The sequence below is a fragment of the Haematobia irritans genome, chromosome 3 (genome assembly GCF_050003625.1).
Source record: "Haematobia irritans isolate KBUSLIRL chromosome 3, ASM5000362v1, whole genome shotgun sequence".
NCBI classification, from domain to species: Eukaryota; Metazoa; Arthropoda; class Insecta; order Diptera; family Muscidae; genus Haematobia; species Haematobia irritans.
The window spans coordinates 12,938,572-13,010,660 of NC_134399.1; positions in this window are offsets into that span (position 1 = coordinate 12,938,572).

Consider the following 72,089-nt stretch of genomic DNA (forward strand, 5'->3'; position numbering starts at 1 on the left):
TTATTTCTGTAAAAAATTTTGTCAAAATTTTATTGCTATTGAAAATTTCGTCAAAATTTTATTGCTATAGAAAATTTTGTCAAAATTTTATTTCTATAGAAAATTTGTCAAAATTTTATTTCTATAGAAAATGTTGTCAAAATTTTATTTCTATAGAAAATTTTGTAAAAATTTTATCTCTACAGAAAATTTTGTCAAAATTTTATTTCTAATGAAAATTCAACCAAAATTTTATTGCTATAGAAAATTTTGTCAAAGTTTTTTTCTATAGAAAATTTTGTCAAAATTTTATTTCTATAGAAAATTTTGTCAAAATTTTATCTCTACAGAAAATTTTGTCAAAATTTTATTTCTAATGAAAATTCTGCCAAATTTTTATTGCTATAGAAAGTTTTGTCAAAGTTTTATTTCTATAGAAAATTTTGTCAAAATTTTATTTCTATAAAAAATTTTGTCAAAATTTGATTTCTATAGAAAATTTTGACAAATTTTTATTTCTATAGAAAATTTTGTCAAAATTTTATTTCCATAGAAAATTTTGTCAAAATTTTATCGCTAAAGAAAATTTTGTCAAAATTTTATTTCTATAGAAAATTTTGTCAAATTTTATCGCTATAGAAAATTTTGTCAAAATTTTATCGCTATAGAAAATTTTGTCAAAATTTTATCGCTATAGAAAATTTTGTCAAAATTTTATCGCTATAGAAAATTTTGTCAAAATTTTATTTCTGTAAAAAATTTTGTCACAATTTTATTTCTATAGAAAATTTTGTCAAAATTTTATTTCTATAGAACATTTTGTCAAAATTTTATTTCTGTTAAATATGTTGTCAACATTTTATTTCTGTAAAAAATTTTGTCAAGATTTTATTTCTATAGAAAGTTTTGCCAAATTTTATTTCTATCTAAAATTTGATCAAGATTTTATTTCTGTAAAAAAAATTTGTCAATTTTCTATAGAAAAATTTTTCAAAATTTTATCGCTATAGAAAAGTTTGTCAAAATTTTATTGCTACACAAAACTTAGTCAAAATTTTATATCTACAGAAAATTTTGTCAAAATTTTATTTCTAATGAAAATTCTGCCAAAATTTTATTGCTACACAAAACTTAGTCAAAATTTTATATCTACAGAAAATTTTGTCAAAATTTTATTTCTAATGAAAATTCTGCCAAAATTTTATTGCTATAGAAATTTTTGTCAAAGTTTTATTTCTATAGAAAATTTTGTGAAAATTTTATTTCTATGGAAAATTTTGTCAAAATTTTTTCGCTGTAGAAAATTTTGTCAAAATTTTATTTCTATAGAAAACTTTTGTCAAAATTGTATCGCTATAGAAAATTTTGTCAAAATTTTATTTCTGTGAAAAATTTTGTCAACATTTTTTTTCTATAGAATATTTTGTCAAATTTTTTTTCTATAGAAAATGTTGTCAAAATTTTATCGCTATAGAAAATTTTGTCAAGATTTTATTTCTGTAAAAAATTTTGTCAAAATTTTATTTCTATAGAAAATTTTGTAAAAATTTTATTTCTATAGAAAATGTTGTCAAAATTTTATCTCTATAGAAAATTTTGTCAAAATTTTATTTCTAATGAAAATTCTGCCAAAATTTTATGCTATAGAAAATTTTGTCAAGATTTTATTTCTATAGAAAATTTTGTCAAAATTTTATTTCTATAGAAAATGTTGTCAAAATTTTATTTCTATAGAAAATTTTGTCAAAATTTTATCTCTACAGAAAATTTTGTCAAAATTTTATTTCTAATGAAAATTCTGCCAAAATTTTATTGCTATAGAAATTTTTGCAAAGTTTTTTTCTATAGAAAATTTTGTCAAAATTTTATTTCTATAGAAAATTTTGTCAAAATTTTATCTCTACAGAAAATTTTGTCAAAATTTTATTTCTAATGAAAATTCTGCCAAATTTTTATTGCTATAGAAAGTTTTGTCAAAGTTTTATTTCTATAGAAAATTTTGTCAAAATTTTATTTCTATAAAAAATTTTGTCAAAATTTTATTTCTATAAAAAATTTTGACAAATTTTTATTTCTATAGAAAATTTTGTCAAAATTTTATTTCTATAGAAAATTTTGTCAAAATTTTATTCCTATAGAAAATTTTGTCAAAATTTTTTGCTATAGAAAATGTTGTCAAAATTTTATCTCTACAGAAAATTTTGTCAAAATTTTATCTCTACAGAAAATTTTGTCAAAATTTTATTTCGATAGAAAATTTTGTTAAAATTTTATTTCTATAGAAAATTTTCTCAAAATTTTATTTCTATAGAAAATTTTGTCAAAATTTTATCGTTGTAGAAATTTTTGTCAAAATTTTATCGCTATAGAAAATTTTATCAAAATTTTATTTCTGTAAAACATATTGTCAAAATTTTGTTCCTATAGAACATTTTGTCAAAATTTTATTTTTATAGAAAATTTTGTCAAAATTGCTATAGAAAATTTTGTCAAAATTTTATTTTTAAAGAAAATTCTGCCAAAATTTTACTTCTATAGAAAATGTTGTCAACATTTTATTTCTATAGAAAATTTTGTCAAAATTTTATTTCTATAGAAAATTTTGTCAACATTTTATTTCTATAGAAAATTTTGTCAAAATTTTATTTCTATAGAAAATTTTGTCAAAATTTTATTTCTATCGAAAAGTTTGTCAAAATTTTATTTCTATAGAAAATTTGTCAAAATTTTATTTCTATAGAAAATGTTGTCAAAATTTTATTTCTATAGAAAATTTTGTAAAAATTTTATCTCTACAGAAAATTTTGTCAAAATTTTATTTCTAATGAAAATTCAGCCAAAATTTTATTGCTATAGAAAATTTTGTCAAAGTTTTTTTCTATAGAAAATTTTGTCAAAATTTTATTTCTATAGAAAATTTTGTCAAAATTTTATCTCTACAGAAAATTTTGTCAAAATTTTATTTCTAATGAAAATTCTGCCAAATTTTTATTGCTATAGAAAGTTTTGTCAAAGTTTTATTTCTATAGAAAATTTTGTCAAAATTTTATTTCTATAACAAATTTTGTCAAAATTTGATTTCTATAGAAAATTTTGTCAAAATTTTATCGCTATAGAAAATTTTGTCAAAATTTTATCGCTATAGAAAATTTTGTCAAAATTTTATTTCTGTAAAAAATTTTGTCACAATTTTATTTCTATAGAAAATTTTGTCAAAATTTTATTTCTATAGAAAATTTTGTCCAAATTTTATTTCTGTTAAATATGTTGTCAACATTTTATTTCTGTAAAAAATTTTGTCAAGATTTTATTTCTATAGAAAGTTTTGCCAAATTTTATTTCTATCTAAAATTTTATCAAGATTTTATTTCTGTAAAAAAATTTGTCAATTTTCTATAGAAAAATTTTTCAAAATTTTATCGCTATAGAAAAGTTTGTCAAAATTTTATTGCTACACAAAACTTAGTCAAAATTTTATATCTACAGAAAATTTTGTCAAAATTTTATTTCTAATGAAAATTCTGCCAAAATTTTATTGCTATTGAAAATTTTGTCAAAGTTTTATTTCTATAGAAAATTTTGTGAAAATTTTATTTCTATGGAAAATTTTGTCAAAATTTTATTTCTATAGAAAATTTTGTCAAAATTTTTTCGCTGTAGAAAATTTTGTCAAAATTTTATTTCTATAGAAAACTTTTGTCAAAATTGTATCGCTATAGAAAATTTTGTCAAAATTTTATTTCTGTGAAAAATTTTGTCAACATTTTTTTTCTATAGAATATTTTGTCAAAATTTTTTTCTATAGAAAATGTTGTCAAAATTTTATCGCTATAGAAAATTTTGTCAAAAATTTTATTTCTATAGAAAATGTTGTCAAAATTTTATCTCTATAGAAAATTTTGTCAAAATTTTATTTCTAATGAAAATTCTGCCAAAATTTTATGCTATAGAAAATTTTGTCAAGATTTTATTTCTATAGAAAATGTTGTCAAAATTTTATTTCTATAGAAAATGTTGTCAAAATTTTATTTCTATAGAAAATTTTGTCAAAATTTTATCTCTACAGAAAATTTTATTTCTAATGAAAATTCTGCCAAAATTTTATTGCTATAGAAATTTTTGCAAAGTTTTTTCTATAGAAAATTTTGTCAAAATTTTATTTCTATAGAAAATTTTGTCAAAATTTTATCTCTACAGAAAATTTTGTCAAAATTTTATTTCTAATGAAAATTCTGCCAAATTTTTATTGCTATAGAAAGTTTTGTCAAAGTTTTATTTCTATAGAAAATTTTGTCAAAATTTTATTTCTATAAAAAATTTTGTCAAAATTTTATTTCTATAAAAAATTTTGACAAATTTTTATTTCTATAGAAAATTTTGTCAAAATTTTATTTCTATAGAAAATTTTGTCAAAATTTTATTCCTATAGAAAATTTTGTCAAAATTTTTTGCTATAGAAAATGTTGTCAAAATTTTATCTCTACAGAAAATTTTGTCAAAATTTTATTTCGATAGAAAATTTTGTTAAAATTTTATTTCTATAGAAAATTTTGTCAAAATTTTATTTCTATAGAAAATTTTGTCACAATTTTATTTCTATAGAAAAGTTTGTCAAAATTTTATTTCTATCTAAAATTTTATCAAGATTTTATTTCTGTAAAAAATTTTGTCAAAATTTTATTGCTATGGAAAATTTCGTCAAAATTTTATTGCTATAGAAAATTTTGTCAAAATTTTATTTCTATAGAAAATTTTGTCTAAATTTTATTTCTATAGAAAATGTTGTCAAAATTTTATTTCTATAGAAAATTTTGTCAAAATTTTATCTCTACAGAAAATTTTGTCAAAATTTTATTTCTAATGAAAATTCTGCCAAAATTTTATTGCTATAGAAAATTTTGTCAAACTTTTATTTCTATAGAAAATTTTGTTAACATTTTATTTCTATGGAGAATTTTCTCAAAATTTTATTTCTGTCGAAAATCTTGTCAAAATTTTATTTCTATAGAAAATTTTGTCAAAATTTTTTTGCTATAGAAAATTTTGTCAAAATTTTATTTCTATATAAAATTTTGTCAAAATTTTATTTCTATATAAAATTTTGTCAAAATTTTATTTCTATATAAAATTTTGTCAAAATTTTATTTCTATAGAAAATTTTGTCAAAATTTTATTTCTATAGAAAATTTTGTCAAAATTTTATCTCTACAGAAAATTTTGTCAAAATTTTATTTCGATAGAAAATTTTGTTAAAATTTTATTTCTATAGAAAATTTCGTCAAAATTTTATTTCTATAGAAAATTTTGTCACAATTTTATTTCTAAAGAAAATTCTGCCAAAATGCCAAAATTTGTCAAAATTTTATTTCTATAGAAAATTTTGTCAAAATTTTATCTCTACAGAAAATTTTGTCAAAATTTTATTTCTAATGAAAATTCTGCCAAATTTTTATTGCTATAGAAAGTTTTGTCAAAGTTTTATTTCTATAGAAAATTTTGTCAAAATTTTATTTCTATAACAAATTTTGTCAAAATTTGATTTCTATAGAAAATTTTGTCAAAATTTTATCGCTATAGAAAATTTTGTCAAAATTTTATCGCTATAGAAAATTTTGTCAAAATTTTATTTCTGTAAAAAATTTTGTCACAATTTTATTTCTATAGAAAATTTTGTCAAAATTTTATTTCTATAGAAAATTTTGTCCAAATTTTATTTCTGTTAAATATGTTGTCAACATTTTATTTCTGTAAAAAATTTTGTCAAGATTTTATTTCTATAGAAAGTTTTGCCAAATTTTATTTCTATCTAAAATTTTATCAAGATTTTATTTCTGTAAAAAAATTTGTCAATTTTCTATAGAAAAATTTTTCAAAATTTTATCGCTATAGAAAAGTTTGTCAAAATTTTATTGCTACACAAAACTTAGTCAAAATTTTATATCTACAGAAAATTTTGTCAAAATTTTATTTCTAATGAAAATTCTGCCAAAATTTTATTGCTATTGAAAATTTGGTCAAAGTTTTATTTCTATAGAAAATTTTGTGAAAATTTTATTTCTATGGAAAATTTTGTCAAAATTTTATTTCTATAGAAAATTTTGTCAAAATTTTTTCGCTGTAGAAAATTTTGTCAAAATTTTATTTCTATAGAAAACTTTTGTCAAAATTGTATCGCTATAGAAAATTTTGTCAAAATTTTATTTCTGTGAAAAATTTTGTCAACATTTTTTTTCTATAGAATATTTTGTCAAAATTTTTTTCTATAGAAAATGTTGTCAAAATTTTATCGCTATAGAAAATTTTGTCAAAAATTTTATTTCTATAGAAAATGTTGTCAAAATTTTATCTCTATAGAAAATTTTGTCAAAATTTTATTTCTAATGAAAATTCTGCCAAAATTTTATGCTATAGAAAATTTTGTCAAGATTTTATTTCTATAGAAAATTTTGTCAAAATTTTATTTCTATAGAAAATGTTGTCAAAATTTTATTTCTATAGAAAATTTTGTCAAAATTTTATCTCTACAGAAAATTTTATTTCTAATGAAAATTCTGCCAAAATTTTATTGCTATAGAAATTTTTGCAAAGTTTTTTTCTATAGAAAATTTTGTCAAAATTTTATTTCTATAGAAAATTTTGTCAAAATTTTATCTCTACAGAAAATTTTGTCAAAATTTTATTTCTAATGAAAATTCTGCCAAATTTTTATTGCTATAGAAAGTTTTGTCAAAGTTTTATTTCTATAGAAAATTTTGTCAAAATTTTATTTCTATAAAAAATTTTGTCAAAATTTTATTTCTATAAAAAATTTTGACAAATTTTTATTTCTATAGAAAATTTTGTCAAAATTTTATTTCTATAGAAAATTTTGTCAAAATTTTATTCCTATAGAAAATTTTGTCAAAATTTTTTGCTATAGAAAATGTTGTCAAAATTTTATCTCTACAGAAAATTTTGTCAAAATTTTATTTCGATAGAAAATTTTGTTAAAATTTTATTTCTATAGAAAATTTTGTCAAAATTTTATTTCTATAGAAAATTTTGTCACAATTTTATTTCTATAGAAAAGTTTGTCAAAATTTTATTTCTATCTAAAATTTTATCAAGATTTTATTTCTGTAAAAAATTTTGTCAAAATTTTATTGCTATGGAAAATTTCGTCAAAATTTTATTGCTATAGAAAATTTTGTCAAAATTTTATTTCTATAGAAAATTTTGTCAAAATTTTATTTCTATAGAAAATGTTGTCAAAATTTTATTTCTATAGAAAATTTTGTCAAAATTTTATCTCTACAGAAAATTTTGTCAAAATTTTATTTCTAATGAAAATTCTGCCAAAATTTTATTGCTATAGAAAATTTTGTCAAACTTTTATTTCTATAGAAAATTTTGTTAACATTTTATTTCTATGGAGAATTTTCTCAAAATTTTATTTCTGTCGAAAATCTTGTCAAAATTTTATTTCTATAGAAAATTTTGTCAAAATTTTTTTGCTATAGAAAATTTTGTCAAAATTTTATTTCTATATAAAATTTTGTCAAAATTTTATTTCTATATAAAATTTTGTCAAAATTTTATTTCTATATAAAATTTTGTCAAAATTTTATTTCTATAGAAAATTTTGTCAAAATTTTATTTCTATAGAAAATTTTGTCAAAATTTTATCTCTACAGAAAATTTTGTCAAAATTTTATTTCGATAGAAAATTTTGTTAAAATTTTATTTCTATAGAAAATTTCGTCAAAATTTTATTTCTATAGAAAATTTTGTCACAATTTTATTTCTAAAGAAAATTCTGCCAAAATGTTACTTCTATACAAAATTTTGTCAAAATTTTATTTCTAAAGAAAATTTTGTCAAAATTTTATTTCTATAGAAAATTTTGTCAAAATTTTATTTCTATCGAAAATTTTGTCAAAATTTTGTTAAAATTTTATTTCTAAAGAATATTTTGTCAAAATTTAATTTCTATAGAAAATTTTGTTAAAATTTTATTTCTATAGAAAATTTTCTCAAAATTTTGTTTCTATAGGAAATTTTGTCAAAATTTTATTTCAAAAAAATTAATAAAAAAGTATATTATAAAATAGTAGTAGAATTAATATTTAAATTATGAACTCATATTATTATAAGACATTCCCTTTCCTGCAGACAAGCTTGTAAAAGGCTTTGCGGGATATTGTAATGTATATAGTTTTTAAATACAGCGCTATATTATGAAACACATGTACTAATATAAATAAAATTAAATAAATTGAAAAAAAAAATTCTGCCAAAATTTTACTTTTGTAGAAAATGTTGACAAAATTTTATTTCTATAGAAAATTTGGTCAAAGTTTTATTTCTGTAGAAAATTTTTGAAAAATTTTATTTCTATAGAAAATTATGCCAAAATTTTTTTCTATAGAAAATCGTTGCAAAAATTTTATTTCTATGCAAAATTTTGTCAATTTTTTGTTCTATAGAAAACTTTGTCAAAATTTTATTTCTATAGCAAATTTTGTCAAAATTTTATTTCTATAGAAAATGTTGTCAAAATTTTATCTCTGCAGAAAATTTTGTCAAAATTTTATTTCTAATGAAAATTCTGTAAAAATTTTATTGCTATAGAAAATTTTGTCAAAGTTTTATTTCTATAAAAAAATTTTGTCAACATTTTATTTCTATAGAAAATTTTGTCAAAATTTTATTTCTATAGAAAATTTTGTCAAAATTTTATTTCTATAGATAATTACGTCAAAATTTTATTTCTATAGAAAATTTTGTCAACATTTTATTTCTATAGAAAATTTTCTCCAAATTTTATTTCTATAGAAAATTTTGTCAAAATTTTGTCAAAATTTTATTTCTATAGAAAATTTTGTCAAAATTTTATTTCTATAGAAAATTTTCTGAAAATTGTATTTCTATGGACAATTTTGATGCTGACCTTCTCTATTATACCTCGAATTTACACATCTCTCCCTTTTATAGGTTACCTTGGCTCTGCTTAGAAATGCTGCAGGAATGCAATTTTGCATTTAAATATAAATATTTATTAAACTTCTGCAATAGCTTCAAATATGTATGGCCGACACAATGTCCCAGCCCATAGGACATGAATATTGTGTGTCAACAGGTCAGCAGCTAGAACACCGAATGTCTGACAATTTAACCAGCCTTGTTTCCGTTCACCGGGGATAGCGGCAAAAACTAATTACGGTTTTCGAAACGACCAAACAAAAACCAATTTATATTAAAATTATGACATTGGGTGTGTGTGTGATGCAATGTGTGGATATAGATAAATATTTCATGAGGTCAGAAAAATCGAGCCAAAAAGGATGCAGTAGTGTCAGTCGTTCATATTGGTGGACCAGACAATAACGAATACAGTTTTCCTGCAAAGAATAATCGTTTAAAAATATATATCGAATTTAAAAAAAAAAACAAGGATAATAACATTTTTAAATCACTTCCAGAATATTAACAGCCTATTTTAAAAGTATAAGTAAAAGAGAGAGAGGGAGAGAAAGATTCTAAAGGATTTTGCTTTAAGAGAACTGTATTCGAAAATTCACCCATCAAAGGCTTAAAGGATAACGTAAGAAATTAATTACTTTCAATGATTCCAGAAATCTAAAGCCATGGCATAGGCGAAGACTTATAGTCCAAACAATTCCATGGTCAATCTTTCCCACAAATATGCTATCTTATGAGTCTGCGAAAACCTTCTTCATCATGTGTTTACAGGACACCAGTACATCTTTCACGGCTTTTTGTTTACCCAAAAATCAATTAATATTTTCAATTTGCCACTTCAGCTTACATTTTGGCCAACCCTACACTCACAAAACAAATTTAAAATTTTGATAAAATTTTCCATAGACATACATTTTGATAAAATTTTCTATAGAATGAAATTCTGAAAAAATTTTCTATAGAAATAAAATTTTGACAAAATTTTCTATAGAAATAAAATTTTAAGAAAAAATTTTATAGAAATAAAATTTTGACAATTTTTTTATAGAAACCAAATTTTTCCAATATCTGCTATAGAAATAACAAGATTTTCTATAGAAATAAAATTTGGACAAAATTTTCTATAGAAATAAAATTTTAACAAAATTTTTTATAGAAATAAAATTTTACTTTATGTTTTTTTGTAAATTCAAGCTGGAGGTCAAAGTTTTTTTTTTGTCCGTTTTATTTTTTCATAATTCGATATTTCGATAAAAAATAAAACAGCAAATAAAAATAAAACTTTGACCTCGAGTTTGAATTTACAAAAAAACAGAAGATAATAAACAAAAAGGTCGAAAAACAAAAACAACAAACTTGGATGAAATTAAATTTTTACAAAATTTTCTATAGAAAAAAATTTTGCCAAATTTTTCTATAGAAATTAAATTTTGACACAATTTTCTATAGAAATTAAATTTAGACAAAATTTTCTATAGAAATACAATTTTAACAAAATGTTCTGTGGAAATTACATTTTGACAAAATTTTCTATAGGAATAAAATTTTGAGAAAATTTTCTATAGAAATAAAAATTTGACAAACTTTTCTAAGAAATAAAATTTTGACAAAAGTCTCAATAGAAATAAAATTTTAAGAAAAATTTCTACAGAAATAAAATTTTGACAAAATTCACTATAGAAAAAAAAATTTGATAAAATTTTCTATAAAAATAAAAATTTGACAAACTTTTCTAAGAAATAAAATTTTGACAAAAGTCTCTATAGAAACAAAATTTTGACAAAATTTTCAATAGAAATAAAATTTTGACGAAATTTTCAATAGGAATAAAATTTTGACAAAATTTTCCATAGAGATAAAATTTTGACAAAATTTTCTGTGGAAAATGAAATTTTGACAAAATTCTCTACAGGCAACAATTTTCACAAAATTTTCTATAGAAATAAAATCTTGATAAAAATCTCTGTAGAAATAAAATTTTGACAAAATGATCTATAGAAATAAAATTTTGACAACATATTCTATAGAAATACAATTTTGACAAAATTTTCTATAGAAATAAAATTTTCATTCGTTTTGTTTTGTTATTGTTGGTTTTGTTCTTTAATCATTGTTGTTGTTTTTTTGATTTCAGCTTAAAACCATACATTGACAAAATTTTCTATAGAAATAAAATTTTGACAAAATTTTCTATAGAAATAAAATTTCGACAAAATTTTCCATAGAAATAAAATTTTGACAAAATTTTCTATAGAAATAAAATTGTGACAAAATTTTCTATAGAGATAAAATTTTGACAAAATTTTCTGTGGACATAAAATTTTGACAAAATTCTCTACAGGCAAAAATTTTCACAAAATTTTCTATAGAAATAAAATCTTGATAAAAATCTCTGTAGAAATAAAATTTTGACAAAATGTTCTATAGAAATAAAATTTGACAACATATTCTATAGAAATACAATTTTGACAAAATTTTCTATAGAAATAAAATGTTGACAAAATTTTCTATAGGAATAAAATTTTGACGAAATTTTCTATAGAATTAAATTTTGACAAGATTTTCCATAGAAATAAGATTTTGACAAAATTTTCTATAGAAATAAAATTGTGACAAAATTTTCTATAGAGATAAAATTTTGACAAAATTTTCTGTGGAAATAAAATTTTGACAAAATTCTCTACAGGCAAAAATTTTCTATAGAAATAAAATCTTGATAAAAATCTCTGTAGAAATAAAAGTTTGCCAAATTTTCTATAGAAATAAAATTTTGACAACATATTCTATAGAAATACAATTTTGACAAAATTTTCTGTGGAAATAAATTTTTTACAAAATTCTCTACAGACAAAAATTTTGACAAAATTTTCTATAGAAATAAAAGTTTGACAAAATTTTGTATAGAAATAACATTTTAGCAAAATTTCCTATAGAACTAAAATTTTGACAAAATTTTCTATAGAAATAAATTTTTGACAAAATCTTCTACAATAATAAAATTTGGAAAAAATTTCTGTAGAAGTAATTTTTTTAAAAATTTGACAAAATTTTCTATAAAAGCAAATTGTGACAAAATTTTCCATAGAAAATAAATTTGGACAAAATTTGCCATAGAAATAAAATTTTTAAAATTTTTTTATAGAAATAAAATTTTGACAAAACAAAACAAAATTTTCTATAAAAAAAAATATTAGGACAAAATTTTCTATAGAAATAAAATTTTGAGAAATTTTTTTAGAGCAAAGAATATGACAAAAGTTACTATAGAAAAAAAAATTTTGAGAAAATATTCTATAGAAATAAAATTTTCTATAGAAATAAACTTTTGACAACATGAAAGTTTTGACTAAATTTTCAATAGAAATAAAATTTTGACAAAATTTTCTCCATTGGAATATTTTGTAATTATAAATATTTTTCTTTCAGTGTACAATCGATTAATATGTCGCATGGTCTATTTGTTCACCCAACAGAGATAAGGACCAGTGAACTGAATTCGAGTGTACAGGCCATCAACATCATCGCCACATCACTACAATTATGACCGTCCCCTGTATGCATCCACAGAAGGCTATCAAACAATTATACACTTATTTATGGCTTAATAAGTGAGGGCGGCGCAGGCAGCGAGTAGGGAGAAATCGTTTTACACCAGTCTTTCCTTTTGTAGCCCCTCTCCCCAAAAATTACGCCTTTTCCGCAAGCACCAATATTACAACCCCGTAAGTCTATTGGGATGGGTCCTATTATGATGGCATGCGTATGCCTGCAATGTAAATGCAGTCAGCCAGCCAGCCAGCCAGCCATTCAACCAAACGCATGAAGGACGAAGTCAAGCAACAAAACCATTACCAACAGGATACTTTACAACTTCATTTTGGGGTATTATGAGCGAGCAAGCTATCACCACGGCCATTTATTGCGAATTGCATATTCATGCAGATTTCATTTAGCCCATAGGCTATCTTTGGCACAGGAAAAATTTGTGCAAAACTGGCGGGGTCGTATATATGCAGAGCTTTGGCTGAAAAATAGGTTAAGTCTTTCCTTAGACAAAACTAAAATGTCAGGATGAATAAAATCCAATCAACTTCAGATTGCTATCATTTCTAAACCCCTCGTCTGACTGCTGGCACATTTTTTTAGTGACAGTTCATTTTAATGTTTACACGCTTACAAAAGCATTTTGATCTATTGCCTTTAGAAATTAATAATACCCTGTTTCTGTATGTCGAACGAGAGTATTTCAAATGAAACAAGTATATACGGCCGTAAGTTCGGCCAGGCCGAATCTTATGTACCCTCCACCATGGATTGCGTAGAAACTTCTACGAAAGACTGTCATCCACAAATTTCAACTCACATGGTTGTTAAATATCATATGCTACCACCACGTACCAAATTTCAACCAGGTCGGATGAATTTTGCTTCTCCAAAAGGCACCGGAGGTCAAATCTGGGGATCGGTTTATATGGGAGCTATATATTATTATGGACTGATAGGAACCAATTCCTGCATGATTTAGCTCTTCCAAGGTGCTCCGGAGGTCAAATCTGGGGATCGATTTATATGGGGCCTATATATAATTATGGACCGATATGGACCAATTTTTGCATGGTTGTTAGAGACCATATACTAACACCATGTACCAAATTTCAGCAGGATCGGTTGAAATTTGCTTCTCTTAGAGGCTCCGCAAGCCAAATCGGGGGATCGGTTTATATGGGGGCTATATATAATTATGGACCGATATGGACCAATTTTTCCATGGTTGTTAGAGACCATATACGAATATCATGTACCAAATTTCAGCAGGATCGGTTGAAATTTGCTTCTCTTAGAGGCTCCGCAAGCCAAATCGGGGGATCGGTTTATATGGGGGCTATATATAATTATGGACCGATATGGACCAATTTTTCCATGGTTGTTAGAGACCATATACGAATATCATGTACCAAATTTCAGCCAGATCGGATGAAAATTGTTTCTCTTAGAGGCTCTGCAAGCCAAATCGGGGGATCGGTTTATATGGGGGCTATATATAATTATGGACCGATGTGGACCAATTTTTGCATGGTTGTTAGAGACCATATACGAACACCATGTACCAAATTTCAGCCGGATCGGATGAAATTTGCTTCTCTTAGAGGCCTCGCAAGCCAAATTTGGGGGTCCGTTTATATGGGGGCTATACGAAAAAGTGGACCGATATGGCCCATTTGCAATACCATCCGACCTACATCAATAACAACTACTTGTGCCAAGTTTCAAGTCGATAGCTTGTTTCGTTCGGAAGTTAGCGTGATTTCAACAGACGGATGGACGGACGGACGGACGGACATGCTCAGATCGACTCAGAATTTCACCACGACCCAGAATATATATACTTTATGGGGTCTTAGAGCAATATTTTGATGTGTTACAAACGGAATGACAAAGTTAATATACCCCCCATCCTATGGTGGAGGGTATAAAAATATTATTTGGACTGGCAAGTCGCCATAAGTGACACCATAAGTGTCAAGAAAAAAGTAAAAACAATTTTGGAATTTGAATCAATTTTCAGGCCACAACTTTGAAAATACTCATTTTTGGTAATCAATGTACATACAAACGATATGAACTTTCAAAAATAGAGAAACCCAAATTGATTCGAATGCGAGTGACTGCTTTTCAGTCGACTTGGTTTTGGTTCGACATACAGACATATAAAATATTCGGGCGTGATTCCAAGTGACTATCGATAGAGCCCTCCACCATTTAAATGTGAATAAATCTTTTGTTTTTTGTACTATAGCTCGTTATCGTGATACTGGCAGTGTTGCATCGTGTCCAAAAACCAATCGGTAATAACACCAGAAATAATCCGAAAAGTAAAGACCAGATTTGATCAAAATCCATGCCGCACAATTGATCCAAATCGTATTCTTGAAAATAATTCTGCAATTTTTTAATGGATTAAGATATCAACATAATTCTTCTTTGGGTGAAAGCTGAGGTAATGTCCTTCAAGCTTGCAAGCATCCGGGTCCCTAATAGGTTCACGGGCTTGCCCTTAGGCGTTATAATTTGATCACCTCGCCTGTATGAAATTTATATTTAGCCAAATCCGCAATTATTCACCGATTTCCATTATTTTTGCTTTGTATAAAATTTATATTTGGCCAAATCCGCAATTATTCACCGATTTCCATGATTTCTGCTTTGCTGGATAAAACTGTAAAACCCTACAAAAAAGGTGCACGTGCGAATATCTCCAATATTTGGCGAAATATGGGCTTTACTATTTCGCTTTTTTTGTTTTTTGCAAATTTTTAAAAATGTGGGTTCCATTTTATTGGTTGTTTTTTTCACTCCACATTGAGCAGTTTGGGAACAAAGAAAATGATCTGGTTTACTTAGCAAAGTGGTCAGCTGAAACTTCACGTCGCCCAACGTCCGGTTTTAACTCCCTGCTCATATTGATCGATCGTGGGGTCAAATAAATACCAAATTATGTATGGAAATAGACAGTGTTGAAGCACTGACCAGACAACAGACGCCAAATTGGGGATATTGTGGATATACTGAAAAAATATAGTCGTGAAGCCAAAGATTTCATGTCCTTCAAACACCTAGCAAAAAAAGGGTCGCCAAAGAAGTAATGAAAATTTTCTTTTTGGATCCGGAATTGGTGCAAAACGACGCAGAAGAGATGCATTTAACATGGGCTTGTCATAGGACGGAAGTCCTCCTTTTCAACGGCCGTTGCACTGATTTTGCATCACTTCTTTAGGTGTGATCCGAATTCAGTGTTTTGGATGTAAATTAAAAAAAATTTGTGATATTTTGTCAAATAAATAGTTTTTATAATTTTTAATGGATTCTAACGCTTGTCGGAAACGTTTGACCTCAAATATTTTCAAAAATTCACACATTTTTCAGATTAGATTTAACATTTTTTCGACAAAGTTTAAATGATTGGTACCATTTTATGAATTCTTAAACTGTTTTTAACCAATTTGAAACAAAAAAAAGTTAAAATTACCCATTAAAAGTATGAAAAAACCAAATTATATAAAATTAAATTAAAAGAACTTCCTTGGTAGTTAAAATAAAGAACATCATTGGGAGGACATATTCTGGAAGTGCTTTTAAAGTTGTGCCTTTGGAAGAACTTCCAAATTTTTTTGCTGGGCACGAATGCAAATTTTGCTAAGCATAGAAGAGGCATTTCTCTGATTTTTTAAATTACAGAAATTTTTGTCAAAATATTACATGTATTTATAGAAAAAGTTTGCAAAATTTTACTTCTATAGAAAATTTTGTCAAAATTTTATTTTTACAGAAAAAATTTTCAAAATTTAATTTCCATTGAAAATATTCTCAAAATTTTATTTCCAATGAAAATTTTCTCAATATTTTATTTCTATAGAAAATTTTGTCAAAATTTTATTTCTATTGAAAATTTTGTCAAAATTTTATTTCTATAGAAAATTTTATCAAAATTTTATTTCTATAGAAGATTTTGTCAAAATTTTATTTCTATAAAAAATTTTTTAAAAATTTTATTTCTACCGAAAATTTAAAAAAAAAATTATTTCTATCGAAAATTTTAAAAAAATTTTATTTCTATCGAAAATTTTTAAAAAAAATTTATTTCTATAGAAATTTTTTTCAAAATTTTTTTCTTCTATATTTTTTTTCAAATTTTTTTCTTTATAACATCTTGTCAAAATTTTTGCAAAATTTTATTTCTATAAAATTTTTTGTCAAAATTCCATTTTTATAGAAATTTTTTGTAAAACTTTATTTCTACAGTAAATTCGTGCAAAATTTTCGTTCATTAGAAAATTGCTGCAAAATTTCAATTTAATAGAAAATTTAGTCAAAATTTTATTTCTATAGAAGATTTTTGCAAAATTTTATTTCTATAGAAATTTTTTGCAAAATTTTAATTCTATAGAAAATTTTTTCAAAATTTTATTTCTATAGTAAATTCTTGCAAAATTTTCGTTCTTTAGAAAATTGTTTCAAAATTTTATTTTTTTAGAAAATTGTTGGAAAATTTCAAATCTTTAAAACATTTAGTGAATATTTTATTTATATAGCAAATTTTGCCATAATTTTATTTCTATAGAAGATTTTGTCAAAATTTTATATGTATAGAAAATTTTTACAAAATTTTATTTCTATAGAAAATTTTATGTCTATAGGAAATTGTTACAAAATTTTATTTCTATCGAAAATTTTCACAAAATTTTATTTCTATAGATTTTTTTTTCAAATTTATTTTTTTTATAGAATTTTTTTTCAAAATTTTATTTCTATATAACATTTTGTCAAAATTTTATTTCTATGGAAAATGTTGTCCAAATTTTATTTCTATAGAAAATTTTGTTGAAATTTTACTTCTATAGAAATTGTTTGTAAAATTTTATTTCTATAGAAAATTTTTGCAAAATTTTAATTCTATAGAAAATTTTTGCAAAATTTTATTTCTATAGAAAATTTTTGCAAAATTTTAATTCTATAGAAAATTTTTGCAAAATTTTATTTCTATAGTAAATTCTTGCAAAATTTTATTTCTATCGAACATTTTTGCAAAAGTTTATATCTACAGAAAATTTTTGCAAAATTTTATTTCTATAGAAAATTTTTGCAAAATTTTAATTCTATAGAAAATTTTTGCAAAATTTTATTTCTATAGTAAATTCTCGCAAAATTTTATTTCTATCGAACATTTTTGCAAAAGTTTATATCTACAGAAAATTTTTGCAAAATTTTATTTCTATAGAAAATTTTGTAAAAATTTTATTTCTATAGAAAATTTTGTAAAAATTTTATTTCTATAGAAAATTTTGTAAAAATTTTATTTCTATAGAAAATTTTGTAAAAATTTTATTTCTATTGAAAATTTTGTAAAAATTTTATTTCTATAGAAAATTTTGTAAAAATTTTATTTCTATAGAAAATTTTGTAAAAATTTTATTTCTATCGAACATTTCTAAAAAATTTTATTTCTATAGATTTTTTTTTCAATTTTTTTTCTTATATATTTTGTTTTTTCAAATTTTTTTCTATAAAACATTTTGTCAAATTTTTTGCTAAATGTTATTTCTATAAATTTTTTTGTCAAAATATCATTTTTACAGAAATTTTTGTAAAATTTTATTTCTACAGTAAATTCGTGCAAAATTTTCTTTCTTTAGAAAATTGTTGCAAAATTTAATTTCTTTAATAAATTGTTGCAAAATTTCAATTCTATAGACATTTTTGCAAAATTTTATTTTTATAGAAAATTTTTGCAAATTGTTATTCTATAAAAAATGTTTGCAAAATTTTATTTCTATAGTAGATTCTTGGAAAATTTTCGTTTTTTCTATAGAAAATGTTGTCAAAATTTTATTTCTATAGAAAATTTTGTCAAAATTTTATTTCTATTGAAAATTTTTACAAAATTTTATTTCTATCGATGTTTTTTTTAATTTTTTTTTTGGTTTATATAATATTTTTCAAATTTTTGTTCTATACAACATTTTGTCAAAATGTTTGCAAAATTTTATTTCTATAAAATTTTTTTTCAAGATTCCATTTTTACAGAATTTTTTTTTTTAAATTTTATTTCTACAGTAAATTCGTGCAAAATTGTCGTTCTTTAGAAAGTTGCTGCAAAATTTCAATTTAATAGAAAATTTAGTCAAAATTTTATTTCTAGAGAAAATTTTTGTAAAATTTTATTTCTATAGAAAATTTTTGCAAAATTTTATTTCTATAGAAAATTTTTGCAAAATTTTATTTCTATAGAAAATTTTTGCAAAATTTTAATTCTATAGAAATTTTTTTCAAAATTTTATTTCTATAGTAAATTCTTGCAAAATTTCCGTTCTTTAGAAAATTGTTGCAAAATTTTATTTCTTTGAAAAATTGTTGGAAATTTTCAATTATTTAAAAAATTTAGTCAATATTTTATTTCTATAGATTTTGTCAAAATGTTATTTATTTTATTTCTATAGAAAATTTTATTTCTATAGAAAATTTTGCAAAATTTATTTCTATAGAAAAATTTGTCAAAATTTTACTTCTATAGACATTTTTGTTAAAATTTTATTTCTATACAAAATTTTTGCAAAATTTTATTTCTATAAAATTTTTTGTAAAAATTTCATTTTTACAGAAATTTTTTGTAAAATTTTATTTCTACAGTAAATTCGTGCAAAATTTTCGTTCTATAGAAAATTGTTGCAAAACTTAATTGCTTTAATAAATTGTTGCAAAATTTCAATTCTATAGAAATTTTTGCAAAATTTTATTGCTATAAAAAATTTTTGCAATTTGTAATTCTATAAAAAAATGTTTGCAAAATTTTATTTCTATTGTAGATTCTTGGAAAATTTTCATTTTTCTATGGAAAATTTTGTCAAAATTTTATTTCTATAGAAAATTTTGTCAAAATTTTATTTCTATTGAAAATTTTTACAAAATTTTATTTCTATAGATTTTTTTCAAAAAAATTTTTTTTAATTTTGTTCTATATAACATTTTGTCACAATTTTTGCAAAATTTTATTTCTATAAATTTTTTTGTCAAAATTCCATTTTTATAGAAATTTTTGTAAAATTTTATTTCTACAGTAAATTTATGCAAAATTTTCGTTCTTTAGAAAATTGCTGCAAAATTTCAATTTTATAGAAAATATAGTCAAAACTTTATTTTTTAGGAAAATTTTGCAAAATTTTATTTCTATAGAAAATTTTTGCAAAATTTTAATTCTATAGAAAATTTTTGCAAAATTTTATTTCTATAGTAAATTCTTGCTAAATTTTCGTTCTTTAGAAAATTGTTGCAAAATTTTATTTCTTTAGAAAATTATTGGAAAATTTCAATTCTTTAAAACATTTAGTGAATATTTTATTTCTATAGAAAATGTTGTCATAATTTTATTTCTATGGAAGATTTTGTCAAAATTTTATATCTTTAGAAAATTTTTGCAAAATTTTATATCTATAGAAAATGTTTGCAAATTTTTTTTCTATAGAAAAATTTGTCGAAATTTTATTTCTTTAGAAAATTTTGTAAAAATTTTATATCTATAGAAAATTTTTGCAAAATTTTATATCTATAGAAAATGTTTGCAAATTTTATTTCTATAGAAAAATTTGCCAAAATTTTATTTCTATACAAAATTTTTGCAAAATTTTATTTCTTTAGAAAATTGTTGCAAAATTTCAATTCTATTGAAAATTTAGTCTGAATTTTTATTTCTATAGAGATTTTTGCAAAATTTTATTTCTATAGAAAATTTTAGTAAAATTTTATTTTGGTTAACTTCTTCGAGATTTTTTGACCTGACCATAGGGATGAACGGACTTATTTCCTTTCACTTAAGAAGTTGTGAAACGAATTTATATACCTAGGATTTTCCATATCTTATATGCTTCATGCTAGTTTCATTTATTTCTACGAATCACATAAAGTTTTCTTTATTTTTTAAATTTATTTTTAAATTGAACTTAATCCCTTTTCACACTTAACCCATACCTTGGCGTCCCTTTAACAGAAATACAAACTCAATCGTTTTTATCGCACTGACACAATATTAACACACGTTAACACCCTGAAAATTATTGGAATGCAAAAAGAATGAAGGCGATATGAAGTGAATGAATTCACAGAATAATCATTCGATAAATTGTCCTTATTTTAAAGGATAATTCTGTCGATGGTCCAGCAGTAAATGGCCATAGTATTTCTCATTATAATGTAAGCAGCGATCTAGCGATGCGAATTATATTTATATAGTAAACTCAGTTATGGGTATCAGCAGTGGGTCGAACCACATGGATTGTTGTGGTATATTTTCAATGCAAAAAGTTTCCTTCAGGTTCAGTAATCGTTTTGTGTGGTCAACTTTTCATTTTCTGTAAACAGGAAGAACTTGGAAAAGCTTTTAAAAGGACAATAAAAATTGCAGAAAGTTAATAAAGATGATAGGATGGAAGAGTTTCGTGGAGAATATATGAGAAAAAAGAACTTATTTTCGTATTTATAAATACCAAACTTTTCAAAAATAAAATTTAATAATAACTGAGAACTATTTCAAAACAAGTCCATTTCCTAAATTTTCCATTGTTTACTATCTGGTATCTCTGTATTGGTTACCCTAGATTATATAATCTTTGAAAATGCATTTTTAAGCCAACTTCATTGTGGAACATTTTCACGCGACTGACAATGGTCAAAATAACCGCAAAACATTCACTTGAATGCATTTCCGTTTCCCCTTCCTACTAATACATGCAGCAGTCACTCTCAATCAATTTTAAATGGCGTAACACAACCACACTAAACCACACATACATAGCCACATTGCATGCTGACATCAAATAGTTTGGCAAATTCCTAATGAGAATTCAAAGAGAATCTATTAGAGAACAGAGACATAACGAGAGGGTGACCGAGAGAGTGAGAGAGGGAAGTATTTGGAAATTGTATTGGAAAAAGCTTTTAGAAAAATCAAGCAAACAAAAAACAACAAAAAAACAAATCAAATGACGACATGAGTGATGAGTGTCGCTTTGGCAATGCGATTGTAGTTGTGCGAATGCGAATGAAGACAACACAAATGAATCACAAAAATCCATTAAAAGGCGGAAATGAGAGAAACTCATATCGACATGAATTCAATGACAATCGGAAAGTATTCACATGTCCACCAATGGTTGATGGCAAAAACAAGAATTGATAGAAATGATTCGGATAAAGCTATGACCACTATCACTGGCAATGTGAAGTTAAAAAAAAAAAACTAAAAACAATTTTGCAAAATTATAAATCAAACCTTTTTCGCAATTTCCTTTTTGTTTTTATCAAAAATTCAATAAAGACAATTTTTTTATCATAGGTCTTAAAATTTAAAACAAAACAATTAACATTTAAATTTTAGGAATAACCTGCAAGTGACGACGACCACCAGGGTCAAGTGTAGAATGCATCTTAAATATTTTTCCACAGCTTTAAAGCCTTTCAGTATTGCTGTAGATATTTCTATATTATTATGGTGCAAAATTATATTTGAAGACGATTATAATTTGATCAAATCTTTCGAAATTATGGATGGAAGATCCAAGGTATTGATTGTATAATAGTTCACTAAAAAAAAGTAATTGTGCAAAATTGCTGGTTTTCAACTCGAAAAGTGGACATAGAACCCACACTGAAAAAAATTATGTAGTGAGGCAGTGTCCTTAATATACGAATGTGAATGCTGCTTAGCATAGAAGACGCATTTTTCTGATATAAAATTTGTTTCCTTGCCCAAAAGTCGACAAATTTTACAACGAAGTCGTATTGTTGTTTTTATTTCTATAGAAAAATTTTGTAAAATTTTATTTCTATAGAAAATTTTGTCAAAATTATAGTCCTATAGAAAATTTTGTCAAAATTTTATCTCTACAGAAGGTTAGGTTAGGTGGCAGTCCGATGTATCAGCCTCACATAGACTACTCAGTCTATTGTGATATCACATTGGTGAACTTCTCTCTTATAACTGAGTGCCATGTTAAGCTCAATGACAAAGACCTCCTTTTTATAGTCGAGTCCAAACGGCGTTCCACATTGCAGTGAAATCACTTAGAGAAGCTTTGCAACCCTCAGAAATATCACCAGCATTACTGAGGTGGGATAATCCACCGCTGAAAAACTTTTTGGTGTTCGGTCGAAGCAGGAATCGAATTCACGACCTTGTGTATGCAAGGCGGGCATGCTATCCATTGCACTACGGTCCAGTCTAGAATATTAAAGTCAAAATTTTATCTCTATAACAAATTTCGTCAAAATTTTATCTCTATGGCAAATTTTTTCAAAATTTTATGTCTATAGAAAATTTCATCAAAATTGTATTTCTAAAGAAAATTTTTCAAAATTTTATTTCTGTAGAAAATTTTGTCACAATTTATTTCTATAGAAAATGTTGTCAATTTTTGTCAAAATTTTATTTCTATAAAAAAAAAATTAGTCGATTTTGAACAGCATCAAAAATTGATTGCTGCATTTGATCTACATTATTTCCGTAGAAAATTTTGTCAAAATATATTTCTATAGAAAATTTTTTCTAAAATTTATTTCTATAGAAAATTTTGTCAAAATGTTATTTTTGTAGAAAATTTTGTCAAAATGTATTTCTACAGAAAATTTTGTCTAAATTTTAGTTCTATAGAAAATTTTGTCAAAATTGTATTTCAAAAAAAAATGTTTGAAAATGTTATTTCTAAAGAAAATTTTTAAAAAATTTATTTCTGTAGAAAATTTTGTCACAATTTATTTCTATAGAAAATGTTGTCAAAATTTTATTTGTATAGCAATTTTTGTCAAAATTTTATTTCTATAGAAAAAAAAAATTAGTCGATTTTTAACAGCATCAAAAGTTGATTGCTGCATTTGATCTACATTATTTCCGTAGAAAATGTTGTCAAAATATATTTCTATAGAAAATTTAGTCAAAAATTTATTTCTATAGAACATTTTGAAATAAAATTTATTTTCTTTTTATAGAAAATTTTGTCAAAATTTTATTTCAATAGAAAATTTTGAAATAAAATGTATTTTATTTCTATAGAAAATTTTGTCAAAATTTAATTTTTATAGAAAATTTTGTCAAAATTGTATTTCTAAAGAAAATTTTTGAAAATGTTATTTCTGTAGAAAATTTTATCAAAATGTATTTCTATAGAAAATTTTGTCTAAATTTTAGTTCTATAGAAAATTTTGTCAAAATTGTATTTAAAAAAAAATGTTTGAAAATGTTATTTTTTAGAAAATTTTGTCAAAATTTATTTCTATAAAATTTTATTTCTATAGAAAATTTTGTCTAAATTTTATTTCAATAGACAATTTCGTCAAAATTTTATTTCTATAGAAAATTTTGTCAAAATTGTATTTCTAAAGAAATTTTTTGAAAATGTTATTTCTGTAGAAAATTTTGTCACAATTTATTTAAATAGAAAATGTTCTCAAAATTTTATTTGTATAGCAATTTTTGTCAAAATTTTCATTCTATAGAAAAAAATTTAGTCGATTTTGACCAACATAAAATTGATTGCTGCATTATTTCCGTAGAAAATTGTGTCAAAATATATTTCTATAGAAAATTTTTTCTAAATTTTATTTCTATAGAAAATTTTGAAATAAAATTTATTTTCTTTTTATAGAAAATTTTGTCAAAATTTTATTTCTATAGAAAATTTAGTCAAAAATTTATTTCTATAGAAAATTTTGTGAAGATTGTATTTCTAAAGAAAATTGTTGAAAATGTTATTTCTGTAGAAAATTTTGTCAAAATTTTATTTCTATAGAAAATTTTGTCAAAATTGTATTTCTGAAGAAAATTGTTGAAAATGTTATTTCTGTAGAAAATTTTGTCAAAATGTTATTTCCATAGAAAATTTTTCAAAATTTTATTTCTATAGAAAATTTTGTCAAAATTGTATTTCTAAAGAAAATTTTGTCAAAATTTTATTTCTGTAGAAAATTTTGTCACAATTTATTTCTATAGAAAATGTTGTCAAAATTTTATTTGTATAGCAATTTGTGTTAAAATTTTATTTCAGTAGAAAATTTGGTCAATATTTTATTTTTATGGAAAATTTTCTCAACATTTTCTGTTTATAGAAAATTATGTCAAAATTTTATTTCCATAGAAAATTTTATTTCTATAGAAAATTTTGTCAAAATTGTATTTCTGGAGAAAATTTTTGAAAATGTTATTTCTGTAGAAAATTTTGTAAAAATTTATTTCTATAGAAAATTCTGTCTAAATTTTATTTCTATAGAAAATTTTGTCTAAATTTTATTTCTATAGAAAATTTTGTCAAAATTGTATTTCTACAGAAAAATTTTTAAAATGTTATTTCTGTAGAAAATTTTATCAAAATTTATTTCTATAGAAAACTTTGTCTAAATTTTATTTCTATAGAAAATTTTGTCAAAATTTTATTTCTATAGAAAATTTTGTCAAAATTGTATTTCTAAAGAAAATTTTTGAAAATGTTATTTCCGTAGAAAATTTTGTCAAAATGTATTTCTATAGAAAATTTTGTCTAAATTTTATTTCTATAGAAAATTTTGTCTAAATTTTATTTCTATAGAAAATTTTGTCTAAATTTTATTTCTATATAGTAATACCTGCATATAAACGCTCATACTTCGTCTAAGAAATTTTGTCTAAAATAATAACTTTTGCAACACAAAGTAATTATTGAAACAAATCGCGCCGCGAGTTGAATCTCCTGGTGGTGAAGATAGTTGTTTTGGTGTGGTACACACTGATTAAATCGCAAAATAAATTATTAAATAATAACATAAACAAAACACGATTTTTACGATAAACAATCTGACAGAGACAGAAAAGTAAATATAAAATCAAACATCTGTTCGTGTTACGCATAATAGTGGCAAGAACAGTGCTGCCAAGTTTATTGTCAGTTACATGATATAATGAACCGGGTAGTAATACAAACAAAAGTATTGACTGTTACTTTTGAAAATGGATGGCACACCGAGTGCAAATCCAAGGAATAGCATAAGCCAATTCAGAGTCTCCAAACTCAAAGAGTTAGAACAACATAATATTGAACTTTTAGAAAGAATAAAACTATTGGAAAGTGTATGCAACCAACTCCATCAAGAAAATGAAGCACTGCGATCTCAGTTTGCAGGAATGCAAACAAAAAATTCTAATTATGGAACTAATGAACAAAGAGGGGAGCCTCCTTCAAGCGCAAACAACGAAGTAAACATGGAATCGGGCATAGAACAACAAACAGTTTATGCAACGGATGAGGAAGAATTAGCAAGGGAAACTGAGTGGATCCTTATGAAAAAAAGAAAAAATGATAAAAAGGCACGAAAAATTTCAAACAAAAATGTAGAACCATCTACACCACCCATAACTGAATCAGTACCTACTGATGATATTGATGGAACGGAAGCAGCATCGAAAAAGCAACAAAAACCTGTTCGTCCACCGCCAATAATAGTAAGCTCAATGGAAAACTTCGGAGCACTTCGAAATGTAATTAAATCAAAAGCCGCAAATGGCTTTATTACAAAACAAATAGACAAACAATCCCAAAAAATTTCGACTTTTGAGGCTAACGATTATAGAGAGGTAACGAAAGCTCTTAACGAAGCCAAAATTCAATGACACTCATATGAAAATAAACATGATCGTCCTATACGTGTCATAGCGAAGAATTTGCATCACACTTGTGATCCTATTGATATCCTCTCGATTTATTTGTCTTAAGCTTTCACCCTACAGAAAACATACAGAAAATATATGATATTAAGCAAATTCTTAATACGATTGTAAAAATCGAAGCAATAAAACTCCCAAAACATATATCACAGTGTAAGAACTGTCAGGGGTATAACCATACAAAAAATTACTGTTCTAAACAGTCCCGATGCGCTAGATGTGCAGGAAAGCACGAAACTAAAACTTGCGAAAAACCTTCGGTGTTTCTCCCGAAATGCTGCAACTGCGGCGAACAACATCCTGCTAGCTACAGAGGTTGTATCGTTGCAAAGGAACTTCAAAAGCTACGCAATCAAAAACTAAAAAATCAAAATAGAAATGCAAATTCGAATAAAATACCACAACAAGTAATTCACAAATCAGGAATAAATTCCACCGTTCCACCATTAACTAGGAAGTCATATTCAGAGATGACTAAATCAAACAACACGCAGAAGATAAGTGCTAGCAAAGGCTCTTACGAAAACACTTTGTCCAAAATCCTTGCGAAATTAGAGGCGATTGAAACTTTTAATAAATCTCTTGACACTAGATTAAATATGCTAGAGGAGAATTTTTTCGGTACTCTTGCTTAGATGGAGTCATCACTAAAAATTATGCAATGGAACGCTAATGGCCTTTTAAGGCATATAGACGAACTTCGGTTCATTTTACATGAGAAAAATATTGACATATGTCTTATAAGCGAAACACACTTTGTTAAAGATTCATACCTGAATATTAAAAACTATAACCTTTTTCATTCTGATCACCCTAGCAACACAGCTAGGGGAGGAAGTGCTATTTTGATCAAAAAATCTATTAAACACTGGCCGGAAAATACAATATCATTAGAAGAATTCCAAGTTACAACCGTAACACTTGATATAAACAAAATACTAATGTCTGTTTCATCATTATACAGTCCTCCAAGGCACAACATAAAATTTGAACAATATAAGGATATTTTAAATTCACACAAACATACATTTATTATGGGAGGAGACTTCAACGCAAAGAATATCCAATGGGGTTCTAGATTAACAACACCCAAAGGTAGAGAACTGTATCGCGCAGTGCAGCTTACTGGATGTGCAGTAGTATCAACGGGAAAGCCAACGTACTGGCCGGCAGATGTGTCAAAAATTCCAGATCTAATTGATTTTTTTATTACCAAAAAAATTCCCCCTAGTAAACTTAGAATAGAAGATGGTCATGAACTTAGCTCTGACCATTCACCCATCTATTTGTATTATTTAAGCAGACCAACAGTTACACAAACTAATTATGGATTGACAAACAAAAGAACTGATTGGAATTACTTTAGACACATAATCACAAAGTCCATTAGTCATTCGCCGATTACAAATTCGAATGAATTCGAAGAAGAAGTGGAGGCGTTCACAAACCTGATACAAAATGCTGCGTGGCATAGTACACCAGAACCATATAATGTAACTAATATGTGTTCTTATCCGCAACATATAATAAATCAAATCAAACTCAAAAGAATGCTTAGGAAAAGATGGCAACAAACACGGTCACCTGAAGACAAAACTATGTTAAATAATGCTACCAAAAAATTAAGCAGGCTGACAAAAAAACACAAGGATCAAAATTTCCATAGGTTCTTGTCAAACCTTGCCCCAAACAAAAACTCAGACCACTCCCTTTGGAAGGCAGTAAATCTAAAAAATAGACCAGCAGTACAAAAAGTAGCAATATTAAAAAGGAACGGAAAATGGGCTAAGAGCAGCATTGAACAAGCAGATGAGTTCGCACAAAACCTACAATCTATATTTTCAAATTATACGCAAATACCAAATAATGCAAATCAAAATCTTCACCAACAATCGATCCATGCCGAAATTCCTATTGACAACATTTCTTTTAGAGAAGTGTGGAATGAGGTCAAACAACTCAAAAACAACAAATCTGGTGGTTTCGACCAATTAAAGAGTGATGTCCTTAAAAACTTACCATATCATGGTTTCGCGCGCTTGACCACAATAATGAACGCTGTACTAAAATTGAAATACGTGCCTAGCTGCTGGAAAGTTGCAGAAATAGTCATGATACCAAAACCGGGCAAAAACCCTCATGATCCCAGCTCATATAGACCTATATCACTTCTACCAGTTATAGGGAAGCTCTTTGAAAAATTATTCCGAAAAAGACTGGAGTACTTTGTCCATTCGAGGGATATTATACCTGACCACCAATTTGGCTTTCGCAAACAGCACTCTACAATCGAACAAGTACGTAGGGTAACTGAAAATATTAATTACGCTTTTGAACATAAGCAAGTTTGTTCTGCTGTTTTCTTGGACATTTCTCAGGCTTTTGACGGTGTGTGGCATGAAGGACTTCTTAGCAAACTTGAAAGGTTGCTTCCAAAAAATTACTGTGAAATCTTTGGTTCATACCTCAGTAACCGCTTTTATAGAGTACGTCATGACGATGAATTTACAAAACTCTACCCAATATATTCAGGGGTACCACAAGGCAGCATTCTTGGCCCATTATTATATCTATTATATACTTATGATATGCCTGCACACAGAAAACAAATTTGTTGTGCCAACCAATTTTTTTGCCAACCAAATTATTTGGTCCCATCTACTATCAGAATATAACCGACAAAATTTGTTAAAGCAACCAATTGTTGTCTGTCCCAACTGTAGATAAAATGTTTGAATAACTAAAATTTGGGCACATTAGCAGTCTAATTGGCATTCACAACCAATAAGATTTCATTCGTTTGTTAAAGCAACTAACTGTTTTTTCTGACAACCAATGCATATAAAATTAAATATACCAACCATTGAATTCATTTTAGTTTTTTTTTTTTAATTTTATTATATACTAATATTTTTGTATTAATTATTGGAACATTTTCAAGCACATTGAGGCCTGAATGGCTCTAAACCTGTCATCTCGGAATTCATAAAACTTGTTCGGGCTGCAAAATATGCTTTTTTTAAATTCTGGAAGAAAGATTAAACTTTATAATTTTTGCTTTAAAGTCCAAGTTGGCATGGATTTACCTGTGGGGTTGTCTAATGTAAGATCTTGAGATATTGAGCACTATGATGCCAGCAAAAACCATCGCTTGAAAAGCGGACAAAGTTCTTCATCCACTTCAAACAGATTGATTGTCTAAAATTAAAATATTTAGTCATTTATCAAATGCTGAACTTTGTTTAAAATGCGCGCCTTACATGATTATATATGGCATTACATTGGAGTCGATGAAGCAATTCCAATGTATCTAAAACAACAACATAGTTCCACAGGAAATGAAGAGCTTGAAAGTGACCCACTGCCGCTTATACACTCACTCATGTACTACATTTGTTAGTTCGATCACGCTCAATTAGTTTGACTCTCTCTCATGGTTCATGTTGAGTTCGATAATGAGACAGACAATCTATGTTTAAACCTTTCACAACTTACGAAGACGTAATATTTCTTGAACTTGCATGAAAATTAGAAAAATGAGTGAGTGATATTAATGTTATTTGATGTTTCACTTACTCTTAAGATTACAGCTACCGAATTAAAAATAATATATGTATGTATATAAATCACAACAATCCTTGTTGGGCAGAATGTTATGTAAAATTTTATTGTCATTAAAAATTTGAATTTTATAGTTTTCTATAATTAATGAGACAAAATCAATTATGTATTTGTTGTCATATATACGTAGTCCAAAGCAAAAAAAAAATCCTTTATAACTATCAAATCTGTTAACACAACCAACTTATTTGTTAGACGGACTTCCAGTTGGTTTTGATGACACATTGATAAAACAAATCAGTTATCACAACAGGCAGGAATAAATCGAAAAGTTTGCTTGCTTCCATATGTAGATAACACCAATATTTGGTCGTGTGTACCAACTTTTGGTTACACTGCTTTTGTGTTGGTTATATAAACCATAAAAGAAGAGAAATGACCAACAATTAGTCCACACAATTAAACATTGTGCTTCCCCACTATCAATTTGTTGTCGTAATCGAATTCCAACCAATCATTTCTCTGGGTGTGTAACCGAAAGGTGCTTCATAGGAACATTTGCCGATGATACGGTGTTAATGTTTTCGGGGAGAAACACGGATGAGTCCATAAGCCAACTCCAAGAAGGCCTCAACAAAGTTTATCAATGGACAACTGAATGGGGTCTTAAATTGAACAGCAGCAAATCTCTACACGTCGACTTTGCAAAAATCACTACGCAATATAAGCCTCTATACATAAACACAGAACAAGTACCACATACAAATTCCGCAAAATATCTTGGATTTATACTGGATTCCAAATTAACTTGGAAAGACCATATCGATAAAAAACGTGAAGAATTGGATATCAAATATCGTAACTTACAATGGTTAATGGGCAGAAATTCCGTTCTCTCAAATGATAATAAACTCCTAATATATAAGCAAACACTAAAGCCAATATGGCTATATGGTATTCAACTTTGGGGTTGTGCATCAAATAGTGCTATAGCAAAAATTCAAAAATTTCAGAACAAAGCAATAAGATTAGCAGTTAATGCTCCATGGTATGTCCGAAATAAGGACCTGCATCGAGACTTACAAATAAGTACAGTTAATGAGGAAATCTCAAGATACGCCCAAAAACACTATATGCGTCTTCAGCAACACGTAAACCGTGAAGCTGTAAAATTACTAGAACCTTCAGATCAACCTAGAAGACTAAGGCGATTTTATCCTCGAGATCTAATTACACGTTTTACTACATAAAACCGAACTACATAACCAAATATTTTTTTTTTACATGCATTTTCTTAATTCAATAATTTCTTGAACTAAGATAATTTTACTATTACGTCTATCGACACCAACATTTGAACTACTGGTTAGTCCTTTATTAGCTAGAGACTAGTTGTAGTATAAGTTAAGCATGAAGTTTGTACAATAATTGCTTAAATAAAAAAAAAAAAAAAAAAATAGAAAATTTTGAAATGAAATTTTTTTTCTTTATATAGAAAATTTTGTCAAAATTTTATTTCTATAGATAACTTAGTCAAAATTTTATTTCTAGAGAAAATGTTGTCAAACTTGTATTTCTAAAGAAAATTTTTCAAAATTTTATTTCTGTAGAAAATTATGTCAAAATTTATTTCTATAGAAAATTTTGTCTAAATTTTATTGCTATAGAATATTTTGTCTAAATTTTATTTCAATAGAAAATTTTGTCAACATTTTATTTCTATAGAAAATTTTGTCAAAATTGTATTTCTAAAGAAAATTTTTCAAAATTTTATTTCTGTAGAAAATTTTGTCACAATTTATTTCTATAGAAAATGTTGTCAAAATTTTATTTGTATAGCAATTTTTGTCAAAATTTTATTACTATAGAAACAAATTTAGTCGATTTTGACCAACATCAAAAATTGATTGCTGCATTTGATCTACATTGATTGCTAATCTATTTGACTCAAATCCTGTAAATTATTACATTTTTAATATAATAAAAAGTCTACTTTGTCTTTTTTACACAATAATCGAAAAATAGTTTTTCCACTTTTGTAATACCAGTGTAAACTATGCTAATTTTTAGGAATAATTACAATTCTTACTATGTCTTGTCATTTCAGTCTATTATTTTTACGAACCACCCTAATACTCACATGCGTATGAACATGCAAAAATTATGTGTTTAAATTTTGTATGTATACAAAAATTGATATTTAATTTTTAGCTTTAATAATCGCCACAAATTCAACAACAAAAGCCTGTGCAATAACCAATTTCTGAATATTTATCTACTTGCAAATAGACATGCAAACATACATACTTATGTACCCACAACCAAATATAGTATGTAAGCTGTAATGTATCTTCAATTACGTTTGTTTGTTGGTATCATGTGTGTATGTACGTATGTATGAATATTTGTCCATAGCATCGTCACATGTAAATGTAAACAATGTAAAAAATGTAGACTGTATGTCAACTATAAGTACGCGTCTCTGTGAGAATCTCTATGGGGAGAGTAAAAGAGTAGCAACTTTTGTGCTGGGGATCTCTATTACTCTGTGTGTGTGCTTTATTCATTTAGTGGGCCATAAAAAGGTTAAAGTGCTGCTGCTAACTGGTTAAATGTCGAACACATTACATTTTTGGCAACTGGCAAACATGCAACATTTTCATGTATGCTACGACTTGGCTCATGGCTTTTGCATGGTTTCGATTACTTGGGCTGAAGATAAATGGCGGGATAATTCAATGGGATATTTGAGAAAATTGCTACAACTACCAGTACTACTACTCTACACTCTTTACTTGCTCTCTCCTCTCTGGTCTTGGCTTGCTGATTTTGTGAAATGTATTTGGAAAATTTATAGACTTTTTGGGATTAGAACAAATGCAAATGGTGACTTATTAACCAAAGAAATTGGGAAATGATCCAAATAGCCCCTCAAAGATTTGATCTAATAAAATATAGTTGGGATTTTGGAAAGTAGAAAGTGGAAATAAATCTAGGAAATGTGAATTACACAGTCTGCTGCAAGAGATTGGGATATTAACCACATGGAAAAAGCTTTATTTATTAGAATTTTGCAAAGAAAAAGAACCTAATGGGGTTCTTATTTGATTATTTCGTATTCTAACAGTCAAGGCATGACCACGTTTAAAAATGTCATTGAAAATTTAATTAACTAAGCAATTTTCCATAAAATAAAATATGCTATCAAATGTCCCTGTTATAAACAAAAAAAAAACACAAGAAAACAAATCTGTCAAGTCCATATTTCAATTTCCTTTGGTACTAAACTCCTTGTCCTCTTTAGCCCATTCAATTCACTGTATCTGTGTTACCACACCCATATCTAGCATAGCCATAACTGAAAATTATTCGGTCATGAAGTTTACCTTGCAGTATTTTACTGTAAATGTAATAATTCATACGAAAACCACGTAGTAAATTATGTTATTTTTTAATAAATGGATGACACCTTTAACGCGAAGTTTACAAAAAAAAAACACCAGCACAAAAAAACTCATTGCGACACATGACACCACCAACGCGACAACGTGGTCAAAACTTACTCTATATATTACCGCATAGGAAGATTGTATGGGGATGAGGGATAAAATAACCACAAAGGGCAAAAAAAATCCATAAGGCAGGGAGTAGAAAATAAAAAAAATCAACTCACAGAATCACCATTTTTTGAGGAAGAATTATGTACTCAAACTGAATATTGGGTCACAAGAGGACATTTGCCGGAAGACAAGGATAAGAAAGGCAACAACAATGACAATAGGGAGAAGGTAACTTGCTTGGAATTCAAGCTATTTTATGGAGGGGGCATAAATATCATAAGAATTATCAAAAGAATGAGGAGAAGAAATACTTTAAAAAAATATTTCAAAATATCCAAATATAAAATAAAGAAAATTCCTTAACATAAACTGAGGTTATATGTACATTTAAGGAGCTACATAATTCTGAAGAAGATCCGATGATAAATTCACTTAATTTGATCACATTAGAGAAAAAGTGAAATACCCAGAAAATGCTCGTACCCCCATACAAGACAATTAGCATGAGTATTTTGGTGGCAATAAAGCATATACATGAGTAAATAGGCAAAATATATCAATACCCGTCGTACTAGAATTTTAGTACTTCACGCGTATTAGCTTACACATAAATGTTTACATTAACGTCAAATTTGCGAAAAAGAGTTCGTACCGATGAGTACCCAAAACTTTTTAAGAAATCTTCAAAGTGTACATGTTTGATTACCGATAAAATACTCATAATGAGTGTGAGTATTATGAGTAGTATGTAGGAAATGTGTGGCATTACCCAATGAGTATGATTATTTTGAGTATGTAGTCGAGTATGTAGAAACTATGTAGCAACACCTTGCACATAAGCGAAAACGACTTCGTACCGATGAGTACCCAAAACTTTTTAAGAAATCTTCAAAGTGTACATGTTTGATTACCGATAAAATACTCATAATGAGTGTGAGTATTTTGAGTATTGTGTAGGAAATGTGTGGCAATACACAATGAGTATGATTATTTTGAGTATGTAGTCGAGTAAAGGGTGACACGGTCAAAATTTTGTCAAGGAAAAACGCGTGTAAATCGGAGAAATCGTTTATTTAAAATATCAAATTAAATTTCTTTTTCAAGTTCAATTAGTATAAAATTCAGGAAAAATATTCAGTTAGGCTTTCGCTTTTCCAAATCCGAATTGTCGGGCCTCACGCTTGACACCTGCCATCAGATTTTGTACAGCCACCTTGTCCACCTTCTTCGCCGCATAAAGCCAGTTTGCCTTGAATTGCTGCTCGTCCTTAGCAGTTTTTTATGTCTTCTTTAAGTTCCGCTTGACAATAGCCCAGTAATTCTCAATTGGGTCGAGCTCTGCCGTGTTGGGAGGGTTCTTGTCCTTGGGAACCACCTGCACGTTGTTGGCGGCGTACCACTCCATGGTTTTTTTACCGTAATGGCAAGATGCCAAATCCGGCCAAAACAATACGGAACAACCGTGTTTCTTCAGGAAAGGCAACAGACGTTTATTCAAACACTCTTTCACGTAAATTTCTTGGTTGACAGTCCCGGAAGCTATGAAAATGCTGCTTTTCAAGCCACAGGTACAGATGGCTTGCCAAACCAGATATTTCTTTGCGAACTTTGACAGTTTTATGTGCTTGAAAATATCTGCTACCTTTCCCCTTCCTTTTGCCGTATAAAACTCCTGTCCCGGAAGCTGCTTGTAGTCGGCTTTGACGTAGGTTTCGTCGTCCATTACCACGCAGTCAAACTTCGTCAGCATCGTCGTGTACAGCCTCCGGGATCGCGCTTTGGCCGTCGTATTTTGTTTATAATCGCGATTTGGAGTCACTACCTTCTTGTAAGTCCATAGTCCGGCTCGTTTTTTGGCTCGATGCACGGTTGTAGACGATACACCCAGCTTATTTGCGGCATCTCGGAGAGAGAGGTTAGGGTTTCGCTTGAAACTACCGGCAACTCTCTTTGTCGTCTCAGCGGCTTCCGGTTTACGATTTCCCCCCGATCCAGACTTCCTGGCTGTCGACAAACGTTCCCCAAACACTTTAATTACATTTGTAACGGTTGATTTGGCAACTTTTAGCGATTTTGCTAGCTTTGCGTGCGAGTAGCTCGGATTTTCGCGATGCGCGAGCAAAATTTTGATACGCTGCTCTTCTTGCTTTGACGGCATTTTGACAACTGAAGAGTGAATTCCAAAATTAAAAAATAGGAGCAACATTCTACACACACACACCTTCAAAACGAGGGGTGTTCAGGTTTTTTAAATGCAAAATTGAAGGAAATACGTCAAGTTTATATTGACCAAATTTTGACCGTATCACCCTTTATGTAGACACTATGTAGCAACACCTTGTAAATAAATGTTAACATTATTATCACATAAGCGAAAAATAGATAATACCTATGAGTAGCCAAAGCTTATAAAGAAATCTTCAAAGTGCACACGTTGGATTAGAAATAAAATACTCATGTGTATGAGTAGTTTGTAGAAAATGTGGGGTAATACCCAATGAATATGAGTATTTTGAGTATGTAAGAAATAACAGGTTGGCTGATAAGTCCCCGGTAGCCAAAGCTTATAAAGAAATCTTCAAAGTGCACACGTTGGATTAGAAATAAAATACTCATGTGTATGAGTAGTTTGTAGCAAATGTGTGGTAATACCCAATGAGTATGAGTATTTTGAGTATGTAAGAAATAACAGGTTGGCTGATAAGCCAAAGCTTATAAAGAAATCTTCAAAGTGCACACGTTGGATTAGAAATAAAATACTGATGTGTATGAGTAGTTTGTAGCAAATGTGTGGCAATACCCAATGGGTATGAGTATTTTAAGTGTGTAAGAAATATGTATCAACCCCGAGTTAGTATGGGTATTTTTTTTTCAGAAACAAAGCATATACACGAGAATTTAGGAAGTGTGTATTGGAATCACGATTGGCACAATTGATAGAAATAAAATGGTAGAAGGGTAGAAATTTGACAAAATTTACTATAGAAATAAAATTTTGACAAAATTTTAGTACTGAAATAAAATTTTGACGAAATTCTCTATAGAAATAATATGTTGACAAAATTTTCTATAGAAATCCAATTTTGATAAAATTTTCTATAGAAATAATGTGTTACAAAATTTTCTATAGGAATAAAATTTTTACAAAATTTTCTATAGAAATAAAATTTTGACAAAATTTTTGTATAGAAATAAAATTTTGACAAAATCTTCTATAGAAATAAAATTTTGACAAAATTTTCTATAGAAATCCAATTTTGACAAAATCTTCTATAGAAATAAAATTTTGACAAAATTCTCTATGGAAATAATATGTTGACAAAATTTCCTATAGAAATAAATATTTTTAAAAATTTTCTACAAAAAAAAAAATTTTGATAAAATTTCTCTAGAAAAAATTTTGTAAACAAATTTATTTAGGCATAGCCGATTATCGAAACCCATTTTTCGGTTCGGAGGTTCGAGTGTACTTTAATTTGGGTTTAGTAAATTGCCCGAATTTATTCTGATAATTGGTTAATAGTTTTACTAATGAGGACTGTGGTAACTGGGAAACGGCCGTCCATCCAACCATCTTCCAGTCTATTGAGCTTTGCCCAAAAAAATTTGACAAATAAACTTTTCCTCTGTTGGTTAAGCTACACTTGTAGTTTAGCCAACGCTTGGTAGTAAGCTGAAATCAAAGCAAGAAAAAAGAAAAAATTAAAAATTAAAAATTTCTATAGAAATGTAATTTTTCCAAATTTTCTCTACAAATACAATTTTGACAAAATTATCTTTAAAAATAAAATTTTGAAAAAATATTCGATAGAAATAAAATTTTGACAAAATTTTCTATAGAAATAAAACTTTGACAAAATTTTCTATAGAAATAAAATTTAGACAAAATATAAAAATAAAATTTAGAATTTTTTACAGAAATAAAATTTTCTATAGAAATGAAATTTTGACAAAATTTTGAATAAAAATACAAATATGACAAAATTGTCTACAGAAATAAAATTTTGAAAAAAAAACCTATGGTAATAAAATTTTGACAAAATTTTCTGTAAAAAAAGTTGACAAAATTTCTATAGAAATAAAATGTTGATTATTCGACAGTCGATATTCAGCTGTGATCTAGATAATAGGAAAGCTTCCTGAAGAAGCTGGAAACACCCAGCTAAACGTTGGATAGCAAAAATGGAATAAATTAATCTTTTATTCGCATTAAAATACTTTACCTTAAAAGCCCAAAAATGACAGTAAATGTTTTAATATTTGCTATATAAATAAAATTTTGTCTAAATTTTCTATAGAAATAAAATTTTGACAACATTTTTATAGAAATAAAATTTTGACAAAATTTTCCATAGAAATAAAATTTTGGCAAATTTTCTATAGAAATAAAATTTTGATAAAACTTTCTATAGATATAAAATTTGCAGAAAATTTTCTATAGAAATAAAATTTTGACAAAATTTTATATAGAAATAAAATTTGGAGAAAATTTTCTATAGACATAAAATTTTGACAAAATTTACTATAGAAATAAAATTTTGTCAAAATTGTTCTATAGAAAAAAAATTGTGACAAAATTTTCTTTAGGAATAAAATTTTGACAAAATTGTCTATACAAGTAAAATTGCGACAACATTTTCCATAAAAATAAAATTTTGGCAAATTTTCTATAGAAATAAAATTTTGACAAAACTTTCTATAGAAATAAAACTATACAGAAATAAAATGTTGACAAAATTTTATATAGAAATAAAATTTTAACAAAATTTTCTATAGATATAAAATTTTGACAAAATTTACTATAGAAATAAAATTTTGACAAAATTTTCTATAGAAATAAAATTTTGCAAAATATGTTAAGATGGAACCATCATGAGACAATTTTTTAACCATAACCATCTTAAAAATATATTAACCATCTTAAAAGGCCAAGCAGAGCCAAGAGAAAATTTTCGCTCGGTTCCTTTGGCAACTATCTGGACGGATCGATATCTTTGATTCAACTTTGTTCTTGGCCTCGAGCAGTTTTGTTAGTAACTTTATGGGTCTTTCTGGCCTTTTTCTAGGTATTGAAGATGAATGAGCAAGTACAGTTTTTAGAAAGACGGTTAGTCGAATATCTCAACCAAAATTAATAACCAGAAGAAAATTAACAATGACTCGGCAAAGTTGAATTTAACCGTGAATTTGAGTAATGTTTGTTGTTCTTTAGGCCATCAAGAGACAAGTCATGTATCTCACAAATAAAGGCCTTTAATATTTCTAGGCCTTCTAGAGATCCCTCATATTTTCTTATACCAAATGAAATGCCTTTTCATCATCGTCTTTCAAACAATGCCATTTTATTTAATATAAAGTACCCCCAAAAGAAATGGGAGGCTTTTCTTTGAAAACTCCATTCAAAGCTCTGACCAATATAATAGCATGGCAAAGTTCCTCAGAAGTACTTTGCAGTTGTGTATTGTTTCCAGTGCTATTGTATTTGTCGACTGGTATCTATCTATGCCAAGGATTCTAAGAAGGATTGCAAAGCAAATCTTTTATATGCTACATATTAGGGGGACTAAAGACACTTATCAACAAGTACCGTACCTTCGAACTGGTCCATGGTGATGGTGATGGTGCTGGTGAAATTGTTTTCCTTCATCATCACAGCAGCCATTGCTTATTACGATATTGTCCGGGTATTCGGATTAAATTAGCTCAAGTGGAAAATTTAATTTTCTTCTCTGTATGTCCTTTCGTATTTGTGGCGTTTTTTTCTTTTGTACCTTTTCTTTTCTATCTCGTCAACTTGGAAAATCTTTGGCAAATTGCTAAAAATCACAACAAATTAAAAAAAGGTCCCACATATAAAATATAAGGGCGGTGATGAAGACTATCAAAGTACCCCATAGAGTTTCTCTGGATGTCTTCACATTTTCAAGGAATGTTGGTGGTGGCGAACATAGACTGGAAAAGGACTTGCCCCTCATTTTTTAAAAAGTATAGTGAAATCTATACTTCTCCGATGTACTTGAATTTTACCTTGTATATGGGAAAGGTTATTAAATAAAATTAAGGTACCCGTTGTGTGGTGAAAACCTGAACATCTCCCTGTTGCCGCACTATATGAAAAACTAACCATAATTCTCCCATTGAAACGGAGAGGGCTCTCTCTCTGTTACCGAACTTTTTGATAATCTTAGCAAAATTTCAAGATTTGTTTGATATTTTTATAATTTTTTCCATCAGTCAATCAGTCCGTCTGTTTATAATCATAGTGTAGGTTGTAGTCCAAGAGAAAATTTTCTCTATAAATAACATTTTCGGAAAAATTTCTACATAAACAAAATTTTGAGAAAAATTTACATATATATAAAATTTTGAGAAATTTTTCTATAGAACAAAAATTTGGACAAAATTTTTTATAGAAATAAAATGTTAACAAAATTTTCTATCGAAATAAAATGTGGAAAAAATTTTCTACGGAAATAAAATTTTGAGAAAATTTTCTATAGAAATAATATTTTGACAAAATTTTCTATATAAATATAATTTTGAAAAAATTTTCTATGGAAATAAAATTTTGACAAAATTTTCTATGGAAATAAAATTTTCACAAATTTTTTTAGAAATAAAATTTTGACAAAATTTTCTATAGAAATAAAATTTTGACAAAATTTTCTATAGAAAGAAAAGAAAATTTTCGGTAAAAATAAAATTTTGAAAAAATTTTCGGTAAAAATAAAATTTTGAGAAAATTTTCTACAGAAATAAAATTTTGAGAAAATTTTCTATAGAAATAATATTTTGACAAAATTTTCTATAGAAATATAATTTTGAAAAAATTTTCTATGGACATAAAATTTTGACAAAATTTTCTATGGAAATAAAATTTTCACAAAATGTTCTATAGCAATAACATTTTAACAAAATTTTCTACAGAAATAAAATTTTGAGAAAATTTTCTATAGAAATAATATCTTGACAAAATTTTCTAAAGAAATATAATTTTGAAAAAATTTTCTATGGAAATAAAATTTTGAAAAAATTTCCTATGGAAATAAAATTTTAACAAAATTTTCTGTGGAAATAAAATTTTGACAAAATTTTCTATAGAAATAAAATTTTGACAAAATTTTCCATAGAAATAAAATTTTGACAAAATTTTCTGTAGAAATAAATTTTAACAAAATTTTCTATAGAAATAAATTTTTGAAAAAAGTTTCTTTACAAATAAAAATTGACGAAGTTTCCTATAGAACTAAAATTTTGACAAAATTTTCTATAGAAATAAAATTTTGACAAAATTTTCCATAGAAATAAAATTTTGACAAAATTTTCTATAGAAATAAAATTTTGACAAAATTTTCTATAGAAAGAAAATTTTCTACAGAAATAAAATTTTGAGAAATTTTTCGGTAAAAATTTGAGAAAATTTTCTATAGAAATAAAATTTTGAGAAATTTTTCTTTAGAAATAAAATTTTGACAAAATTTTCTATAGAAATAAAATGTTGATAAATTTTTTCTATAGAAATAAAAATTTGACAAAATTTTCTTTAGAAATAAAATTTTGACAAAATTTTCTTTAGAAATAAAATTTTGATACATTTTTTCTATAGAAATAAATTTTTTTTCTATAGAGAAATAAAATTTTCTATAAAAACAAAATTTTGACAAAATTTTCTATGGAAATAAAAATTTGACAAACTTTTCTATAGAAATAAAATTTTGACAAAATTTTCTTTAGAAATATAATTTTGACAAAATTTTCTTTAGAAATAAGATTTTGAGTAAATTTTCTATAGAAATAAAATTTTGAGAAAATTTTTTAAAATTTTGAAAAAATATTCTATAGAAATAAAACGTTGACTAAAATTTCACAAAATTTTCTATAGCACTAACATATTGAGGAAATTGTCTAAAGAAATAAAATTTTGAGGACATTTTTTATAGAAATAAAATCTTGAGAAAATTTTCTATATAAATAAAATTTTCTATAGAAGTAAAATTTTTAGAAAAATTTTTATGGAAGCAAAACTTTGACAAAATTTTCTATAGAAATAAAATTTTGACAAAACTTTCTGTAGAAATATAATTTTGACAAAATTTTCTATAAAAATAAAATTTCGACAAAATTTTTGACAGAAATAAAATTTTGACTAAAATTTCTATAGTAATAATATTTTGACAAAATTTTCTATAGAAATATAATTTTGAAAAAAATTTCTATGGAAATAAAATCTTGACAAAACTTTCTGTGGAAATAAATTTTTTACAAAATTTTCTATAGAAATAAAATTTTCACAAAATTTTCTATAGAAATAAAATTTTGACAAAATTTTCTAAGAAATAAAATTTTGACAAAATTTTCTATAGAAATAAAATTGTGAGAAAATTTTCGGTAAATATAAAATTTTGAGAAAATTTTGTATAGAAATAAAAATTTGACAAAATTTTCTATAGAAATAAAATTTTGACAAAATTTTCTATAGAAATAAAATTTTGACAACATTTTCTATAGACATAAAATTTTGAGAAAGTTTTCTATAGAAGGAAAATGTTTACAACATTTTCTATTAAAATAAAATTTTGAGAAAATTTTCTATAGAAATAAAATTTTGAAAAAATTTTCTATAGAAATAAAATTTTGAGAAAATTTTCGGTAAATATAAAATTTTGAGAAAATTTTCTATAGAAATAAAATTTTGACTAAAATTTTTATAGAAATAAAATTTTCACAAAATTTTCTATAACACTAACATTTTGAGGAAATTGTCTAAAAAAATAAAATTTTGAGGAAATTTTCTATAGAAATAAAGTCTTGAGAAAATTTTCTACAAAAATAAAATTTTCTATAGAAGTAAAATTTTTAGAAAATTTTCTATGGAAGCAAAATTTTGACAAAATTTTCTATAAAAATAAAATTTTGACAAAATTTTCTGTAGAAATACAATTTTGACAAAATTTTCTATAAAAATAAAATTTCGACAAAATTTGTGACAGAAATAAAATTTTGACAAAATTTTCTATATAAACAAAATTTTGACAAATTTTTTCTATAGAAATAAAATTTTGACAAAAATTTCTATAAAAATATAATTTTGACAAAATTTGCTATAGAAATAAAATTTTGACAAAATTTTCTACAGAAATAAAATTTTGACTAAATTTTCAATAGAAATACAATTTTGATAAATTTTTTCTATAGAAATAAACATTTTTTCTATAGAGAAATAAAATTTTCTATAGAAATAAAGTTTTTACAAAAATTTCTATAGAAATAAAATTTTGACAAAATTTTCTATAAAAAAAAATTTCGACAAAATTTTTGACAGAAATAATATTTTGAGAAATTTTTCTATAAAAATAAAATTTTGACAAAATTTTCTATAGAAATAAAAATTTGACAACATTTTCTATAGAAATAAAATCTTGACAAAACTTTCTTTAGAAATAAAATCTTAACAAAATTTTTTATAGAAATACAATCTTAACAAAATAGTCTGTAGAAATAAACTTTTGCCAAATTTTCTATGGAAATAAAATTTTGACAACATTTTCTACAGAAATAATATGTTGACAATATGTTCTATAGAAATAAAATTTTGAGAAAATAGCAATAGATCAGAATCTCCAGTGACACCATTTCACCATACCCATTTTACCACTGTAGGGTATATAAAGGTAATTCCCATTAAATACCAAACAAAATCTCTCTTTATAAATAAATTTAGGGATCGCCGAAAAAATGGTCAATTCTATTATTTTACATAAATTGAACATTAAATTTTCCGAGGAAACCCATCTCTGAAGACAAAAGCTATTGGAAGGAACCTTTTTGGTCATTCAAAATTTGTGTATGGGTAAATTACCCAATGAAAGGATTTATACATCAGCCAAACAGTCACACTTCTTCATGGTCATTTGGCTGTGACTGTTGATATGGGCAAGGGGGAGGTGGTGGTGGTGGAGAAAAAAGGACATTGAAGTATTTTAAGAAAGGAAAATTGTTGAAGGACTTCATGAACAAAAAGAGACTAAAAACCAAAATAGCAACTAACGATATTTATTAAAGATCTTAAGAAGGGATTACTTGCTTGGAATTTTTTTCACGAAATATTCCTTGAGCTATAGTCGAAAAAGGCATTAGAGTGTAACAGTTTCCAATGATGGCCAGTCAAGATGCTTTTCGGATGTATTTATTTTAAGAATTAAATTAAGCCACAGCAGATTCCTTTTTGCCCTTTAAAATACAAAAGAAAAAATTTTATCACTTGGAGAAACCCCTTCCCCAAAAATCTCATACAATCAAGTTGGCATTACAAACATTTATACAAAACTTTATGGTAATTCGCCCCTCTCCACCCCTTCCCAAGGGTCCACCATTTAAAAAAAAAAAAAAAAACTATAATCATAATAATTGTTATAACATGTACACTACCATGGAAACCCCTTGGAATTCTAATGAAATTTCTATAAAGTGAGTTACTTATGTAAATTAGCAAAGGTTTGCTACTACCATCATCTCCATGATGATGGTTTAGACGAATTCTTTTGCTACGAGGGTTTAGTTAGTTCTAGGTCTCTTTAATATGGTTACCATTCCAACCAAAAATAATCTATCAAATTTTGAAAAAAAATTACAAACAAAACTACCAAAACAAAAAATCTTATTTGCTTAAATTTTTTCCTATAGATTTTTTTTTTAAATTTTATAATTCTATAGAAAATTTTATATTTCCATCGAAAATGTTATTTCTTTCGAAATTTTTCAAAATTTTATTTCTATAGAAAATTTTGTGAAAATTTTATTTCTATAGAAAATTTTGTCAAAATTTTATTTCTATAGAAAATTTTGTCAAAATTTTATTTCTATAGAAAATGTTGTGAAAATTTTATTTCTATAAAAAATTTTGTCAACATTTTATTTCTATAGAAAATTTTGTCAAAATTTTATTTCTATAGATTTTTTTGTCAAAATTTTATTTCTATAGAAAATTTTGTGAAAAGTTTATTTCTATAGAAAATTTTGTCAAAATTTTATTTCTATAGAAAATTTTGTGAAAATTTTATTTCTATAGAAAATTTTGTGAAAATTTTATTTCTATAGAAAATTTTGTCAAAATGTTATTTCTTTAGAAAATTTTGTTAAAATTTTATTTCTATAGAAAATTTTGTGAAAATTTTATTTCTACAGAAAATTTTGTTAAAATTTTATTTTTATAGAAAATTTTGTGAAAATTTTATTTCTATAGAAAATTTTGTCAAAATTTTATTTCTGTAGAAAATTTGTTAAAATTTTATTTCTATAGAAAATTTTGTGAACATTTTATTTCAATAGAAAATTTTGTGAAAATTTTATTTCTATAGAAAATTTTGTGAAAATTTTATTTCTATAGAAAATTTTGTGAAAATTTTATTTCTATAGAAAATTTTGATAAAAATTTATTTCTATAGAAAATTTTGTCAAAATTTTAGTTCTATAGGAAACTTCGTCAATTTTTATTTGTAAAGAAACTTTTTTCAAAAATTTATTTCTATAGAAAATTTTGGTAAAATGTATTTCTACAGAAAATTTTTTTAAAATTTTATTTCTATAGAAAATTTTGTGAAAATTTTATTCCTATAAAAAATTTTGTTAAAATTTTATTTCTATAGAAAATTTTGTGAAAATTTTATTATATAGAAAATTTTGTTAAAATTTTATTTCTATAGAAAATTTTGTCAAAATTTTATTTCTATAGAAAATTTTGTCAAAATTTTATTTCTATAGAAAATTTTGTCAAAATTTTATTTCTATAGAAAATTTTGTCAAAATTTTATTTCTATCGAAAATCTTGTCGAAATTTTATTTCTATAGAAAATTTTGTTAAAATTTTATTTCTATAGAAAATTTTGTCAAAATTTTATTTTTATAGGAAACTTCGTCAATTTTTATTTGTAAAGAAACTGTTGTCAAAATTTCATTTCTATAGAAAATTTTGTGAAAATTTTATTTCTGTAGAAAATTTTGTCAAAATTTTATTTCTATAGAAAATTTAGTGAAAATTTTATTTCTATAGAAAATTTTGTCAAAATTTTATTTCTATAGAAAATTTTATCAAAATGTTATTTCTATAGAAAATTTCCTCAAAGTTTTGCTGCTATAGAAAATTTTGTGAAAATTTTATTTCTACAGAAAATGTTGTTAAAATTTTATTTCTATAGAAAATTTTCTCAAAATTTTATTTCTATAGAAAATTTTGTCACAATTTTATTTTTATAGAAAATTTTGTTAAAATTTTATTTCTATAGAAAATTTTGTGAAAATTTTATTTCTATAGAAAATTTTGTCAAAATTTTATTTCTTCAGAAAATTTTGTTAAAATTTTATTTCTATAGAAAATTTTTTGAAAATTTTATTTCTATAGAAAATTTTGCCAAATGTTGTTTCTATAGAAAATTTTGTCAAAATGTTATTTCTATAGAAAATTTTGTCAAAATGTTATTTCTATAGAAAATTTTGATAAAAATTTATTTCTATAGAAAATTTTGTCAAAATTTTTGTTCTATAGAAAATTTTGTGAACATTTTATTTCTACAGAAAATTTTGTTAAAATTTTATTGCTATAGAAAATTTTTTGAAAATTTTATTTCTATAGAAAATTTTGTCAAAATGTTGTTTCTATAGAAAATTTTGTCAAAATGTTATTTCTATAGAAAATTTTGTCAAAATGTTATTTCTATAGAAAACTTTGTTAAAAATTTATTTCTATAGAAAATTTTGTCAAAATTTTAGTTCTATTGAAAATTTTGTTAAAATTTTATTTCTATAGAAAATTTTGTCAACATTTTATTTCTATAGAAAATTTTGTCAAAATTTTATTTCTATAGGAAACTTCGTCAATTTTTATTTGTAAAGAAACTGTTGTCAAAATTTTATTTCTTTAGAAAATTTTGACGAAATGTTATTTCTATAGAAAATTTTGCCAAAATGTTATTTCTATAAAAAATTTTGCCAAAGTTTTATTTCTATAGAAAATTTTGTTAAAATTTTATTTCTATAGACAAATTTGTCAAAATGTCATTTCTATAGAAAATTTTGTCAAAATGTTATTTCCATAGGAAATTTTGGTATAATTTTTATTTCTATAGAAAATTTTGTGAAAATTTTATTTCTATAGAAAATTTTCTCAAAATCTTATTTCAATAGAAAATTTTGTCACAATTTTATTTATATAGAAAATTTTGTCAAAATGTTATTTATATAGAAAATTTTGTCAAAATGTTATTTCGATATATAACTTTGTCAAAATTTTGTTTATATAAAAAATTTTTGGAAAAAAAATTATTTCTATAAAAGAATGTTGGAAAAAAATTCATTTCTACAGAAAATTTTGTAAATATTGTATTTCTATAGAAAATTTGGAACATTTTTGGTAGAATTATAACAACTGTGGCAACCATGCTCCCAAAGCCATTGGTTGGTTGGAATGTCAATTTCATTTGTATACGAGTATGCTCCATTAAAATTCCATCATCATTAAAGAAACATTAAAGGTATTGTAGGTACGTGGCCATTTCATTTCATACCAAGATGCTGCAAAGCTGGCTAAAGAATTTTAGATCAATCATAAAGAAAAAATTTCTTGGGGTTTTAAGGAGAACCTGCTATTCCAGTCTCCCAAAATAATGAAAAATTAAAAGAAATATTAAGCCCCATAAGGTCTAGAAAATTTTCCCATTCCCCTCTTTTTCTAGAAAAAATTAGTCGCAAACTTTACTTTCCTAACACCACTAGGATAAATTATCCTTTTTGAATACAATCCAAAAAAAAAATTGTTTTGCCAAATTGTCCACACACAGGTGTGAATTATATTTTGACAAATTTCATATACAATAAAAAATTGGTTTCCTTCTTCTTTGGAATTTTTTGCTTAATTTTTTGCCTTTGCAATGAATGATTTCGTATATGGCCTCCAGACAGCAATAATCCCATTGCAACACAGGCATGCCAGCTTCCTAGCGATTGTGATGTTGAACTAGCATTCCCCCTCCCCGGTCCAACTTCTTATCTTTTTTGTTGTTTTTTTTTTTTTTTTTGTATTCAAATAGAAAGCCAAGTGGATTTCGTTATGAGTGCCAAATGCTAAACCTTTTTCGATTGTCCTGATTCAACATTCACACATGCATTCATTTGCTTTTGGTTATATTGTATTGGGGATTCATATGATTGTGAATATTAGGGTGGTTCAAAATGTTTTTGAATTTCTAAAATAATTTAATTTAATTACCGGAATCCGAAACAATTGTCTTCTCAACAATTTGAGCTGCACGTTATTTCAAAGATGGGCTATATCAGTCCAGGTTTTGATATAGTTCCCATATAAAACGATCACCCGATTAGACTACTGCATCGATTTGGCTCAACTTCAAATCAAGTGGAATTTTTGGTCCCCAAAGAATATTTTATATCTACAGAAAATTTTGCCAATTTTTTCTATAGAAAATTTTGTGAAGATTTTATTGCTATAGAAAATTTTCTCAAAATTTTATTTCTATAGAAAATTTTGTCAAAATTTTATTTCTATAAGAAATTTTGTCAAAATTGTATCTCTATTGAAAATTTTTTCAAAATTGTATTTCTAGAGATTTTTTTCCTTTAAAAATAAAATTTTATTTCTGTAGAAAATTTTGTCCAAATTTTACTTCTATGGAAAATTTTGTCAAAATTTTATTTCTATAGAAAATTTTGTCAAAATTTTATTTCTATAGAAAATTTTGTCTAAATTTTATTTCTATAGAAAATTTTGTCTAAATTTTCTTTCTATAGATTTTTTTTCCAATAAAATTAAAATTTTATTTCTGTAGAAAATGTTGTCAATTTTATTTCTGTAGAAAATTTTGTCATTTTTTTATAGAAAATTTTGTCCAAATTTTATTTCTATAGAAAATTTTGTCAACATTTTATTTCTATAGAAAATTTTGTCTAAAGTTTATTTCTATAGAAATTTTTTTCCTATAAAAATAAAATTTTATTTCTGTAGAAAATTTTGTCAATATTTTATCTCTATAGAAAATTTTGTCCAAATTTTATTTCTACAGAAAATTTCTTTAGAAATAATATTTTGAGAAAATTTTTTATAGAAATAAAATTTTATCACTATTAAAATTTTTTTTCAAAATTTTATTTCTATATATTTTTTTTTTCCTTTAAAAATAAAATTTTATTTCTGTAGGAAATTTTGTCCAAATTTTATTTCTATGGAAAATTTTGTCAAAATTTTATTTCTATAGAAAATTTTGTCAAAATTTTATTTCAATAGAAAATTTTGTCTAAGTTTTATGTCTATAGAAAATTTTGTCAATTTGTTTTATAGAAAAATATATAAAAATAAAATTTTATTTCAGTAGAAAATTTTGTCGATTTTTTTATAGAAAATTTTGTCAATATTTTATCTCTATAGAAAATTTTGTCAAAATTTTATTTTTACAGAAAATTTCTTTAGAAATAATATTTTGAGACAATTTTTTATAGAAATAAAATTTTGATAAAATATTATTTCTATAAAAAATTTTCTCAAAATATTATTTCTATATAAAAATTTTGTCAAAATTTTATTGTTATTGAAAATTTTCTCAAAATTTTATTGCTATAGGAAATTTTCTCAAAATTTTATTGCTATAGGAAATTTTGTCAAAATTTTATTTCTATAGGAAATTTTGTCAAAATTTTATTTTTATAGGAAATTTTGTCAAAATATAGAAATTTTTTTCCTATAAAAATAAAATTTTATTTCTGCAGAAAATTTTGTCAATTTTATTTCTACAGAAAATTTTGACAAAATTTTTATTTCTATAAAAAATTTTGTCAACATTTTATTTCTATAGAAAATTTTATCAACATTTTATTTCTATAAAAAAATTTTCTCAAAATATTATTTCTAAAGAAAATTTTGTCAAAATTTTATATCTATAGAAAATTTTGTCAAAATTTTATTTCTATAGAAAATGTTCTCAAAAAAAATTTTTTTCTATAGAAAATGTTCTCAAACTTTATTTTTATAGGAAATTATGTCAAAATATAGAAATTTTTTTTTATACAAATAAAATTTTGTCAATTTTTTTATAGAAAATTTTATCAAGATTTTATCTCTATAGAAATTTTTTTCAAAATTTTATTTCTACAGAAAATTTTGACAAAATTTTATTTCTATGGAAAATTTTGTCAAAATTTTATTTCTATGGAAAATTTTGTCAAAATTTTATTTTTATAGGAAATTTTGTCAAAATATAGAAATTTTTTTCCTATAAAAATAAAATTGTATTTCTGCAGAAAATTTTGTCAATTTTTTTTATAGAAAATTTTGTCAACATTTTATTTCTATAAAAAAATTTTCTCAAAATATTATTTCTAAAGAAAATTTTGTCAAAATTTTATATCTATAGAAAATTTTGTCAACATTTTATTTCTACAGAAAATGTTGACAAAATTTTATTTCTATAAAAAATTTTGTCAACATTTTATTTCTATAGAAAATTTTATCAACATTTTATTTCTATAAAAAAATTTTCTCAAAATATTATTTCTAAAGAAAATTTTGTCAAAATTTTATATCTATAGAAAATTTTGTCAAAATTTTATTTCTATAGAAAATTTTGTCAAAATTTTATTTCTATAGAAAATGTTCTCAAAAAAAAATTTTCTATAGAAAATGTTCTCAAAATTTTTTTTCTACAGAAAATTTTGACAAAATTTTATTTCTATGGAAAATTTTGTCAAAATTTTATTTCTATAGGAAATTTTGTCAAAATTTTATATTTATAGGAAATTTTGTCAAAATATAGAAATTTTTTTCCTATAAAAATAAAATTTCATTTCTGCAGAAAATTTTGTCAATTTTTTTATAGAAAATTTTATCAAGATTTAATCTCTATAGAAAATTTTGTCAACATTTTATTTCTACAGAAAATTTTATCAACATTTTATTTCTATAAAAAAAATTTCTCAAAATATTATTTCTAAAGAAAATTTTGTCAAAATTTTATGTCTATAGAAAATTTTGTCAAAATTTTATTTCTATAGAAAATGTTCTCAAAAAAAAATTTTTTCTATAGAAAATGTTCTCAAAATTTTTTTTCTATAGGAAATTTTGTCAAAATTTTATTTCTATAGAAAAAATTTTAACGGCGGAAATTTTAATTTTATTTAACTCAATTATGTGATTTTTTTCTCAATTCCCCCATAAGCTATATCCTACCTTAATGTCTTCAAATATCGGTGGCAATACAGGTCTGGGATGACACAAGCATGTGACATCAATTGACACATAAAACAGATGGTACGATGCTCTTTATGTCGGAAAACTCCTTACGTTGCCGAACAACGACGGACGCAGTTGGCCCATTTGGCATACGTGTCCTAATCACAAGTCACGTTTACATTTTGTTGTTGTTGCTGTTGTTTTGTCTTATATGACAAATACTGAAAATGAACCTGCACAAGCAGGCACTAGATAGGTAGGATGGTTGGTATTGGTGATATCACATACTCTCCATGCAATCTTCTCTTCAGAGCCACGATTTGGGAAAAAGACCATAATTTTTTCATCAACTCCAAAATGAAGTGACACAGAAATACAATTACAAAATATATTTAATAAAGAGAGAGAGAGAGTGAGGACATACAATACTGGTGGTCATAGATGCCAGGCAAACAAAAGTTTAAGTATTCAATTGGGGATTTTGAGGGGTAGCTGTGCACAGAGTTTTTATGTCACTACGTTATAGATTCAAAATGTACTAAAGCCATATTCTTATATTTTCCAGCTATATCTGAAAGTTTTATATTTTGGGTATAATAGGGAACATTGTCATTCGTTGAACTGCCGAGAGAAGTCTTAGTGATTGAGGTGCAGAATAGTCGAACTTCACATGGAAGTCTCAATAATGAAAACAAATAATTCAAACCGGCAGCTTTAACGATTGAACTGCAGAGCGATGTCTTCTTAATTCAACTTCTAAACAAAGTTTCTGGTTAGGTTAGGTTAGGTGGCAGCCCGATGTATCAGGCTCACTTAGACTATTCAGTCCATTGTGATACCACACTGGTAAACTTCTCTCTTATCACTGAGTGCTGCCCGATTCCATGTTAAGCTCAATTTTTATAGGCGAGTCCGAACGGCGTTCCACATTGCAGTGAAACCACATAGAGAAGTTTTGAAACCCTCAGAAATGTCATCAGCATTACTGAGGTGGGATATTCCACCGCTGAAAAACTTTTTGGTGTTCGGTCGAAGCAGGAATTGAACCCACGACCTTGTGTATGCAAGCGGGCATGCTAACCATTGCACCACGGTGGCTCCCTCCCTCCCTGGTTTCGGGATCTTATCTGCAAACTGAGGTCCAAGTTACCTAACAAATATCTCTATATCTGCGGCTGAATGACACACAAAAAGATTCGCTGAACTAAAGACCGAAGGCTCTGAGCCCCAGAACCAAGTTTCAGGCGACTGGAGATGGAGTTACAGTCTCAGTGGTTTTGCTTTGGAGCCATGCTTGTTCCTCAGATCGATGTCTTACTGATTAAAATTCAAACCGAAGTCACCGTGATTGAAATGTAGACCCAAGTCGCAGTGATTCAACAATGGAAGTCCTCTTGGCTGAAAATTAGAAAGAAGTCTCAGTAAACTCGCAAATTTCAATGGCTGTATAATCCCAGAGAAGTCTCAATGAATGAGCTACAGATCGAAGTATTAGTGATTGAGCTAAAGATTCTTGTCTCTGTGGTTGTCCTTCAGACCCATGTCTCTGTAGTTGAACTTCGTAACCGAAGTCAGTCAGTGGTCTGGAGATCGAAGACTCAGTGATGGAGTTGCAGACTGCAGTCTCAGTGAGGTTTTTAATTGTACCTCAGATCGATGTCTTACTGATAAAAATTCAAGCCGAAATCAGCGTGATTGAAAAGTAGACCCAAGCCCTCTTGGTTGAAAAACAGGGAGGACTCCGTAAACTGGGATCCTTTCTCAATGGCTGAATAACACACGGAAGTCTCAATGAATTAGATACAGATCGAAGTATCAGTGATTGAGCTACAGATTCTTGTCTCTGTGATTCGGCTTAAGACCCATATCTCAGTGGTTGAACTTCAGAACAACCTAACTCCCTCAGTGGACTGAAGATCGAGGACTCAATGATGGAGATGCAGGCTGCAGTCTCAGTGGTTAAACTACCTACCCATGCTTGTACCTCAGATCGATGTCTCACTGATTAAAAGTCAAGCACTGTGATTGAAATATAAACCCAAGTCCTCTTGGTAGAAAATCAGGGAGAAGAAACAGTGAACTTGAACCATACCCCAATGACTGAATAACTCACCAAATTCACAATGTTTGAGCAACAGATCGAAGTTGCAATGATTGAGCTACAGATTGTAGTCTCAGTGGTTTTGCTTCAGACCCTTGTTTGAAAAAAGTAAACTTCAGACAGATGTCGGTTTCAGACCTAAGTCACCTTGAAAAGTAGACCAAAGTATTTGTTATTCAAAATCTTAGAGAAGTCTCATCTAGCCGGAAGAAAATATCAGTGATTAATCATCACATCAACGAAGTCTCCGTGATTGCAGTACATCTACGGTTGCCAAAATTGGAAAAACTGTTACCATAAATCTACCAACTTAAGAAAAAATCATTTGAAGTTTTCGATCATGTTTTCGTGATTATTTTAAATATTTTTTGTCAAAATTTTATTTCTAAAGAAAATTTTATCAAACTTTGATTTCTATAGAAAATGTTGTCCAAATTTTTTTCTATAAAAAATTTTGTCAAAATTTTATTTCTATAGAAAATTTTATTTCTATAGGAAATTTTATCAACATTTTATTTCTATAGAAAATTTTATCAATTTTTAATTTCTATAAAAACTGTTGTTAAAATTTTATTTCTATAGGATACTTTATCAAAAATTTTATATCTATAGTAATATTTGAAAATTTTTATTTCTATAGAAAATTTTGTTAAAATTTTATTTCTATAGAAAATTTTGTCAATTTTTTTTTTTCTATAGAAAATTTTGTCGAAATTTTATTTCTATAGAAAATTTTGTCGAAATTTTATTTCTATAGAAAATTTTGTCGAAATTTTATTTCTATAGAAAATTTTTTTCAAAATTTTTATTTCTATAGAAAATTTTGTCGAAATTTTATTTCTATAGAAAATTTTGTCGAAGTTTTATTTCTATAAAAAATTTAGTCTAAATTTTATTTCTATAGAAAGTTTTATCAACATTTTATTTCTATAAAAAAAATTTTGTTAAAAATTTATTTCTATAGTAATATTTGTCAAATTTTATTTCTATAAAAAAATTAGCCAAAATTTTATTTCAATAGAAAATTTTGTCAAAATTTTATTTCTATAGAATATTTTATCAACATTTTATTTCTATAAAAATTTTTGTTAAAATTTTATTTCTATATTAATATTTGTCAAAATAGTTATTTCTATAGAAAATTTTGTTAAAATTTTATTTCAATAAAAAATTTTGTTAAAATTTTGTTTCTATAAAAATTTTTTTCAAAATTTTTATTTCTATAGAAAATTTTGTCGAGATTTTATTTCTATAGAAAATTTTGTCAAAATTTTATTTCTATAAAAAATTTAGTCAACATTTTATTTCTATAGAAAATTTTGTTAAAATTTTATTTCTATAGAAAATTTTGTAAAAATTTTATTTCTATAGAAAATGTTGTCCATTTTTTTTTCTATAAAAAATTTTGTCAAAATTTTATTTCTGTAGAAAATGTTGTGTATTTTTTGTCAAAATTTTATTTCTAAAGAAAATTTTATCAAACTTTGATTTCTATAGAAAATGTTGTCCAAATATTTTTTCTATAAAAAAATTTTGTCAAAATTTTATTTCTATAGAAAATTTTATCAACATTTTATTTCTATAAAAAAAATTGTTAAAATTTTATTTCTATAGAATATTTTTTCAAAAAATTTATTTCTATAGTAATATTTGTCAATTTTTTTTCATAGAAAATTTTGTTAAAATTTTATTCCAATAAAAAATTTTGTTAAAATTTTATTTCTATAGAAAATTTTTTTCAAAATTTTTATTTCTATAGAAAATTTGTCGAAATTTTATTTCTATAGAAAATTTTGTCGAAATTTTATTTCTATAAAATAATTAGTCAAAATTTTATTTCCATAGGAAATTTTGTCGAACTTTTATTTCTATAAAAAATTTAGTCGAAATTTTATTCCTATAAAAAATTTAGTCAAAATTTTATTTCTATAGAAAATTTGTCGAAATTTTTTTTCTGTAAAGAATTTAGTCAAAATTTTATTTCTATAGAAAATTTTGTCAAAATTTTTTTTCTATAGAAAATTTTGTAGAATTTTTTTTTCCATAGAAAATTTTGTCGAAATTTTATTTCTATCGAAAATTTTGTAGAAATTTTATTTCTATAGAAAATTTTGTCGAAATTTTATTTCTATAGAAAATGTTGTTAAAATTTCATTTCTATAGAACATTTTTTCAAAAATTGTATTTCTATAGTAATATTTGTCAAATTTTATTTCTATAGTAATATTTTTCAAATTTTATTTCTATAAAAATTTTAGTCAACATTTTATTTCTATAGAATATTTTGTTGAAATTTTATTTCTATAAAAAATTTGGTCGAAATTTTATTCCTATAAAAATTTAGTCAAAATTTTATTTCTATAGAAAATTTGTCGAAATTTTATTTCTGTAAAGAATTTAGTCAAAATTTTATTTCTATAGAAAATTTTGTCAAAATTTTTTTCTATAGAAAATTTTGTAGAAATTTTTTTTCCATAGAAAATTTTGTCGAAATTTTATTTCTATAGAAAATTTTGTAGAAATTTTATTTCTATAGAACATTTTTTCAAAAATTGTATTTCTATAGTAATATTTGTCAAATTTTATTTCTATATTAATATTTGTCAAATTTTATTTCTATAAAAATTTTAGTCAACATTTTATTTCTATAGAAAATTTTGTCGAAATTTTATTTCTACAAAAAATTTAGTCAAAATTTTATTACTATAGAAAATTTGTCGAAATTTTATTTCTGTAAAGAATTTAGTCAAAATTTTATTTCTGTAGAAAATTTTGTAAATTTTTTTTCTATAGAAAATTTTGTCAAAATTTTATTTGTATAGAAAATGTTGTCAAAATTTTTTTTCTATAGAACATGTTGTCAAAATTTTATTTCTATAGAACATGTTGTCAAAAATTTATTTCTTTAGAAAATTTTATCATTATTATTTTTTATTTCTATAGAAAATTTTAATTCTATAGTAATATGTGTCAAATTTTATTTCTATAGAAAATTTTGTTAAAATTTTATTTCTATAGAAAATTTTGTTTCAACAATAGTTTTTTCAAAAGTTTTATTTCTATAGAAAATTTTTTCAAAATTTTTATTTCTATAGAAAATTTTGTCGAGATTTTATTTCTATAGAAAATTTTGTCAAAATTTTATTTCTATAAAAAATTTAGTCAACATTTTATTTCTATAGAAAATTTTGTCAAAATTTTATTTCTATAGAAAATTTTGTCAAAACTTTATTTCTATAGAAAATTTTGTCGAAATTTTATTTCTATAGAAAATTTTGTCGAAATTTTATTTCTATAAATAATTTAGTCGAAATTTTATTCCTATAAAAAATTTAGTCAAAATTTTATTTCTATAGAAAATTTGTCGGAATTTTATTTCTGTAAAGAATTTAGTCAAAATTTTATTTCTATAGAAAATTTTGTAGAAATTTTTTTTCCATAGAAAATTTTGTCGAAATTTTATTTCTATAGAAAATGTTGTCAAAATTTTATTTCTATAGAACATTTTTTTCAAAAATTGTATTTCTATAGTAATATTTGTCAAATTTTATTTCTATATTAATATTTGTCAAATTTTATTTCTATAAAAATTTTAGTCAACATTTTATTTCTATAGAAAATTTTGTCGAAATTTTATTTCTACAAAAAATTTAGTCAAAATTTTATTACTATAGAAAATTTGTCGAAATTTTATTTCTGTAAAGAATTTAGTCAAAATTTTATTTCTGTAGAAAATTTTGTAAATTTTTTTTCTATAGAAAATTTTGTCAAAATTTTATTTGTATAGAAAATGTTGTCAAAATTTTATTTCTATAGAACATGTTGTCAAAATTTTATTTCTATAGAACATGTTGTCAAAATTTTATTTCTTTAGAAAATTTTATCATTATTATTTTTTATTTCTATAGAAAATTTTAATTCTATAGTAATATTTGTCAAATTTTATTTCTATAGAAAATTTTGTTAAAATTTTATTTCTATAGAAAATTTTGTTTCAACAATAGTTTCTTCAAAAGTTTTATTTCTATAGAAAATTTTTTCAAAATTTTTATTTCTATAGAACATTTTGTCGAGATTTTATTTCTATAGAAAATTTTGTCAAAATTTTATTTCTATAAAAAATTTAGTCAACATTTTATTTCTTTAGAAAATTTTGTCAAAATTTTATTTCTATAGAAAATTTTGTCAAAACTTTATTTCTATAGACAATTTTGTCGAAATTTTAATTCTATAGAAAATGTTGTCAAAATTTCATTTCTACAGAAAATTTTGTCGAAGTTTTATTTCTATAAAAAAATTTGTTCAAAATTTTATTTGTATAGAAAATTTGGTCAAAATTATATTTCTATAGAAAATTTTTAAAAATTTTATTTCTATAGAAAAGTTTGTCAAATCTTTATTTCAAACCGAGGTCTCATTCATTGATCAAAGTGGTTTAAAAACGAACTCTCAGTGATTGAACGGTATACTTTATTTTTTGTATGCTGGGTTTCTACTTAACGCTGATTGAGTGTTTTTGTATGTTTATAGCGAGAACTATTGAAAGACTACATCCTTCCCCAGGACTTTGGCCAATGATTGAACATTGTTCTTTAACGAAAACTTTTATCACGTTATCATTTGCTACCCTTCCGTTTCAGCTTTCACGATGAAATTTAATTCAATTAAGTTTTGTCATAAAACTTTCCCTTTTGTGTGTGAAAATCTATTATGTTGCCAAAAATGATAACGAAGGCCATTTCATGAAAAGTCAAGTGCCTTCTTCAATGATGATGGCCTAATGGCAGAATTGGTGATGATGCTGGAGATATGATTTCGATAATGCATCCATAAATGAAGGCAGACAAGGAATGAATAAAAGTTTAAATGAATGAGTTTGCCTCCTAAATGAGTGAATTAATTGGAGAAAACTAAATGAATGGTGAATAGTGAAAGGGGGCCAGGATCTTTTGTTCAAAACTAAGGTCATTTACGATGTAATTTCCATGGCACAAAATCATTTGGCCAATAGCATTCATCATAGCCTCACCGGGAGTGCCTAAGAAAAGATTGCAAGCGATCCTGTCACTGATTCCCTAATAGAATTATAGCATTTTGCTGTACGGCTTTTGTTTCTACTCCATTCATTCATTTAACTCTCTCAAATCCCCCCCAAGGCAATGGAAAAGTTTTCCTTTTCACCTCTTAAGGATGTTTGTGTAGTCATCCACCTACGTTGAAGTGACATTAATGACAACTTGTCGTAGACTTCTTAATAACGCTAACTTAAGCGTAATTATAGGAAAACAATGGAAAACACTTGGAGTTGTATGCCAAACTTTGTTGATGGTACCTTAACAAGGACTCCACTTGCAAGGACTTTTTCTCTACAAGAGAAATAAACTACTAGCGAAGGAATTTGAACTGTTAATTACGCATAGTGACAGGTATTCTTAAAAATCTTTGTTAACTTGAAATGATTCATTTCATGAGTTTATGGGAATTCAAACAATCTTGTTAAGAAATGTTGAGGCAAAATATTTTCCTATAGAATAAACGACCAAGCCATGTGTCATGGTGGAGTTCTGTCTTGCCTCACCTATGCAGCCGATTGTAGAGATACCAAGAGGGTAACGTGGTGATGGACGAGATATCTACTTGATCTCGTACTTATGGACTTTCTCTCGGCTTGAAACTGTAATTTTTCCACAGCAAATCTTTTCCAGTTTACCAAAGAGGTGAACCAGGAGCATGATATCCACAGCCACGAACTGAGAATTCCCAAATCCAAGACCCTTAACGTTCCTAGAGTGACGTTTGATAATTGTCTTTAGCAAACACCAAGAGCCTAATATTCAGGTCCATGGACAGAGTATTCCATTTCAAGTTGACTGAAGAAGTGAACCAGGAGCATAATATCCACATCCGTGGGCAGAGTATTCCCGCATCCAAGATCCTTAAAGTTCTTGGAGTAGCGTTTGATAATCTACTCCTCTTCAGCAAACACGCAGGCTACCCATTTCAAGTTGACCAAAGAGGTGAACCAGGAGATCGATATCCACATCCATGGGCAGAGTATTCCCACATCTAAGAACCATAAAATTCTTGGCGTGACGTTTGGTAATCCATTCCTCTTCAGCAAACACGCGGGCTACCCATTTCAAGTTGACCAAAGAGGTGAACCAGTAGATCGATATCCACTTGGCGCGACCTTTGGTAATCCATTCCTCTCCAGTTTCAAGTTGACCAAAGAGGTGAACCAGGAGATCGATATCAACTTGGCGTGACGTTTGGTAATCCATTCCTCTTCAGCAAACACGCGGGCTACCCATTTCAAGTTGAACAAAGAGGTGAATCAGGAGGGTGATATACACAGCCATGAACTGAGTATTCCACATCCAAGATCCTTAAAGTTCTTGGAGTAGCGTTTGATAATCCACTCCTCTTCAGCAAACACTCGGATAACCCATTTCCAATTGACTAAAGACGTGAAATTGGACCACGATAGTTAAATCAGTGGATGGATTATTCCCACATCCAAGATCCTTAAAGTTTGTGGAGTGGCGTTTGATAATCCATTCCCTTCAGCAAACATGAGGGCAACCCATTTCAAGTTGACCAACAAGGTGAACCAGGAGCTCGATATGCAGATACGTTGACAGAGTACTCCCACATTTAACAACCATGGAATTCTTGGCGTGTCGTTTGATAAATCATCCCTCTTCAGCAAAAACGCGGGCTACCGATTTCAAGTTGGCCAAAGAGGTGAACCAAGAGATCGATATCTACATCCATGGGCAGAGTACTCCCACATCTAAGAACCATCAAATTCTTGGCGTGACTTTTGACAATCTACTCCTCTTCAGCAAACACGCGGGCAACCCATTTTAGGTTGAACAAAGAGGTGAACCAAGAGATCGATATCCACATCCATGGGCAGAGTATTCCCACATCTAACAACCACATCCAAAATCATTAAAATTTTTGGAGTTACGTTCGATAATCCACCCCTATTCAGTAAACACGCGAGTTTACCAAAGAGGTGAACCAGGAGATCGATATCCACATTCATGGGCAGAGTATTCCCACATCTAGGAACCATGAAATTCTTGGCGTGACTTGTGATATTCTACTCCTCTTCAGCAAACACGCGGGCTACCCATTTCAAGTTGACCAAAGAGGTGAGCATGATATCCACAGCCATGAACTGAGTATTCCCACATCCAAGTTCCTTAAAGTTTTTGGAGTGGCGTTTGATAATCCACTCCTCTTCAGCAAACACTCGGATAACCCATTTCAAGTTGACTAAAGAAGTGAACTCGGAGCACGATAATCAGTGGACGGAGTATTCCCACATCCAAGAGATAATCCACTCCTCTTCAGTAAACACGCGAGCTAACCATTTCAAGTTGACCAAAGAGGTGAACCAGGAGATCGATATCCATATTCATGGGCAGAGTATTCCCACATCTAAGAACCATGAAATTCTTGGCTTGACTTTTGATATTCTACTCCTCTTCAGCAAACACGCGGGCTACCCATTTAAAGTTGACCAAAGAAGTGAGCATGATATCCACAGTCATGAACTGAGTATTCCCACATCCAAGTTCCTTAAAGTTCTTGGAGTGGCGTTTGATAATCCACTACTCTACAGCAAACACTCGGATAACCCATTTCAAGTTGACTAAAGAAATGAACCCGGAGCACCATAATCAGTGGACGGAGTATTCCCACATCCAAGAGATAATCCACTCCTCTTCAGTAAACACTCGAGCTAACCATTTCAAGTTGACCAAAGAGGTGAACCAGGAGATCGATATCCATATTCATGGGCAGAGTATTCCCACATCTAAGAACCATGAAATTCTTGGCTTGACTTTTGATATTCTACTCCTCTTCAGCAAACACGCGGGCTACCAATTTAAAGTTGACCAAAGAAGTGAGCATGATATCCACAGTCATGAACTGAGTATTCCCACATCCAAGTTCCTTAAAGTTCTTGGAGTGGCGTTTGATAATCCACTACTCTACAGCAAACACTCGGATAACCCATTTCAAGTTGACTAAAGAAATGAACCCGGAGCACCATAATCAGTGGACGGAGTATTCCCACATCCAAGGTCCTTAAAGTTCTTGGCGTGACGTTTGATAATCCATTCATCTTCAGCAAACACGCTGGCAACCCATTTCAAGTTGACTAAAGAGATGAACCAGGAACGTGATATACACATACGTGGGCAAAGTATTCCCACATCCAAAAACCTTAAAGTTCTTGGTGTGACATGTGATAATCTCTTCCCCTTCATCAAACACGAGGGCTTGGTTGCCAAAAAGTTGGGAGCAGAAACAAGATTCTGAATACTTTGGTCGGTGGAGGAAATAAAAGAGGACAATTTCAGAAGTACTCATCTCTATTGGGCGTCTTCTTATCGATTACTAGGTCCCCGTTTGGACTCTCAGTATTAGCAGACCCCAATGGAGAAATCTCAAGGTGGCGTAAAGTATTGCACTGTGGATTTCCAATAGTCATCACTGAAAGACTCTAGAACAGCACCTGAATGAGGAATCCCAAATGCCCCAGCCGTCAGGAGAAATCTATAGATGCCAAGGAACACCGTACTGGGAATTACGATATGTTATCACTCAACAAAATCTGAGGAGCATTCAATTGGCTAGAGATGCTGGTGCCTCAGAAGGACACCGTCCTGGCTCACCAGCACCTTATTAAGTGCGTAATTATAGAAGATCCTTACTACGCCACAATAAGGACAGCCTAAAGGAAGAAATTAAATTGAATTGATAATTTGATCGGGGACAAAAGCGATAATCGGATACAGGCGGTGCTGAGACCGTGTCACATGGAAGTAGATTCAGAGGCAATGCTGGCTTATTGATACAGCGATGTCCTTGGTGAAGGCACACCATTCGTTAGTGATGACAATAGACTGGGCCAAAATTTTACTCAAATGGCTGTCAAACTTTTCGTTCAGCAGTATTTTCAGATAACATACTAGGAAAGGCGACTGACTGAGACTTGAGATATTAGATTAAAGAATACGTTTCTTGGCGATTTATACGTCGATCCACGAAGATCTTTGAACCTACAGTGTCATCACAGAGATTTTCGGGCCTATAATTCCATCACGGAGACCTTCGGACCAACAGTTATACCAGTGAGAGCTCCAGGCCTATAGTTTAACTACTGAGATATTATCCAAAAGTTCCACCACTGAGACCTTGGATCGCACAGTTCAATCACTAAGACCTTCGGGCCTACAATTCCAACACTGAGACTTTCTAACCTACATTTCCATCACGGAGATTCTCTAGTCTACAATACCAATACGGAGACTTTTGGGCCTAAAGTTATACCACTGAGACCTTCGTACCTATAGTTCGACTACTAAGATCTTCGAGAGTATAGTTTTAGCACTGAGATTTTCGGGCAGATCCACCACTGCGATCTCCGTGTGTAAAGTTCTACCACTGGGACCTTGGTACCTATAGGTGGACTACTAAGATCTTCGGGCGTATAGTTTTAGCACTGAGATTTTCGTGCGGATCCACCACTGCGATCTCCGTGTGTAAAGTTCTACCACTGAGACCTCCGGCCCACAGTTCCACCACTGCGACCTTCAAGACAACAGTTCCATCACTAACATCCACAGGCATAAGACTCCATCACGGAGACTTTCGGGCCTATAATTCGATTACTGAAACTTTCGTGCCTTCAGTTCCACCACTAAGACAATGACCCTATAGATCATTCACTAAGATCTTCGAGCCTAAAATTCCAACACTGAGGTTATAGAGCCTAAAGTTCTCCCACTGAGCCTTCCAGGCCAACAGTTTCATCACTGAGATCTTCGGGATTATGGTTCCATCATTAAGATCTTCGGGCTTACAGTTTTACCACAGAGTTTTTGGTTCTACAGCTTCACCACTGCGCACTTCGGGCTAAAATTCCACCACTGAGACCTTAAGACATACAGCTCCACCACTGAGTCCTTCGGGCCTAGTGTTCCATTACTAAGACATTCAGGCCTACAGTTCCATCACTAAGACCTTCGGGCCTACAGGTTCGTCACAGAGATCTTGAGGTTAAGAGTTCCAACATTGAGACATTCGAGTATAAAGTTCTATCGCTGAGGTCCTCGAACTTTCAATCTCATCTCTAAGATTTAGGTGCATGCAGTTCCACCACTCAGATTTTTGGTCTTACTGTACCTTTCTTTCAATATCGGTATGCTACTGAACCAAATCTAACCTAGAGTTCTCTAACTCAGACCTTCGAGCCTACAGTTCCACCACTGAGATCTTCGGATCTACGGTCCCATCACTGAGATTTTCGAGCCTACAGTTGTACCACTGAGATTTTGAGCCTAAAGTTTCTTCACTAGGTTGGGTTAGGTGGCAGCCCGATGTATCAGGCTCACTTAGACTATTCCGTCCATTGTGATACCACATTGGTGAACTTCTCTCTTATCACTGAGTGCTGCCCGATTCCATGTTAAGCTCAATGACAAGGGACCTCCTTTTTTATAGCCGAGTCCGAACGGCTCCACATTGCAGTGAAACCACTTTGAGAAGTTTTGAAACCCTCAGAAATGTCACCAGCATTACTGAGGTGGGATAATCCACCGCTGAAAAAACTTTTTGGTGTTCGGTCGAAGCAGGAATCGAACCCACGACCTTGTGTATGCAAGGCGGGCATGCTAACCATTGCACCACGGTGGCTTCCAGTTTCTTCACTAAGACCTTCGAGACTAAAGTTCCCCCACTGAAACTTTCGGGCTTACATTTCCAACACAGAGATCATCGGGCTCACAGGTCCATCACTATGACCTTTGAGCCTACCATTCCTTCATTATTCCATTCCATTACTAAAACTTTCGAACCTCCAGTTCCATCACTGAGACTTTATTTCACTGACACCTTCGGACCTACAGCTCCACCACTAAGACTTTAGGGCCAAAAGATCGTCAAGCTTATAACTCATCATTGACCCATCCCATCCTTGACACCTTCGAACCAACAGTTCCAACACGGAGACCTTCGGACCAACAGTTCCATCACTGAGATTTTCGGGTTTATAGATCAACCACTGACACGTTCGATATTACAGTTCCATCAGTAGGACCTTCGGACTTACAATTCCATCACAGGCATCTTCGAGCATACAGCTCTACCATTGAGACTCTAGGGCCTAAAATGCCATCAATGACACCTTCGAACCTCCAGTTCCATCACTGAGACTTTTAAGCTTCCAGTTCTTTCACGGACACTTTCGGGCCTACAGCTCAACCCACCACTAAGACTTTAAGGCCTAAAGATATTCGAGGCAACAGTTCTACTGTCTCAGTGCTCGAGCCAACAGCTTCATCACTGAGATCTTCGAGACTGAGACTCTTCGGTCTCAGGCCGTCGGGCCTAAAATTCCATCACATGCATCTTTGAACCTACAGCTCTACCATTGAGACTCTAGGGCCTAAAGTTCCATCAATGACACCTTCGAACCTACACAGCTCCAACATTGAGACTTTCGAGCCTCCAGTTCATTTACTGACATCTTCGAGCTTGCAGCTCCACCACTAAGACTTTGGAGATACTGAGACCTTCGAACTTATAATTCTACCACTGAGACTTTAGGCCATAGTTCCAACACTGAGACCTTCGGGCCAACAGTTCCACCATTGAGATTTTCGGGCTTGTAGTTCAACCACTGAGACGTTCAGGATTACAGTTCCATTCCTAAGACTGTCAGGGCTACAATTCCATCACTGAGACTTTCAAGACTTTAAACAACGTTTTGAAGAAACTTCCCCGTATGCGATCCATGATGTAGGGAAAACATGATTCGACCCAGCAGAACTTTCGACCGTATTTTCTTATTGCATTTGAAATCTATTTATTTCGATACAGTCAAAATAAAATCAAATTCAATTTTTTCCCACTTTATTTGGATTTGGCACAATCAAATGCAAGTGTCAACCGGTGTAAATGGGAAAAACCTTACTCCCCACATCCCGGTCTCTACACTTACAGCTTAGGGCTTATAAAAAAATTGAAAATCATTCGTTTCTTTTTGGCGGATGTTGGGTGGATATCGAGCAAAGTAGAGCAACTACAAAAGCTTTTACCATAAATGTGCTCCATTTTCCAAAAGGGTGAAAGTAGTTTCTATTTCGTTTGCCACATCAAGGATATTTTTCATGTTCTTTGTGGAGTTGAAGTAAATATGGGTCCTTCGACAACAACTCGGATGCATTTACCTTTGGAGCACTTCATTCACTGATTGTGATGCCAATTGCTTTGAGAAAGATAAATCACGGCATTGCAATTTAAAGTTGTAGGTCTCAATGGTAAAAGAGTGGAAGGTTTTTATAAAACAGATGTCGACTAGAGTTTGTCTTGATGAAACAAGGTGGAGATGATGCAGCTGCTCGTGTAAGAAATTTTAGCAAAAAAGGAGTAAATAACACAACCTAGTTATGGTAAATAGACGTAATCTATTTATATCTTTGAGTAGGAATTTTAGTGCACTGTAGATTCAGCGGTGAGTTGCTACAAGGCAAATTCTGTACTCGATTTCTATAGAAAATATTTCCAAAATTTTAATTCTTGCAAAATTGTATTTCTGTAGAAAAATTTTTCAAAATTTTATTTCTATCGAAAAATTCGTCAAAATTTTATTTCTATAGAAAATTTTTGCAAAATTTTATTTCTATAGGAAATCGTGCCAAAATTATATTTCTATGTAAAATTTTGTCAATTTTTTTTTTCTATAGAAAACTTTGTCAAAATTTTATTTCTACAGAGAATTTTGTCAATTTTTTTTCTATAGAAAACTTTGTCAAAATTTTATTTGTATAGAAAATTTTTGCACAATTTTATTTCTATAGAAAATTGTGCAAAAATTTTATTTCTATAAAAAATCTTTGCAAAATTTTATTTCTATGTAAAATTTTGTCAATTTTTTTTCTATAGATAACTTTGTCAAAATTTTATTTTGATAGAAAATTTTGTCAAATTGTATTTCTAAAGAAAATCTTGTCATTTTTTTCTATAGAAAATTTTGTCAAAATTTTATTTCTATAGAAAATTTTTGCAAAATATTATTTCTATAGAAAATTATATCAAAATTGTATCTTTATAGAAAATTTTATTTTTACCGACAATATTGTCAAAATTTTATTTCTATAGAAAATTTTGTCAAAATTTTATTTCCATAGGAAATATTTGTAAAATTTTATTTCTATAGAAAATTTTTGCAAAATTTTATTTCTATAGAAAATATTGTCAAAATTTTATTTCTATAGAAAATGTTGTCAAAATTTTATATCTATAAAAAACTTTTGTCAATATTTTATTTCTATAGAAAATTTTGTCAAAATTTTATTTCTATAGAAAATTTTTGCAAAATTTTATTTCTATAGAAAATTTTTGCAAATTTTTTTTCTACAGAAAATTTTGTCAAATTTTATTTCTATAGAAAATTATGTCAAAATTTTATTTCTATAGAAAATTATGCCAAAATTTTATTTCTATTGAAAATTTTGTCAACATTTTATTTCTATAGAAAATTTTGTCACAATTTTATTTCTGTAGAAAATTTTGTCAACATTTTATTTCTATAGAAAATTGTGTCTACATTTGGTTTCTATAGAAAATTTTGTCAACATGTTATTTCTATAGAAAATTATGTCTACATTTTATTTCTATAGAAAATTTTGTCAAAATTTTATTTCTATAGAAAATTTTTCCAAAATTTTATTTCTATAGAAAAATGTGCCTAAATTTTGTCAATTTTTTCTATAGAAAACTTTGTCAAAATTTTATTTCTATAGAGAATTTTGTCAATTTTTTTCTATAGAAAACTTTGTCAAAATTTTACTTGTATAGAAAATTTTGGCAAAATGTTATTTCTATAGAAAATATTGTCAAAATTTTATTTCTATAGAAAATGTTGTCAAAATTTTATTTCTAAAGGAAAATTTGTAATTTTTTTTAATAGAAAACTTTGTCAAAATTTTATTTCTATAGAAAAATTTTGCAAAATTTTTTTTCTATAGAAAATTGTATTTTTATTGAAAATTTTATTTTTACCGACAATTTTGTCAAAATTTTATTTCTATAGGAAATATTTGTAAAATTTTATTTCTATAGAAAATTTTTGCAAAATTTTATTTCTATAGAAAATATTGTCAAAATTTTATTTCTATAGAAAATGTTGTCAAAATTTTATTTCTATAGAAAATTTTGTCAAAATTTTATTTCTATAGAAAATTATGTCAAAATTTTATTTCTATAGAAAATTTTGTCAACATTTTATTTCTGTAGAAAATTTTGTCAAAATTTTATTTCTATAGAAAATTTTGTCAACATTTTATTTCTATAGAAAATTGTGTCTACATTTTTTTCTATAGAAAATTTTGTCAAAATTTTATTGCTATAGAAAATTATGTCAAAATTTTATTGCAAAATTTTTGCAAAATTTTATTTCTATAGAAAATTATGTCAAAATTTTATTTCTATAGAAAATTTTGTCAACATTTTATTTCTGTAGAAAATTTTGTCAAAATTTTATTTCTATAGAAAATTTTGTCAACATTTTATTTCGATAGAAAATTGTGTCTACATTTTTTTCTATAGAAAATTTTGTCAAAATTTTATTGCTATAGAAAATTATGTCAAAATTTTATTGCAAAATTTTTGCAAAATTTTATTTCTATAGAAAAATGTGCCTAAATTTTGTCCATTTTTTCTATAGAAAACTTTGTCAAAATTTTTCTATAGAAAACTTTGTCAAAATTTTATTTGTATAGAAAATTTTGGCCAAATGTTATTTCTATAAAAAATATTGCCAAAATTTTATTTCTATAGAAAATGTTATCAAAATTTTATTTCTATAGAAAATATTGTCAAAATTGTATTTCTATAGAAAAATTTTGCAAAACTTTATTTCTATAGAAAATTATATTAAAATTGTATTTTGACAGAAAATTTTATTTTTACCGACAATTTTGTCAAAATTTTATTTCTGTAGAAAATTTTGTCAAAATTTTATTTCTATAGGAAGGATTTGTAAAATTTTATTTCTATAGAAAATTTTTGCAAAATTTTATGTCTATAGAAAATATTGTCAAAATTTTATTTCTATAGAAAATGTTGTCAAAATTTTATTTCTATAAAAAATTTTTGTCAATATTTTATTTCTATAGAAAATTTTGTTAAAATTTTATTTCCATAGAAAATTTTTCCAAAATTTTATTTCTATAGAAAATTTTTCCAAAATTTTATTTCTATAGAAAATTTTTTCAAAATTTTATTTCTATAGAAAATTTTAGGCAAATTTTTTTTCTACAGAAAATTTTGTCAAAATGTTTATTCTATAGAAAATTTTTGCAAAATTTTATTTCTATAGAAATTTTTTCGAACATTTTATTTTGATAGAAAATTATTGCTAAATTTTGTTTCTATAGAAAATGTTGCAAAATTTTATTTCCATAATTTTTTTTTTCAAAGTAGAACTACAAAGAGTTAAAATGAGAAATGTTAATGCAACATTCTGATTCACAAGAAATCCAATCTAAAAAATATAGTTTGTAACAATTACAAAATTTTCAGAATTGGGAAGGGTAACCCCCTTATTAGTGTTTTTTGTCGAAATAAATATTTGTAAAAAAAGTTTTATGGTCTAGGACATTTAAAACTCTTCTGTGTTAATCCTTAGCTCAACCACTATCCACTATGAACACCGAAAACCAAATTTTGAAATCAACAATCTCAACTGGCCAAAAACCCTATAAAAATGAGATAATTGCTAGCACTTCTACTACTTGGAGCTCATTTATTTGCAGCTATCAAACCACATAAACCTTAGCTGGGGGATTCATGAAAACTAAAATTAATTCTGTTCATGGTCATAATACCGAAAAAATTACAGCATTCATAAAAAAGGAAAAAAAGAAAATCTCAGAAAATTTGAGTCTAAATCGTCCTTTGTAACAAGTTGCAAAAGTCACCACATTCCCCACATCCCCCTTGTGTCGTTATTAATGTGTGAAAAAAAATCAAAGGATAGGGACAACATCAAGTATAGCAGAGCTACGAAAGTTTCTTCTTCCTCCCCCACCTCCTTGGTGTGTTTCCTAGCCCTTGTTAACACTCTTGTGACGAATGTTTGTTGAATCATTCTTGTTGGTCCACAATTTAGCAGCTTAAGCCACAACTAAGCAAATACCTCCAACTAAGCTGCAACCATCAGCCAGCAGCAGTGCGACCAGAACCTCGACAAGAAGATGGACAGAGAGCAGTTGTGATGGTTCGTTGGTTAAAAGATAACTATTTGTTACATTCATTTGCATAAGCTTAATAAATTTACAACTATTTATCAACAAATGCCAACCAGGAAGGCACTATGTTATATCCTTAATTCTCACATAAAATCAAGAGAGGGAGTGGGAAAAGAGAGAGAGAGAGTACCAGTGTATGTGTTTGTCAGCAGGGAGGTGTATCACGGTTGCCACAGTTGCTCTCAAAACAAAAAAAAATTACTAGGATCTAAAGATTTTGACCTTCCCTTAGGGATTTTGGTACTGATTCCGAGCCAAAGATGCGGCTTCTTTAAAATAAAGAATTTTTTAGCGACCTATCTGGCTTTAAATCTAGGATCTATAAAATTAAAATTAGGTTACAGATCTCGTTTATTGAATTTTCATTCTATTTTTCCGGTATATTAATAAAGCTACCCATGCCAGTTTAAAAATCCATATTATAGCGGATACTTCAAAGTAAAAAATCTTTTCTTAATTAAAAAAAAAAAAAAAACTTTAAACCTTAGAAGCTAAATCCTCAAAATAAGTCTTAGCCTATATTTGAAGCGTTTTTATCTTAATCTTAAAGTTTCAATATTTCACTAAATTTAAGGACAATTTCTTTAAATCAAAAATGCGCATCTTTACTTTAAGGAAAATTCGCCTTACTTCAAAGCCATGGGACTTTAACGGAGGGACGCAAATTTATAAACTTTATTTTAATTAAAATTTCATTATTTAATACTTTGTAGATTTCGCATCTTAAAATTTACGTTGCGTAATCTTTAATATCACGTAAATATTTTTTTGTGGTGTGGTGGAATTCTGACAAAAATTGTAGATTTTTTACTGTTTGGTAGATTGAAAGAATTCTTGAGGTTTTGGTAGATTTTGCAAAGAGGTATCCAGCAAAAAAAGCGTCGCCAAAAAAGTAATGAAAATTTTCTTTTTGGATCCGAAACCCAGCAAAAAAATTTGGAAGTTCTTCCAAAAGCACAACTTTAAAAGCACTTCCAGAAGATGCACTCCCAATGTTGTTCTTTATTTTAACTTCCCAGGAAGTTCTTTTAATTCAATTTTGTATAACATATTTTTTTCATACTTTTAATGGGTAAATTTAACTTTTTTTGTTTCAAAGAGATTGCAAACAGAGTAAGAATTCTTAAAATGGTACAAATCATTTAATTTTTGTCGAAAAAATGCTAAATCCAATCTGAAAAAAATTTGCATTTTTAAAAATATTTGAGGTCAAACGTTTCCGACAAGCGTTAGAATCCATTAAAAATTATAAAAAATTATCAAAAATATTTTTTTGACAAAATATCACAGAATTTTTTTAATTTACATCCAAGACATTGAATTCGGATCACACCTAAAGAAGTGATGCAAATTCAGTGCGACGGCTGTTGAAATGGAGGACTTCCGTCCTATGACAAGCCTATGTTATATTCATCGCTTCTGCGTCAATTTTGCATCGGATGCTCCTCCAAGAGGCTCCGGAGGTCAAATCTGGAGAACGTTTTATATGGACCGATATGGACCAATTCTGGCACGCTTGTTAAAGATCATATACTTGGAGACTTCGCAAGCCAAATCTGGGGATCGGTTTATATGGGGGCTATATATAATTATGAACCGATGTGGACCAATTTTTGCACGGTTGTTAGAGACCATATACCAATATCATGTACCAAATTTCAGGCGGATCGGATGAAATTTGCTTCTCTTTGAGGATCTGGAACCCAAATCTGGAGATCGGTTTATATGGGGTCTATATATAATTATGGACCGATGTGGACCAATTGTTGCATGGTTGTTAGAGACCATATACCAACATCATGTACCAAATTTCAGCCGGATTGGATGAAATTTTCTTCTCTTTGAGGCTCCGCCAGCCAAATCTGGGGATCGGTTTATATGGGGGCTATATATAATTAAGGACCGATATGGACCAATTTTTGCATGGTTGTTAGAGACCATATACCAACATCATGTACCAAATTTCAGCCGGATCGGATGAAATTTTCTTCTCTTTGAGGCTCCGCCAGCCAAATCTGGGGATCATTTTATATGGGGTTTATATAGAAATAAAATATGTACAAAAATATTTATAGAAATAGAATTTTGAGAAAATTATCCATAGAAATAAGCTTTTGACAAACATTTCTATAAAAATAATCTTTAACAAAATTTGCTATGAAAATAAAATAACAAAATTTTCTATAGAAATAAAATTTTGACAAAATTATCTAAAAAAATAAAATTTTTAATGAAATAAAATTTTAACAAAATTTTGTATAGAAATAAAATTTTGCAAAAATTTTCTATAGAAATAAAACTTTGACAAAATTTTCTATAGAAATAAAGTTTTGCCAAAATTTATCTGTAGAAATTAAATTTTGACAACATTTTCTATAGAAATAAAATTTTGACAAAATTTTCTATAGAAATCAAATTTTGATAAAATTATCTATAGAAATAACATTTTGACAAAATTTTCTATAGAAATAAAATTTTGACAAAATTTTCTATAGAAATAAAATTTTTAACATAAATAAAATAAATGTTTAACATAATAGAATAGAAATAATAGAAATACAATTTTTAACAAAATTTTGAGAAAGTTTTCTATAAAAATAAAAATTGTGACAAATTTTTTCACTAGAAATAAAATTTTGACAAATTTTTTTACTAGAAATAAAATTTGTACAAAATTTTTTATAGCAATAAAAGTATGAGGAAATTTTCTATAAAAATAAAATTTTGACAAAACTATCTACAGAAATAACACTTTCTATGGAATAAAATTTTGACAAAATGTTCTATAGAAGTAAAATTTTAACAAAATTTTGTAAAGACATAAAATGTTAATAAAATTCTGCAGAGACATAATAGTTAACCAAAATTTTGTAAAAAAATAAATTTTTGACAACATTTTCTATAGAAATTAAATTTTGCAAAAATGTTCTATAGAAATAAAATTACGATAAGATTGTCTATATAAATAAAATTTTGACATAATTTTCTATAGAAATATAATTGTGACAAAATTTTCTACAGAAATATAATTTTGATCAAATCTTCAATAGAAAGAAAATTTTGACAAAATTTTCTAAGAAATAAATTTTGACAAAATTCTCAAAAGAAATAAAATTGTTACGAAATG